The sequence below is a fragment of the Miscanthus floridulus genome, chromosome 8, assembly GCF_019320115.1.
Source record: "Miscanthus floridulus cultivar M001 chromosome 8, ASM1932011v1, whole genome shotgun sequence".
NCBI classification, from domain to species: Eukaryota; Viridiplantae; Streptophyta; class Magnoliopsida; order Poales; family Poaceae; genus Miscanthus; species Miscanthus floridulus.
In genome coordinates, this window is record NC_089587.1 from 36,898,337 (window position 1) to 36,970,425 (window position 72,089).

A 72,089-nucleotide genomic window follows, 5' to 3' on the forward strand; every position below is an offset into this window, starting at 1 on the left:
TCACAAGGTTGCTATGTCAATGCAAATGGCCAAGAGAGTGAGCTTGAGCCGGCCATGGGGCTTAAATAGAAACCCCCACGAAATAGAGTCGTTGGGCTCCTCACTGCACTAAACACGGGCCGACCGGACGCTCCGGTCATATTGACCGAACGCTGGACCTTAGCGTTCGGTCATGCGATGTGCGCCACGTGTCATCGGCTTCAAATGCTGATCGCTCAATTTCAACGGTCAAGTGATGACCGGACGTGTCAGTTAGAAAGTGACCGGATGCAGGATCTCAGCGTCCGGTCGTTTCCAGTAAGGTTCCAAACGCGACATTTCACGACCGGACGCGTCCGGTCATGCCTGACCGGACTCACCCAGCATCCGGTCACACAACGTCTCCTCTGTGCGCCTCACGTCAGTGTACGTCAGCACTGACTGGATGCACCCTGCCAGTGTCCGGTCGCAAAGTGACTCAGCGTCCGATCATTTGACCAACGCCAGCGACTTCGCTGTTACACCTAACTAGACACTCTGGTCCAAGCAAGGCCAGCGTCCGGTCACTTCCAGTGACCTCCGTCTTTTCTATCTACGGCATCGGTGGCACCGTCGGACTGTCCGCACTCTACGGGCGGACACTCCACCGGTGGAGTTTCTTACCCTTGCACCCAAACTTCACCACCCTTGATCAAATGTGCCAACCACCAAGTGTATCACCTTGTGCACATGTGTTAGCTTATTTTCACAATCATTTTCAAGGGTGTTAGCACTCCACTAGATCCTAAATGCATATGCAATGAATTAGAGCATCTAGTGGCACTTTGATAACCGCATTTTGATACGAGTTTCACTCCTCTTAATAGTACGGCTATCTATCCTAAATGTGATCACACTCACTAAGTGTCTTGATCACTAAAACAAAATGGCTCCTACAATTTTACCTTTGCCTTGAGCCTTTTGTTTTTCTCTTTCTTCTTTTCCAAGTTTAATCATTTGACCATCACCATGCCATCACCATTGTCATGATCTTCGCCATTGCTTCATCACTTGGAGTAGTGCTACCTATCTCATAATTACTTTGATAAACTAGGTTAGCACTTAGGGTTTCATCAATTAACCAAAACTGAACTAGAGCTTTCATCGGGGACTCCCTTCGCTTGCTGCCCGGGGACTCCTATCGCCTGCTATTGGGGGACTCCCTCCTTTCTCTTCAATTGTTCCTCCACGCGTGTGCTACGTGGAGGCGCCTTCGTGCTTTGTGGAGGAGCCACAAGAACTTCATCGTCATCTGACCATTCAGACATCGTGGTACTCCACGTCCGAGTGGTCTGGTCATCGCCAAGTGAGATGTTGCCTGGCTTGAGGGGAGCGGCACCCGCCGTCTTTCTCTTCTTCTAGGCTGGCTCGTCTGCCACTGCCCTCTTCCCCCGGACTTTCTTTGACACCAGGGATGGACTCTCTGATGAGATGCTGACGACTCCCTCCTCAGGCTATGTCGATGGCCGAGCATCTACTGCCTATGGCCAATCACCCCTCGGCACGCCCGAGAAGTACACCGCTCTTTCCTACGAATGGATCTTCGCATAAGTGAATCAGTCCACTGCTCGGCAACGACAAAAGATAAAAAGCATCTAGAACACACAATTGAGATATTTACCTGAGGAGGTAGATTCTAGCAATGAAAGAGTCTCATCTACCCTGGCAAGTTGAACGAGGCAAGTGGAGCAAATAGCTCTGCGGCCTGCTCCTGCACAACATCCCTTGACAGCATCTCCATCCTCTCCCGGGTACTGTCAGTCTCCCCCTTGAAATCAAAGGCTACGTGGGCCCTCTCCTTGTAGGGCTGGACGCGGCGCACTATGAAGCTCGTTGCCACCAGTCCACCGTTGGTCTTCACGCCCTTTATTAAGCCAAGGAGGTCCCTCACTTGCTCCATGTCAGCACTGCTTGGCTTCTCCGACCAGCTCTTTTGGCTCTCCGGGATTGCAATGTGGCTCTGTTTCATGTAGAACCACCTGGCGTTCCACTCCTTCAGCGAAGTATTCAGCGGTACAGTGATGTACTCACTCGCCATCCCGTCCTGGAGTTGCAAATATACACCGCCGACCACCTTGGAACCGCCGTTGCCTTTATTCTTCAACCAAAACAGGTGTCTGAAGAGGTTGAAGTGCGGAAGAATCCCCAGATATGTATCATAGAAGTGGATAAAGATCGAGATGTGCAAGATAGTATTTGGGTGGAGATTGCATAGACTAAGTGTCTAGAACTCGAACAGATCCCTCAAAAATGGATGAATAGGAAATCTCAACCCTTGCTAGAAATAATCCTCAAACACCACTACTTCATTAGTGTGAGGCATTAGGAAGGGCTCACCGCTGGCTGGCCACCATCCGGCGGTGATGCGGTCAGGAAAAGAACGCCCGCCTCCATTAATCTATTGAGCTCCGCCTCCCCCGTGCACGACGGCACCCACTCTTCGTCACGGCTGGCTCTGACGTTCGCCTTCTTTGGGCTTGCCTTCTTTGGGTTCGTAGCCCCCCTCTTAAGCGCCATCTCTCGGATTCGGATGGAGACTGGCGGTCTAAGCGTGCGTGGATGTGGATATAGAAATGCGAGGGCTGAGGAGGAAGATGAAATGGTAAAGCGACAAAGGTGGGAGCGCGAGGTGCGGCGGCACATCTATAAAGCACTCCCCCACCATTTCGCATTCGAGGGTTTTTGGGAAACCACTCCCATGATTTGCGCCTCTCCAAATTCTCCGCAACAGCAAGGTAGGCCATTACCTGGGCTTTCGCGCAACCGCGGCCCGTATCGTCGATTTATCTCCGCAATTAGTTACGGCTCGCTGAATATTCACTAACTTCACCAACCGTTATGGCTTAGTAATTACTACTGTACAACCATTACTCCGGTATTTTCTCTGTGATTTATTTTCTCCAAGATTTCCTCTTGTGGCTCAGGGACTGCATCAGCATTACGTCTCGGTTCCTCACCACATTGGGGATTTTTCTTCAGTTGACTACTGTTTTGGACCCTGGCACCACGTGACTACGTCACCTACTGTTAGGCTCGAGGACTAAGTGGGCACACTTCATGCTCGGGGACTGGCTGTCTGCTTGGCTGGTCTTTTACTATTCTTCTACTTTGGACCCTGGCACCACATGACTACGTCATCTACTATCAGGCTCGGGGACTAAGTGGGCACACTTCACCTTGCGGTGAGTGTGGTTGCTTTAATCTAGAAGACTCCACGCCTCTTGAAGCTGAAGAAGACTATCTCCCTTTCTTGTTGTCGGACTCTAAGTTGGCACACTTAGTCCACTGCGAAGAATTTTCGATTCTGAACTTGACCTCCTTACACCCTTATGGCAAGCCATACTTGGGTTACACCGCTCGACGACGGTTCACACTGCTCGACGACGGCTCACGCTGCTCAGCGACGGTTCACACTGCTCGGCGATGGTTCACGCTGCCTGGCGATGGTTTGCGCTGCTCGGCGACAGTTCACGCTGCTCGGCAACTGCTCACAACTGCTCGGCAACTCACCATGGTGGTTCGACCATGAGTTTGACTGCTCGACTTTGTTCGCACCTGCTCGGACAAGCTCAAGACGGCGTTGCACAACGGGTACAAGGCGCTCGGGGACTAGCTGTGGGGGGTACGACCTCAGATACTCACGGCAGACCACATGGGCTACGCCCCCAGGGGCGGCCCAACCCACAAGACGAAGCCTTGCGGGGCACGACTCTGCTCGGCGCCTCCCGCAAGACACCGGGAAGATATCTTGAAGATACTACGTGATCTGTTAGGATACGTATGATCACAGGATTCATGTAATCTATTATTACTTTCCGATTATCTCTCAGATCTAACCGACTTATAACCCTGCCCCCCGGACTATATAAAGCGGGCAGGGACCTCCTCCAAACTCACGCATCATTATACGATAGCCAATATAATCCAACAGACCACAGGAGTAGGGTATTACGTCATACTGACGGCCTGAACCTGTCTAACTCGTATGTCTCTGTTGTCTTCTTGTTCTATATTACACGTCTCTCTGCCGATCAATCTACCTTCGTGGGATACCCCTCGGAGAACTGCCGACGATATTCTGTCGACACCTTTAATGTAGTGTATTCTAAGAATTTTAACATAAACTAAAAGATAACATAAAAGACGCATGTACACTTATTTTATTTCTTAAATCAGACGCTATTATCAGCGTGATGGATAGTGATTGGTTGATAAATAGAAAATATTTAATGTAAAATTAGTTTTTGTCATCTCGAATGCATTATATTTGAGGATAGATTTGGAATACTAGAATATTCTATATTACAGGACGAAAGGAGTACACAGTACATATATGTACATATACACGCCTGCATGCGTTTAATATGCATACTCGATGGGTCGTCGTCGGATCTCCCGTCCCAGCTGATGATATACAAGTTGATCCACCTCTCAAGTATAGTAGGTTACGACGACTGTGAAATGGAAATGGAATCTTTTGTGTTGGTGCCAACTGGCCTATAATTGTGTCGTTGGTGCATGGATGGTAGCGAGTTCACGTGCAGCTAACTACCAGCGTCGGTTGGGTCGTACGTGTACGTTGGTCGACGGACGTGTCGTCAGGCCCCAAACGTTGTCATGTATATAACCTTGTGGTCGAGGATGCCTGTGATTGGTATCTTTCTTTGTATACATGTTCGTCTATTTCTGTACTTATTTCTGTACAGTTTTAGGAATTTCAGCCGCTTGAACAAATTTGGTCTTTAGATGCGACTGAGGTTTCATTTCAGACGTCTCTATAAATCAATTTACAGGGTGGTTGAATAGCCGTCTCTAAATCGGATGATTTAAAAAAGACAATCAAGCTAGTAGAGGCGAATGAGAAAGACACATCTACAAACGGTTTCTAGCTGCCTCTACTACACATCTTTCCTATAGTAGTGTAACAAGTCTAATTTGTTTTGAAGGTCAAAAACATTAGTTCATAATGACGATGACATTGCATAATCTTGGTCCCCACCATGTGCCCTAGAAACTAGAAAGCGACGGTAAATGGATCATTCATCGCCACATATATTGCAATTGCCGATGCACCAGCTAGCACACATGACAAACGAAACAAAACAGCGTCAGTTACAACAATATAATGCTCAAATATATACCTCCACCTCGTCGTCCTCCCAATCCCCACCCTCTTATTACGCCACACTTCGCCTGCACGGCTGTACCAACCCAACCCAAGCCACCCAATAATAACCAACATAACTTAGCCGCGGCCTGAGCTTAGCTGTTGAGCAGTTGAGCTAGGTACAGTCACGGAGTCTCAGCCATGGGCAACTGCGTCCAGAGCAGCGGCGGCGCCATAGAAGCAGGGCGCCAGCAGCAGCAGCTGCAGCGGAGGAGAAGCGCCGCCGGTGACGAGGAGGAGGTAATAATTGATGAAGGGGTGGCGCCGTCGGTTATGAAGGTGAAGATGGTGCTGACCAAGGGCGAGCTGGGGTGGCTGGTGGCGCAGCTCAAGGCCGGTGACCGCCGCCTCGAGGACGTGCTCCAGGAGATGGCGCGTAAGCGTGAGGGCCGGGCCGCCGACGACGGGTGGCGGCCCAGCCTTGAGAGCATCGTCGAGTGCCCGGCCGAGACGGCGGCCGCCACCTCCGATGATTAGCCACATAGCAGCTGTCTTGTCATATGCGTACGTACTTTTTTTTTTTTTTTTTTTGCGTTGTTGATAGTCTCCAAGACTCCAAGCATGTTCTGGTTTACACCCTGTGTGGGGTGGAAAACTTGTAGGATATAGCAAAGCCAATCGCTGAAGAGCGAGTGGTTACTACTGGTGGACGGCTAGCTCAGTTCAGTCGGGCTATATAGTAGTGTATTGTTGGGGATACTTAATTGGGTATAATCTAGTCATTAGCGTCCAGCTGCCTAGTTGATGACTTGTTTGTTAAGCAGCATTTCCAACTTTTTTCCTTATTGCTTTGTTATGTATAGAGATCGGATTAGCCAGGAAGACGCAGCCGCTTGCACATGACGATGAAGAAGCAGCTAAGAGAGAGTGTTTATTTCAAGTGCTGGTCATTTCATTCTTTTCTCTCTTGTTGCTTAAAATTGTTTCTACTTTTATATATCTTGCTTCGGTCCCAGCTGTTAAACGATGGTTTCTGACATCCTACTTTTAATCCGACCAAGAAGTTACATGCTCACTTTTGTTGAGGCTTTCACGCATGATTACTTCACAAACAGGTCGACTGCCTCGAGTAGTAGTGTCGGTGACAGTACAGCACTGTCAGCCATACGTATGCATGCCGCCATCTGTAAAAGATATACTTCACTGGAAAAATATAAATCCTGTGTTGACTACTGGTTGACCGACGGCAGGGCGTGTATTGATACCAATACATGTTAAATCAGTGCGATGGAATTTTTTATGCCCGTTTTTTTACGTGTAACCTTGAGCTAATTTAGACCATGCGCACGTGTACAACTCGCCACGGGAGATGTGGATAGCCGGCCGGTTTTTCTCGTCACTTTGCTAGCGTCAATGGAGAAGACGACGTGGTCTGATGGCTCAGGGTGACTAACAGGAAAAGGGACATATTCGTGTATATATTAGTCCTTGACGGTCCATGGACGGCTCTATGCAGCAGCAACTAAATCATAATCTGGCACTCCTGCATTTAGCGTTTTGGCCCACTCAAAATTAATTTATATAGATGGTTCTTAAATCTCAAAGATGTTTAGAAATTATTGGTTTTGAGAGGATGACATGACATCGGTTTCTAGACACGGTCGACAATGTGGCACGGTTCTAAAATTATTTTCCAAAAATTGTAAATCAGCAAAACAACATGAATGCTTTTAATCTTGAGAGAAGCCCACTAGAGAAGTACCAAGCTTGTGAGTCGGTTATTAGGGAATGAATTAAAAAACCCCTCTTACCTCAAAAGAAACCTCTCCTACCACAAGCATAATGCCATAGAATCACTTTGTGAAGCGTACGATGCTATCATTTTGTATTAAGTTCCACGAAAAAAGTGTGAACTACAAAGTTTTAGATCTCGTCGAGCACTATAATTTGGTTCAGGACGTATCTCCATTCGAGGTCGTTTAAAAAAAAATCAAAAAATAAATTTCAAAATCTATGAACTTAAAACATATCCAGAAAGTTAAATTTTCTCTTCTGCACCAATTTTTAGAGGCAGGTCCCATTACCAATTGCCTCTATAAATACCATTTCTAGTGGTGATCTGTAACCCCAACTGCCTCTGAAAATAATGAACATTTTAGACAACAACCGCGTCTAGAAATCGATTTTAAGAGAGTGTTTGATGGAGCTACCTCCGGAAAAAAGAGCACCATTGAAATCATTTTTTGTAGTAGTATAGTAATCCACCTAGCAAGTTCAAAAAATGAACCTCAGTTTTGTGGAAGTTAACTGTTCTTGTGGAGGCTTTTAGGTTATTATACATATTGGTTAATATAAAATAAAATGCAACTTTAGGAAGGCCTCTCGATAGAGCTCCTCCTTTCAATACACCACTCCAATGCATTGTGGTCAGATATCGGTCGCTAAAATAAATATAACTATATGAACAATCGTCGCTAAAGGTGTCTAACAAATCAACATTTAGTAATTCCATGTTTACTGATTGGCCATCGGTGGTTATATATATGATATTTTGTAGCCAGCTATATGATAGTAGTTCTCTCTCTCTCTCTCTCTCTCTATATATATATATATATATATATATATATATATATATATATATATATATATATATATATATATATATATATATATATATATATATATATATATATCATTGAATGGATCATTTGTAAAAATGGCCCCACCCCGGTCTTTCTCGCATGAAAAACTGGCCCACCTAGTTCCAAACCCTAGAGTTGTATTATCCCTTATATCCCAAATCTGCGCTGCCGTCCTGCTCTACTCTCATCCCCTTTCAAAGCATCTGCGCTTCACAAATTCTTGTGTACCCTAGCTAATACCCCCCTATTGCGTACACCCCTAGATGGAAAATCGGTCACCTCTTATCCACCTATCTCATTTTGAGCACCGCGTGCTCTCATCCCAATCTACCCGCTGTTAGGAATGGAAGCTTCCCATCATGCAAATCAGCATGACAAAGATATGAGATTGATTGATAGTCATAGATGGTAAATATCCTTTGTACGCATTAACATATTGTATAATAGGCTAATTATAACCATCAATCTCGGATTGAGTCTTGCCTTGTATTGCCACATCAAGGGCTATCCTTGACTATAAATAAACTCACACGGCCTCCACAAGGAGGTGAGAACGCTTACACGAAACTTTACATGGTATCAGAGCTTGCAAACTTGCACTTTACTGCCGGCACATGATTCCATGTTGAAGTCCTTCTACAAGACCAAACACCTAGGGGCAATACACTAGATGACCACACTGATGATAATCCTACTACTCCTGTTGCTAATCCTAAAGATTTTGCAGAAAAATTAGATGATGTTACTCTTTCTAGGCGTCATTTCATGCAGCAAACTGCCAGCGTGGTTCCCGAGCCTAATGACCTGTGACAAGTGCACGGAGTTCGCCTTTGGAATCGACGCCAGGTGGATCTGCCCCGACAACCACGCTTGATAAGGGGTCAATCGTCGCCTACCACACCACCTGCGCCAACACAACTGCTGCAGGACTGTTCCACTCTCCGTCTATCGCGTCTATGCCTCAAACCGCTGCGAGCGAACAACCATGCCCGCTTCTGATGCGCCACAGATACCCCGCCACAGGATGTTCTGTGCCTTCCGCTCGGATTCTCCTGTGTTGCCCTCAGGCACTCACTACTACAGAACAGGTATTCACCGCCGGCCCCAGAACCCCCATCACCGTCGGTTTTGGCCCTCGATGGTGTAAGTCGGCAGTGATGCCCATTATCATTATTGCCGGTTACGAAACCGGCGGTGATGAAAACTTATCACCACCGGTAGGATTTTCAGAAATTCCAAAATCGAGTAAAAAATAGCAAATTTTTAAATCCCGAGAAGGTCCCACCGGCCAACCGCACGGTCATGCGTCACAAGTCATGTGATTTTTCTCACAAAAATCCACGCGCTGCGCGGTGCTGGGATTCAAACCAGAGACCTATGCCCTCACGCGTAGCTGCTCTAACCACTCTGTCCCTAAGTCACTTGTCCGTATAGCATGTATATTCCTTTAGTACTAACTTCTCATGATTTTAAAATGAATATTTAGAACCCTAAACGACTTCAAATAAAAAAAGTCATCAACTACAAAGTTGTTCTGATCGAGATCTACAACTTTGATGTTGGAGGTTTTGCCATCCGAGGTCGTTTGACAAATTTGGATTTCAAATCTTTAAAACTTTAGCCATACTGTTGGGACATCAAATGATTTCAAATTAAAAAGTCATCAACTACAATGTTATAGTCCTCATTGAGATCTACAACTTTGGTTTTGCTTGATTTTTCATCCGAGGTCATTTACAAAATTTGAATTTCAAAATTTTTGAACTTCAGATACAAATTTAAGACCCCAAATGATTTCTAATGAAAAAGTTATCAACTACAAAGTTATAGATCATAGCGAGATCTGTAACTTTGCTTTTGATCATTTTTTCATATGACGTTGTTTGTATAATTCAAAAAAAATTGAATTTTAAAACATAAGAGCTTCAAACAGAATTACGGTAAACAATTTGAAATAAAAAAGTCATCAACTATAAAGTTGTAGTATAAAGTTTGTTTTCATCCGACTTTGTTTAAAAAAGTTATGAATTTTATTGTGCTGCAGCATAAATCATCACCGCCGGTTCGTATTACGAGCCGTTAGTAAAAAGATTTTCTCCATCGGTAGGTACCACAAACCTGTGGTGCAAATGGGTCGACCATCACTATCGGTTGGTAACACAAACCGCCTGTAATGATAGGTTTATCACTGTCGGTTCGTGTTACTAGCCAGCAGTGATAAACGTCCAAATTTTCACCAACGGTTTATAACACGACCCGGTGGTAAAAATCATTTCACCAACGGTTCGTAATACGAACCAACGGTGATGAGTATCACCGGTGAAAGTGGCGGCGGTGATTACCCGTTATGTAGTAGTGACTCCTGTTGCTGCACCAGATCCTCCTTCTGTTCCTCGGCCAAGGACACGTCTGCAACATGGGATTCGTCAACCCATGATGTTCACCGATGGCATCATTCGGTATGGTTCTCTCTACAACTGGTGAACCCTAGAATCTCCAAGACGCACTACTTGATAAAAATTGGAAAAAATGCAATGGATGTTGAATATTCTGCTCTCATCAAGAATAACACATGGCATCTAGTTCCTCCAGCACAAGGGTGCAATGTCATTGATTGCAAATGGGTCTACAAGATAAAGAGACATGCTTATGGGTTCATTGACCGATACAAGGCTTGCTTGGTTGCTAAAGGCTTCAAGCAATAGTATGTCACGTTGTTAAAGCAGCAACAATCAAACTTATACTCTCCATTGTGTGTCACGAGGATGGAGCCTTCGTCAATTGGGCATATAGAATGCGTTTCCTCATGGTGTTCTAGAGGAGGAAGTGTTCATGAAGCAAGCACCTGGATATGAGGATGAGTCTGCACCTCACTACATCTTAAGTTGGACAAGCACTATATGGTCTGAAGCAAGCCCCTCGGACATGGTACTCCAGACTTAGCACAAAGCTACATCATCTTGGTTCCGTCCCTCAAAAGCCGACACTTCTTTGTTTTTTCTATCACAAGGGCAAAGTCACAATTTTTCTACTCATCTATGTGTGATGATATTATTGTTGTCAGTTCCTCTCGGACAGCCACACAAGCATTGCTTGCTGATCTCGACAAGGAATTCGCTCTCAAGGATCTTGGCGAGCTTCATTATTTCCTTGGAATTGAAGTCAACAAATGCCAAGATGGTATTCTCCTTACGCAACACAAGTATGCCACTGATCTGTTGCAGCATGTAGGGATGTTGAACTGTATACCAGTCCCCACGCCCTTCTCCACAAGTGAAAAATTGTCGGTTCATGTAGGAGATCCTCTTGGACCCGAAGACACACCACCAGGTATAATTGTAGGTGCATTACAGCACTTAACTTTGACAAAACCAGATCTTGCATTTCTAGTTAACAAAGCATGTCCGTACCTACTTGCTCCTACTTCACAACATTGGACGTCTGTTGAAAGAATATACTACGGTATCTTTTTTTGCGAGGAAAGAATACTACTGTCAGCCATATGTATGCATTGCATGCCGCCATCTGTCAAAGACGATATTCACTGAAAATTATAAAAATCCTGTGTTGACTACCTACGCCAGGGCGAGTACTGAGAGGTTACCAAGACATGTCAAATCAGTGCGCGTGGAATGAAAAATTTTATGCCCAGCTTTTTTACGTGTAACCTTCAGGTAATTTAGACCATGCGCACGTACGAGTACGACTCGATTGCCACGGGAGATGTGGATAGCCGGCCGGTTTTTCTCGTCACTTTGCTAGCGTCAATGGAGAGGATGACGTGGTCTGATGGCTCAGGGTGGCTAACAGAAAAAGGGATATATATATATATATATATATATATAGATAGAGAGAGAGAGAGAGAGAGAGACGTGCGCACGACTAACCCGTGACTCCATCGCTAGCCCGCGGTCCATAGACGGCTAAATCATAATCTGCCACTCCTACACTGGGCACTTCCGCCGCCGTGAATTAATTTACAAAGGTGGTTCTTAATTCTTAAGGATGCTTAGAAATAATTGGTTTTGGAGGATGATATCGGTTTCTAGACACGGTCAGCAATGTGCTCGGTTCTAAAATTATTTTTCAAAAAAATTGTAAATCCCTACACCTAAAAAATACTTAAGGTTATCGTTGCGCGGCAAATCGCCCCGTTCGCCCCTCCATAAAACCGCGTGTTCTATGTGAGTACGTGACTCCCTTACAACTCGCCCTTGATCCGCAGGAGCACAGGGACTGAGACCCGCTGCTGCTGGTACCGACGTTAGTCAGTGAGTTCCATCCTCCCGTCTGTGTACTGGCCAGATTCAACCTCTATGCACGTGCTTGTTTGTAGCGCTCCGAGCAGAAAAAAATAAGATGTGGGGAGTAAATGAAAAGATATTATGTTTCCTGTTAATAAATAACTAAAGAGAACAAAAACAATTAGAGGTCTTAATGAAATTGAAAATAGTTTAAGGTTCCCGATGCAAAATTGTTAACGAAAAATTATTTATTAGTTTTCAATTTTTGTGAAATTGAAAAATTATTTAATGAAATTGAAAATGATTAAATACGTGTGCATAAAATTTCATGGCCCCGTGCAATACAGGGGCACATATCGAGTCAACTAAAAAACATAAATGTTCTTAATCTTGAGAGAAGGCCATTAGAGAACGAAGTACCATGCTTGTGAGTGGGTTCTTAGGGAACGAATTAAAAAAAACTCTTGCCTCAAACGAGCCTCTCCTACCACGGTGCCAAATCACTTTGTGAAGCGTATGACGCTATCATTTTTTTATTAAGTTTCAAAAAAAATGTGAACTACAAAGTTTTATATCTCGTCGAGCACTACAACTTTGGTTTAAGATGTATCTCCATTCGAGGTCATTTAAAAATTCAAAAAAATAAATTTCAAAATCTATGAACTTAAAATATATGCAAAACGTTACCATTTCTTTTGCTGCCAATATTTTTAGAAGAAGCAGGTCCCATTACCAACTGCCTCTGAAAACAATGGACATTTCTAGAGAGGATGGAAAACACCAACCACGTCTAGAAATCGATTTTAAGAGACAATGTTTGACGGAGCTACCTCCGAAAAAAAGAGCTCCTTTAAAATCATTTCTGTAGTAGTATAATAATTGACCTAGCAAGTTCAAAAAATGAACCTGAGTTTTTTGAAGTTAAGTGTTCTTGTGGTGGCCTTTAAGGTTATTATACATATTGGTTTATATAAAATAAAAGGAAACTTTAGGAGGGCCTCTCAACAGAGCTTCTGCTTTCAATACACCAATCCACCGCATTGTGGACAGATGTCAGTTGCTAAAATTTGATGCTAAAGGTGTCTCGCAAATCAACATTTAGTAATTCCATGTTTACTGGTTGGACATCGGTGGTTATATATATTCACATTTAATGTTACATCACCGGTCTTTAAAATACTTATATCATTGAATGGATCATTTGCAAAAATGACCCCACCTTGGTCTTTCTCGCACAAAAAATATTCGGGGTATTTCGGTTTCGGGGCCAAGCTAGCTGGTGCTTATCACACAAAAAATTATTTATTTTAATAAAATTATTTAATGATCGATCTATCCGCAGAAATTGCTAGGTACAGCCATAGGCGTATCCGATATTCAGATTGCTCCATCTCTATAGCCGTATATATGCAAGCAGTAACTAAATACATCAGGTTCGTCATGCAAATGAATAGAAATTTCTTCAAAAAAAAAGTGAAAAAGAAATGGTAGCGGTGACGCTGACAATATGTAGGTGTTTCATGAGTTGTTCCCATCGGACGGTGATGTGGGTGCGCCCAAGTGGCGCCGCCGCCGCTCGGGCATTGGTCTCCTAGTCGGCGCCGCGATTCGGGTTGATCGGTGTCCAATGTACACCCTGTTCGCTTGTTGGTTTCAACCAAGCTTATTCAACCAGCTAATAGTGTTTTTCTCTCACAACAAATCAGCACCAGCCAGCCCAAACCAACCTAGAAACCAACCAGCGAACACGCCGGTAACGTACACTAGGGTGTGTCTGAACGTCCATGTACAAAAAAAATGAGGTAAAAAAAAACAAAAAAAACAAAATTCTTCCCCGAGTGCTAGGGAAGGCACTCGGGGAAGAGGCCCTTTCCCGAATGTCAGGACAGGGCACTCGGGGTAGACTTAAAAAAAAAAGGGCCCAACAGGCCTTATCTAAACCTAACCGGCCACCCCACACCCGCCAGCCCGCCCGCCCGTGCGCTACCCCGCCGCCGCCAGCTCCCCCCGCCGCTGTCGCTCGCCGCGCGCCCCCACAGCGCTCGCCGAGCCCAGCGCCACCGCGCCCCCGCACAGCCCCCGTAGCGCCGCGCGCCCCGCAGCCCCCGCAGCGCGCGCTCCCCCGCAGCCCCCGCGCCTCGCGCCCTCGCAGGCCCCGCCGCCGCGCCCCCGCAGTCTGAGACGGTGGCGCGGCCCCGCCGGCGCGCCACCCGCAGCGCCGCGTGGCCCCGCAGCCCCGCGCGCCGCGCGCCCCCGCAGGCCCCGCCAGCGCGCCCCCGCAGCCCGAGACGGCGGCGCGACCCCGCCGGCGCGCCCCTGTCCCTGCGTGTCGGGGCCCGTCCGACCGGCGCGCCCCCTCCCTGGCCCCTGCGGCCGGCCCCCAGGCAAGCCGCTGGCCCCTGTCCGTCCGTGAGGTAGGGAGCCCGGCCCCTGGCGCTGGTTAGGGAGCAGAGAAGGAGGAGGTAGGTGGAGGAAGGAGGAGGAAGGAGGAAGAAGAAGGAGAAGAAGAAGGGGAAGGGGAGGAGAAGGAGGAAGAAGAAGGGGAGGAGGTGCCTCCGTCGCCACGTCCTGTCCCGTTGTCGGCGTCTTCTTCTCCGCGTGCACGTCCCGCCAACGCCCAAGGTATACGAACCATCCCGTTCTGGTTGTCGGCCATCGCGCCGTTTATGTGTTGACGGCCTTCGTGCCGGAATTGTGGATGTGTGGGCCATCGTGCCCCAAATGTGGACGTCGGCCATCGTGCCGACGGTTTTTCTTGCAGGTTATCGAAACCTCCCCATCCAGGGGAGGTTCTGCCGAAATTTTGTACTTATAGTGCTGTTTTTCTTCTTTTGCAGAGCAGGACCTGTCGCAGGGGAATCGGAGCACCTAGGCGACACCGATCGTCTTCGTCACTTTAGACCATGGTAAATCAGTGCGCGTGGTAATTTAGACCATGCGCACGTACGAGTACGACTCGATTGCCACGGGAGATGTGGATAGCCGGCCGGTTTTTCTCGTCACTTTGCTAGCGTCAATGGAGAGGATGACGTGGTCTGATGGCTCAAAAAAGGAGATTCAAAAAAAGGAAGGATTACATTTTATATAAATATTGAATTTTGATATATTCTAGATCTTCTTTCTTGACTATATATTTATTTTCTTTTTAAGAAAGTCAAAATCAAAAAAACCTAACTTTTTCACACACACACACACACACACACACACACACACATATATATATATATATATATATATATATATATATATATATATATATATATATATATATATATATATATATATATATATATATACCGCGGTCCATGGACGGCTCCATGCAGCGGCTAAATCATAATCTGCCACTTCTACACTGGGCACACTTCCGCCACTGTGAATTAATTTACAGAGATGGTTCTTAATTCTTAAGGATGCTTAGAAATCATTGGTTTTGGAGGATGATATCGGTTTCTAGACACGGTCAGCAATGTGCCTGGTTCTAAAATTATTTTTCAAAAAAATTGTAAATCCCTACAACTAAAAAATACTTAAGGTTACCGTTGCGCGGCAAATCGCCCTGTTCGCCCCTCCATAAAACCGCGTGTTCTATGTGAGTACGTGACTCCCTTACAACTCGCCCTTGATCCGCAGGAGCACAGGGACTGAGACCCGCTGCTGCTGGTACCGACGTTAGTCAGTGAGTTCCATCCTCCCGTCTGTGTACTGGCCAGATTCAACCTCTATGCACGTGCTTGTTTGTAGCGCTCCGAGCAGAAAAAAATAAGATGTGGGGAGTAAATGAAAAGATATTATGTTTCCTGTTAATAAATAACTAAAGAGAACAAAAACAATTAGAGGTCTTAATGAAATTGAAAATAGTTTAAGGTTCCCGATGCAAAATTGTTAACGAAAAATTATTTATTAGTTTTCAATTTTTGTGAAATTGAAAAATTATTTAATGAAATTGAAAATGATTAAATACGTGTGCATAAAATTTCATGGCCCCGTGCAATACAGGGGCACATATCGAGTCAACTAAAAAACATAAATGTTCTTAATCTTGAGAGAAGGCCATTAGAGAACGAAGTACCATGCTTGTGAGTGGGTTCTTAGGGAACGAATTAAAAAAAACTCTTGCCTCAAACGAGCCTCTCCTACCACGGTGCCAAATCACTTTGTGAAGCGTATGACGCTATCATTTTTTTATTAAGTTTCAAAAAAAATGTGAACTACAAAGTTTTATATCTCGTCGAGCACTACAACTTTGGTTTAAGATGTATCTCCATTCGAGGTCATTTAAAAATTCAAAAAAATAAATTTCAAAATCTATGAACTTAAAATATATGCAAAACGTTACCATTTCTTTTGCTGCCAATATTTTTAGAAGAAGCAGGTCCCATTACCAACTGCCTCTGAAAACAATGGACATTTCTAGAGAGGATGGAAAACACCAACCACGTCTAGAAATCGATTTTAAGAGACAATGTTTGACGGAGCTACCTCCGAAAAAAAGAGCTCCTTTAAAATCATTTCTGTAGTAGTATAATAATTGACCTAGCAAGTTCAAAAAATGAACCTGAGTTTTTTGAAGTTAAGTGTTCTTGTGGTGGCCTTTAAGGTTATTATACATATTGGTTTATATAAAATAAAAGGAAACTTTAGGAGGGCCTCTCAACAGAGCTTCTGCTTTCAATACACCAATCCACCGCATTGTGGACAGATGTCAGTTGCTAAAATTTGATGCTAAAGGTGTCTCGCAAATCAACATTTAGTAATTCCATGTTTACTGGTTGGACATCGGTGGTTATATATATTCACATTTAATGTTACATCACCGGTCTTTAAAATACTTATATCATTGAATGGATCATTTGCAAAAATGACCCCACCTTGGTCTTTCTCGCACAAAAAATATTCGGGGTATTTCGGTTTCGGGGCCAAGCTAGCTGGTGCTTATCACCCCTCCCTGATCGAATTAGGAACTAAAATATTCGATTTCAGTTAGTTCCATTTCGGTTTGGTTCTCAGTTATTTTGCCAAGGCAGAGGGGATGTCAACATCACTGTTGCTGCTGAGTCAGGCGCGCAAGACCTGGAGGATAAGACGTGAACTGGACCTCGATGCAGCCCAACTCGCTGGTGGACGGCCTAGAGTGGGTAAGGCCCAAGCAACCGGCAGGAGTTCGTAGCGTAAGTAGTTGAGGACAAAGAGAGGAGATGACATGAACAAAATGAATTGTAAAGCTACTCCTAAAACTAATCTGCCCTGGTTCCGTCGTCCGAATTCCACCCTTCTTCTTCGGATTCCAGTGCTGTAGCTTACAAATAAACACACACACAGAGCAAGGAAACTGTCGAGATCATATACATCCACTGTCCCGCTGACCCTCCACGCAGCATTGCCGACAGGTAATAGTTCCCTTGTACTCACTTTACCTTTGCTTTCCAAACAAAACGTGGATCGTCTTCTCCTTGATGCCCTTCAGCCCATCCTTGAGTGGCTGCGCCTTCCTGTGTTCATCCTTAGACGCTCCAGCTGGATAAGCAGCCGTTGGCCATGATGACTTTGGCTGCTGCTCCTGTACTTGCTGACCAAGCTTGGAGTTGGAGAAGACAGGGATGTGATATTGCGGTCCTGCCTCTTGTTTGCTCCTTTCTGGTGGCGGCAACGCCCTCTCGCAGGTGCCACTCACCGTCACCGGTGGATCAGCTGGGGTTTCCATGCTCCAGGCACCGCGGGCTAACTGTTCTCTAGTGTGGAGGTGATGAGCGTCTTGGAGGGTTGAGCCGATTTTACATCATTTTAATTCAGTTATTGTATGATCGATCTATCCGCAGAAATTGCTAGGTACAGCCATAGGCGTATCCGATATTCAGATTGCTCCATCTCTATAGCCGTATATATGCAAGCAGTAACTAAATACATCAGGTTCGTCATGCAAATGAATAGAAATTTCTTCAAAAAAAAGTGAAAAAGAAATGGTAGCGGTGACGCTGATAATATGCAGGCGTTTCATGAGTTGTTCTCATGGGATGGCGACGTGGGTGCGCACAAGTGGCGCCGCTGCCGCTCGGCTGCCCGGGCATAGGTCTCCTAGTCGGCGTCGTAATTCGGGTTGATTGGTGTCCAATGTAACATACACTAGGGTGTGTCTGAACGTCCATGTACAACTCTTCTGACCCTCTAGGGCGCTGCTAAGACGTGTTGTATTAAATTTTTCTCTATCTTAATATAAAGACACACAAACCTTTTACATAATCGAGAAAAAAATATAGAAATAGTAGATGGCGTTCTTGTCAAGTTACCTGCTTCTTCAACAGTAGGGGCGCCGGACGTCTGCTGCTTAGAATTAGAATAAAATGAACTGGCCATTTCGTATGTCCCTGTGCTCTCTAGAGTTTGTTCGGCTGAGCAAGTACGGTTTGTTTTTTTAGCCGGAACAGTATTTTTCTTTCACAAAATTTTAGCATAAACAGTATTTCCAGCATGAACAGTGCTTTATTTCATAACGTGTTTGGCTTGCGGCCACAACCACGACACGCCACGCCTATACTGCGGCTATCACACCAACCCAGGCTGCTGTTTGGTTCTCACCGAAGCGTCTCGGCCGCCACATATTTTTAACTTGTCGTTTGCTCCTGCTGCTCGTCGTCTAGCGTGTGATACTGTAGCGAGTGTGGCGCAGACCGCCACCGCCACACCTTGGCGTGGCCAACCGTGGCCAGGAACACTACTACATGAATCAATTTGTGCAGCGTGGCTAAAATGGGCTCCGTGGCGGGCACCTCTTTTGCCCGCCACGGTTAACCGGTGGCCGGCCAGCGAGGCCGGCCACCGAGGCGCCCGCTGCGGGAAAATGGTTTACCGTGGCGGGCCACCTTATTTGCCCGCCGCAGGAAATCGTTATTTACTGCGGCGGGCAGTATGAATCACCCGCCGCGGTTAATACGATGTACCGTAGCGGGCTCTTTAAACTGCCCGCCGCGGTAAAGAGTTCATTTCCTGCGGCGGGCGCTTTATATTGCCCGCCGCGGTAAAGCCTGTACAAATAATCACCGCCGCCCCTTCGTCTTCTCCACGGGTCTTCCTCTCTCTCAGACTCATGGGGGAGGTTTTGCCCTAAAATTTGAAGAAACTTTTGATTTGAGTTGAAGGGCTTGGATTTGAGGGAGGACATCATAAGAGGTTCATAAAGGCTTCCCCTCTCTCCTTCCATCCTCTCTCTCTATTTCCATCACCTAGAGTTCTCTCTAGATCTATATCTAGATCTAGATCAATTTTAATGGAAAAAATGATGTCATGTATTTCTTTAACCTTAGATTCATCATAGATGCATGCTTCATCTTTCACATCGTTATTTCCTCTCTTTTTTATGATTTTGGACGTAAAAATCATCAATTTCTCCTAATTCTTCTTTATTTGTTGATTGTGGCGGATAATGTTCGCAGGTATGATGGATAGATCGGAATGGATGTACCGGATCGATAGAGTGAATGATCCGCGGTACCTCTTTGAATTAAGGAAGTTTATTGCTGCTGGTAAAGCTCACCGTGAGAGACTGAAGCGGATGACAACCATATGTCCATGTTCTCGTTGCAAGAACCTGAAAGCCTACTGAGACAGCGAGGTGCAAACTCATTTGATCATGTATGGTTTCGTCGAGGGCTACACAGTCTGCACATTTCACGGCGAAAGAGTTGGTGCGAGTGGTGGTGCATCTGGAGTGAGCTCTTCGACGCCGACGACGACAGCACCATCGGTGAATAAAGATCCTTTAGGAGCACCCGGCTCCTCATCATCTTCAGCAGCAGCTGCGCCAGCCGACAGTGACAACAGTTGTCGTGATTACATCATGGTGGATGATCTAATGCAAGACGTGGCCGACGAAGCCGACGACGGTGGGGATGGTCAACCCGAGGATGTGCAGCTTGTTGAAGATCTAGTCAAATATTTCGATGAAGACGACGTTGTGTTGGGTTGCCCAAAGTGGTTGGAGAATTTCAGAGAGTTGAAGCAGGCGGTATTTGATCCTCTCTATAAGGACGGCGGCGATTGTCCGAAGGAGTGCACGGCGCTCCGTTTTAACCTCCATATGTTGATGTTGAAGGCTCATCATGGTTGGTCTGACACTAGCTTCAATGAGTTGTTAAGCTACCTTGCCACCACGTACCCAACGGCTAACAAGGTGCCCGCCAATACTTATCGGGCCAAGAAGCTGATCCGGCCAGTGGCGATGAAGCTTAGAAAGTTTGATGCATGCCCTAACCACTGCATCCTATATCGGAGCAATGTGTATGAGAATTTGACGAGTTGTCCGCACTATGGCTTTAGTCGGTACAAGAAAAATGCTGGTTGCCGCGTGGATGCAGAAGACGAGGGAGGCTTGTGGGGTGGTTGGAAGAATAAGAAGGGGGCAAAGAAGAGTAGTGTGGCCAAACAGATCTCGGCTCAGCAGGACGATGAAGAAGAGGGTTACACGCACAGGAAAAGTCCAGCACTGTCGGTGTGGTACCTGCCCGTGACCGATCACCTGCGTGCAATATTCGGGAACCCGGACGATGCCAAGCTCATGTCCTGGCATGCATCAGCTGACCGCCTGAACGACGATGGCAAGCTATGGCACCCATCCGATGGCAAGCAGTGGAAGGATTTTGACGAGGCCTACCCAGAGTTTGGCAAGGAGCCCAGGCATCTTAGGTTCGCGCTAAGTACCGACGGGATGAACCCATTTGGTGAGCTTAGCAGCTCGCACAGCACTTGGCCCGTCGTGCTCACCATGTACAACCTACCTCCCCATCTATGTCAGAAGCGTAGGTACCTTATGCTGACCATGCTTATCTCCGGACTGAAGCAGCCCGGCAACGATATAGATGTGTTCCTGGAGCCGTTCATGGAGGAAATGAAGATACTATTTGATGTTGGGGTCCAGATGGTGGATGCATCCCGCAAGGAGAAGTTCACACTAAAAGCAATCATCTTTGTCACCATCACCGATTACCCTAGTCTCTTCTCACTGTCAGGGCAGATCAAAGGGAAGACCGGCTGTGTAATTTGCATCGACGGGACCTGCTACACTTACCTTAAGGGATCCAATAAGATGGTGTACACGAGGCATAGACGGTTCCTCGCAAAAAATCACAGGTATAGAAGAAGTATTATGAACAAATACTTTGACAATCAGGACAAGCCACAGCGTGATCAACCGACACAGACTAGTTGGGGGACAAAGGTGTATGAGATGGTCAAGGACATGGATCAGGTGGAGTTTAGAAAGAAGAAGAAGCCGCCTGAAGAGGGGAGCAAGTAGATAAGGAAGCGAAAGCGGGACCAGACGGAGGAAGTCCCCACCGCCGTTCCTTTCAAGAAGAAGTCAATTTTCTTCAAGTACCTGTCGTATTGGAAAACACTGAATACACCCCATGCCATCGACTGCATGCACCTGGAGAAAAATGTCTTCAAAAGCACGATCGGTGTCCTGCTAGACATCAAGGGCAAGACAAAGGATGGTATCAAGTCACGGACGAATCTTGTCAATCTGGGCATCAGGCCGAACCTTCACCCGAGACTGCCTCAGAACGATAAAGTCGATATCCCGGGTGCGGCCTGCAACCTAACGCAAGACGAGAGGACGGCTTTTCTTAAGTTGCTTAGGGGTATCAAGGTGCCGACTGGTTTCTCTTCCAACATCAAGAGCCTGGTCTCCATGAAAGACCTCATAATGACCGGCTACAACTCACACGACTGCCATGTCATGCTGACGGTGTTCCTACCAATTGCGATTAGGGCTATCCGTCCAGAGTACGTGAAGATGGTCATCACACGGATGTCATACTTCTTTAATCGCATCACCCAGAAGGTCATTGATAAGGCTGAGCTGCCTGCCCTGAAGGAGTTCATCGCGGAGACCCTTTGCCAGCTCAAGATGTGCTTTCCACCATCTTACTTTGATATTATGCCACACCTAATGATGCATATGGTCGATCAGATCCATCAACTAGGCCCCGTGTACCTACACCAGATGTGGATGTACGAGCGGTTCATGTCCACCCTCAATAGATACGTCCATAACCGCGCTTACCCGGAGGGCTCTATGATCGAGGCATACACAACGGAGGAGGCCGTGAACTGGTGTATAAGGTACATAAGAGATGGGAGGGTGATTAGGCTGCCTGTCCATCACCACGAAGGCAAAACCTCAGGGATGGGGTGCACAGGCCGAAAAGTGCGCACCGATGTGGCAAACCGAATGGTGCAAGAAGCTCATTACAGCATCCTTCATCAGTTAGTGAGCATGGAGAAATATATTGAAAAGAACCTGGAAGAGATCCGCACCGCTAATGATGGACAACGCACGGAGGCATGGGTCCAGAACCATCACAAGAGCAATTTCATAGAGTGGCTCAAAGAGCAACACATACCCCTTGAAGGATGCCCTGATGAAGATACAGAGACCGTTAAGAGGCTTGTGTTAGGCCCATCCAGCCAAATCACCATGTGGCAAGGGTATGACGTCCAGGGCTACAGGTTCCACACGAAAGACAAGGACAAGAAGAGCTCGGCATAGAACTACGGTGTTCGATACGAGGGCGAAGAAGAGTACATGGGCCAGAGGAGGCAATACTATGGGCAAGTCGAAGAAATATGGGAACTTGACTACGGCCAGAACCTATGCATAACCGTCTTCCGTTGCCAGTGGGTCAAACCGAATGCGGTTGCAGTGGATAGTTATGGGCTAACCACCGTGGACCTCAAAAGTATCGGCTACAAAGATGACCCGTGGGTACTAGCAACCAATGTCGCGCAAGTGGCCTACTATATATATGCAGATGACCCAAAAAGGCATGTGGTTGTGTCCGGAAAGCAGCGGATTGTGGGAGCTGATGGGGTGCAGAGTCCCGAACAATACAACAACTATGCAGAGCTCGAGCTTTTTACCGATCATCCAAAGAAGATCAAGGCCGTCGAGGACCGATTCAACAAGTCCAGGATGATGCCGTGGGCCCGCCCCGACGGTGAGAAGAGGACGGTGAAAGCACCTGCACCAAAATGATATATGTATCCCAGAGACATATTGATGAGGACATCGCCACGCTAGACACACCGACGCCATGGTCTTCCCCAAGTTGCAATTCGTTCCCAACTCAACTGCCACGTCACCCTCGGATTCAGCAGACATGTCGTCACTGTTTCGGTCATAACTTTCTCATACGACATCGAAACGGGCCGTTCTTGGATGCGTTGGAAAGGGGACGATGACGCCGTCGTTTTGGATCTACTCCCAGCTCCAGCAGGTCCGTGGATCATTCTGTGTGACCACGGCAAGGTGCTGCGTCACCTATTTGGGCCAACTTGGCCATGTATCGTGTCGGGCCTTAAGCCCAAGTTGTGGGCACCCAACCCCTGGCCATCCCCAACCCTAGGTCGAGTCTTAGACTATAAACACAGCCACCGCCGCTGCTACACAATTGGGTTTTTGTTTAGAGTTTAGTTTTCCATCGAGAAACTGAATCGTTCATTGTAACTATGGTGACAAATCCTTTTACAGTGATCCAGGGCCCTCATTCTTGATCTCCTCCACTATGTCGATTAGTCCTTTGGAACTGAGTTCTTGAATCCTCTATTGATATTCGCGTCATTCATATTTGCAATTTCAGATTGCGTGTTTTACCTTCTTGCTTGTGCTCTTCGATTCGCTTGCAGGAAAAGCCTTCTTGGCGAGGTCAATCAAGTTGTGCTTGGTTGATAACCAACAGAGCAGTGGTGTAATGGTTGCAGGGTTCGAATCGCATCTGATTTGAAGCCGGATCGCCAACGTCGAGATCTCCACAAAATCGAACTTACCGACTACCTCTCGGAAGATCGGGCCTGTACTCATCAATTGGTATCAAAGCTTTCAGGTTTACCGCGAGGTATAATCTCGTTTGCCTTAGATTCATATTTGTTCATTACCTAGAGTCCACAAAAAGCCCAAAAATATTTCAATTTCCGCTGTCCTATCGCCCTTTGTGCCTTTGCAATTTTGTTTCAGATTCGTGTTGTTGAGTTTGTGTCCATGGTCGAGTCTTGTTGCTGGTTTAGGATTGTGTTCGTGGTCGTAGTTCAATCGCCCGTTGCTGTGATTTTTGTTTTCCACCGCTATCCCATCCACCGTTCCCAAACAACAAGTCGAAGCCACCACATTACTCGACTTGCCTCGCTAGCCGCCTTGTGTAACTTGTCGCCGCCGTGCAAACCCTAGATAGGTTGCCAGCCGCTCTTATTTTGCCTGCATCGCAACCCTCCTTACATCATCAGGCGAATACCTACTGCTGTTAGTCACAGTGATGATCTTGTGACCGGTGTTAGAGTTTGGGGACGCTTTGCCCTAACTGCCGCCGCCGTGTTGTGCCTTCCGGAAAACATACCTTGAGATACCTTCGGTAAAACAGGCATAACTTTTCGCTCGTTTATCAGAAAAATCTGAAATTTTTACAGTAGCTTCTTGACACCATTTGGAGCCGACCCAAACTTGGCTACGCCTTGTTTGGTTTCATCAGAATTGCCAAAAAAATTCAGGAAAATATAGAAAAAAAATTGTCAAAGTTTTTGCATGCTTTTCAGAGCACGTGCTGAATTTCTGTAGACCACATCCCACCTCAGTTGTAGGTGCCAATTTTGTGGTTGTATCTTTTGTGATCCTTGTTCAAAGAAAAGTATATAAAAAATAGTGAAAAAATAAAAAAAGTTTGTTTCCTACTAGTGCCTTTTGGAAAAATCCGGGAAAAAAATTCAGGAAAAAAGGAGAAGTCCGAGCTATTTGCTTGTTCTGTGAGTTCTTTCGATCATCCTTTGTCTTCACCTTGTTGCGCTACGTCTTGACACATCTTAGCCAGCACCTGTGATTTGTACTTTGGATCCGGATTGAACAATCGTTACTCTGCACTCGTTAATTGCTAATCCTTGTTGTCATATCGTGTGCCTACCCATAGCTCCACATATTCTTCTGTCAGCACAGGTTCATCTTGCAACTGTTACCCACGCTCAACAACAGATTGCTTCGCCACTTTGGTTTTGCTCCTGTTTGGCGTTGGTAAGAATACAGGCAAGACGGTGGTAAGCCGCTTGTGATTTTGCATTCCACTTTCACCACCACCATCACCACCACCACTTGTTTCCTTTTAGTTGATAGGGATACTACTTAGGTGTTGTCTTTTTCTATCTTCTAACCATGGCAGGAACTCCGACGGACTTCAATGAGTGCGTGTCCAAGGGCGAGCTTACAACGTTCATGACTGAACAACGTAGTCTTATGACCGAGCTGACACGCAACATGAACAATCTGGTCACCCGCATTGAACAGCTTGAGCAACTCCCTCCACCTTATCGTGCTGATGATTAAGATACGGATGCTTTTGGTGATGAAGATGCGTATGCTGACGGTGGTGCCCGTCGCCGCCTCAACTTCAATCGTCGTGGTATGGAAGGTAATAATCATGGTAATAATGATCCTTTTGCTAAAATTAAATTTAGTCTACCTCCTTTTGCTGGTAATGTTGATCCAGAGACATATTTAGATTGGGAGCTTGCTGTTCAACAAAAAATTGATTCTCATAATGTTCTTGCTGAGCATAGAGTTAGACTTGCTACTAGTGAGTTTACTAATTTTGCTTTGTTCTGGTGGAGTGATCTTTGCAATACCAATAATGCTGCTGCTGTGCCTCAAACTTGGAATGTTTTAAAGCAACGTATGAAATCTCGTTTTGTTCCTCCTTATTACCAACGTGATTTACGTTTGAAACTACAAACTTTAAAACAAGGTGATAAAAGAGTAGAAGCATACTATCAAGAATTGCTTATTGGTTTAGCACGTCGTGGTATAAATGAAGATGATCATGATGCTAGTGCTAGATTTTTTGGTGGTTTAAACCATGATATACAGAACATACTTGATTACAAAGAATGGCGCAATTTTTCCCAATTGTATCATCTTGCTATTAAGGCAGAACGAGAAGTACAGGGACGCAAACAACACCAGCCTTTCAGGTCTAACAATGGGAGGAATTTTCAGCAGCGTTTCAAGCTAGAGACGCCCAAGCTTCCTGTTGCACCACAGCCATTTACACCTCCATTTTCTTCCGGGGTAAGTAAATTGTCTAATGTGCAGTTTCCACAGCTGAAGAAAGGTGGCACTCCGGGTGCTTCTACTAGCTCCTCCTCATCCAGCTCTAAAATCATTTGCCACCGATGCAAAGGCATGGCACATGTCATGAAGGATTGCCCCAGTCGTCGCGCTTTCATTGCTACCGAGGATGGATATGTAAGTGCTAGTGATGTTGAAGATGATTTAGCCCTTGCTGCTAACATTGATGCAGATTCCACCGAGGGCGATCAAGACAAGGTGGCCATCACCATTGACTCCGTGGCTGCTGCCGCAGACTACCCTAGCCTTCTTGTGCAGCGTGTGTTGAGTACATGTGTGGGACATGAAGAAGAGATGAAGATCCAATGCCACAATTTGTTCCACATGTATCTCATTGTGCAGGGTTGTCGTGTTCTCACTATCATTGATAGCGGGAGTTGCAACAACTTGGTGAGTTCAGATTTGGTTGACAAGCTTGGCTTAACCACACGACAACATTCGTATCTATACAAACTTCAATGGTTCAATAATAGTGGTAAGACTAAGGTAACTAAATCAGCACGCATTACCTTTTTCACAGGCTCTTATCATGAAACTACTGATTTTGATGTTGTCCCTATGCAAGCTTGCTCCATTTTGTTAGGTCGCCCATGGGAATTTGATAATGATGCTTTACACCATGGTAGAACTAATACATACACTATCATACATAAGGACAAGAAAATTACATTGCTGCCTTTGTCTCCTACGGATATTATTAAACATGCTAATGAGATAAAAAATAAACCTCCAATAGACATTGCTAAAAATAATGGGATTAAGTTAAAAGTAGGTGCTTTTCTTGCTACAACTTCTGCTACTGCTGAGTTATGTGATAATCCTGATGCACCATGTTATACTATGTTTTGTCAACCTTTTATGTCTGGTGCATTGTCTGCTGTCACTAACCTTTTGCAGGAGTTCGCTGATGATGGGATGGAGTCGAGGACGACTCCAATTCTAGAAGGAGGGGATGATGAGGACATCGCCAAGATGGAGTCGAGGACGACTCCAATTCAAGAAGGGGAGAATGATGAGGACATCGCCACGCTGGACACACCGATGCCATGGTCTTCCCCAAGTTGCAATTCGTTCCCAACTCAGCTGCCATGTCGCCCTCGGATTCAGCAGACACGTCGTCACTGTTTCGGTCATAACTTTCTCATACGACATCGAAACGGGCCGTTCTTGGATGCGTTGGAAAGGGGACGACGACATCGTCGTTTTGGATCTGGTCCTAGCTCCAGAAGGTCCGTGGATCATTCTGTGTGACCACGGCAAGGTGCTACGTCACCTATTTGGACCAACTTGGCCATGTATCATGTCGGGCCTTAAGCCCAAGTTGTGGGCGCCCAACCCCTGGCCGTCCCCAACCCTAGGTCGAGTCTTAGACTATAAACACAGCCGCTACCACTGCTACACAATTGGGTTTTTGTTTAGAGTTTAGTTTTCCATCGAGAAACTGAATCGTTCATTGTAACTGTGGTCACAAATCCTTTTACAGTGATCCAGGGCCCCCGTTCTTGATCGCCTCCACTGTGTCGATTAGTCCTTTGGAACCAAGTTCTTGAATCCTCTATTGATATTTGCGTCATTCATATTTGCAATTTCAGATTGCGTGTTTTACCTTCTTGCTTGTGCTCTTCGATTCGCTTGCAGGAAAAGCCTTCTTGGCGAGGTCAATCAAGTTGTGCTTGGTTGATAACCAACGGAGCAGTGGTGTAACGGTTGCAGGGTTCGAATTGCGTCTGATTTGAAGCCGGATCGCCAACATCGAGATCTCCACAAAATCGAACTTACCAGCTACCTCTCGGAAGATCGGGCCTGTACTCATCACATATATGTAATAATATAGCTCGATCTATTGAAGACAAGTTTTGTAACTTATTATTAATATCATGGAACCATACTACTCTACTAGTACTACTGAATCTACTACTACTACTATACAATACTACTCTACTAGTACTACTCAACCTACTACTACTATAGAATACTACTACTATCTATTGTACTAATACTACTCTCTACTACTCACATGTACTCTACTACTACACAGCACTACTCTACTACTACTACACAGTACTACTCTACTACTACACAACACTACTCTCTACATACACACTACTACTCTCTACTAATAATAAATATCAGTGCCCATAAATTTTAGATTAATAAGTTTTAGATTGATAATAAATATCAGTGAGCAAATGCAAAAATATTAACCGTGGCGGGCACGTAACAGCGCCCACCGCGGTTAATCGATTAACCGTGGCGGGCAGTTTAAGGTGCCCGCTACAGTAAACATTTACCGCGGCGGGCGGATTATATTGCCCGCCACGGTTAATCCGTGGCTATATATGTGCTGCTGCTCGCACAAATTTTCTTATTCCTTCGCGCCCTCAAATTCGACCCGAAGGGCTACCGAAATATAGCGCCGCCGCCGCCATCCCCGCCGTCGAGCTCCTCCGTGGTGACCCCCGCCCCCATCCTCCTCCCCCGTGCCCGTGCCCCGCCCCCGTCCTCCTCTCCCTTGCCCGCGCCCGTCCCGGTGCTCCTCCGGCGCCCCGTCCCCAGAACCCTAGCTCCGGTGCGTCGCCGGCTCCGACCCGTCCGCCGCCGCCAAATTCCTCGATGGCCTTCTCCACCCTTCTCCAGTTCAGGCAGCACTACACAGCGCGCAAGGAAACAACGCCACCAGCGGTACGTAACCTAACCTCTGCATGTCCTGCGCCTGAAACCATGCCCTTCTCCTACTCTCCTAGTAGCAGCTTTCTACGGTCTTCATGCCGTGTTTGTTTATTAGTGTCGATTTTATCGTGCTATGTCCTGGGGGAAATTCGTGGGGCAAGCTATTGGTATTCTTGTGCTGGTTGGTTTCTGGGGCATATCGTCGAGCATCTGGTGTGCGGTTCTGGGGAGGAACCTATGAGTATTTGTCCCGGCCTTTTTGGGTAAACTAGGTTCAATACTCCACTTCGCCTTTGACTAAAGTAGCTAGCGCTGAACTTTGGGTTCCTGAACTCCTTGTGCTGCAAGTTTACAGGAAGCAAAGGTTTTTTTTCTCGCCATTTTGAATTGGAGAAGGTTGCTGCCTGGCGTGCATGATATACATTGATTTGTAACCCACGTCTGCTTATAGAATTACGAATTGGTGGATTACCATAAAGATGCCTTTCATCTGTATATCCGGTATCACCAACCAGGACCAAATTTAAATCTCGTATCTACAGTTTTTCAAATAGACATTCTGCGAATGCATATCCCTTTGCCCCGAGGCCCCAACATACTGCTCATAGTATATTTGTACTCATTGGGTAGCATGTTCATCGATATCTGGTGCAGTTAGGTGCTTACATGTTCCTTTTCCCTAGTCTAGAACAGAATGGGCGGTTCTTGTTCATATTTTCTTTATCAAACAGTCATTTGAGTGAACATATGTACACTAGCCCCATGAATGATAGAATACTATATTTTCCGGTATTTGTATGGCACATTTTGTCCTGGTCCTGGATCAGAAAGGTGATTGGATATCGGACTGTCAATTGGTTATATGTTGTGAGTTTTTTTTTCAATTTTAGTGTTCAGCAGATGGACGCTGAACAATAAATCAATGCATAAGTTCATGTATGTTAATCCTACTGGACTGCTCAGGCTATAAACTAATTCACACCTATCGATATTTTGTTAGGGTTAGATTAGCATATCCTTAATTTGCAAATGAAAGGAATGCTGTGGTCTTATTTAAACCATTCGATTGAGCTAGTCTTTTTTCCCAGTACTCAGGTGCCTGATTTCTTTCCCTTCTTTCTCTAATTTCCCTCTCAACTCCTAATCTTATCCCTGATCTAGGGTGTGGAGACATTGTGAAAAATCATTGAGGAGCAGGGCATGAGCTGTTAGGCTTTCATGCCATATATACTAATTTTTTCCTTGCTGGATTGTCTCAACCCCTGAAATGTACAGTTCTAAATTTTGAGCTGTATAGCTCTTACTCTACTAAACCTCAGTAGGCAGCGGCGATGATGATCGAGTGCCCCCGCTAAACTAGGATGGCTTGTATACCAGATACAAGCAACCAGTTTAAAAGTGATGTGATGACAATGGGGCAAATCTGAGCCAACTGCTACTACTTTATTACTCTAGTACTACTCTACTCTACTCTACTCTCACCTCCTCTAGTCTTCTACTCTATCTTGATGGCCGAAGGCCACCCTTTGGGGCCGAATTTTGAAACTATCTTGATGGCTTTTGTTTGGTATTTGCAATGATGATTCTTTTCACACTTCTAAGCTGAGGCAGTGGCATATGCAATGATGTGAACCCTTTTATGCTGAGGCAGCGGCGATGATGATCGAGTGCCCCCGCTAAACTAGGATGGCTTGTATACCAGATACAAGCAACCAATTTAAAAGCGATGTGATGACAATGGGGCAAATCTGAGCCAACTACTACTACTTTACTACTCTAGTACTACTCTACTTTACTACTCTAGTACTACTCTACTTTACTACTCTATAACTATGTCTATACAACTAAAATATGTATTCATTGTAGCTTTCCAATGGCGGAGGAACCGATAAGCGAATGGCGCGACCCTACCCCTAGTGCATCATCATCAACTAGCCTCGAGAGCCAAGTGTCCGTGACCCCGAGGCCAACAAAGAAACGTCGTACAGAGGATGAAGATGATCCGACCTACCAACCGAGGGACGACGAAGTTGAAAGTGCGCGGTCTCCAAACCCTGAACAGATGCCGGTGGTGCCTCAAGAATTGAATTTCGAGGAGGAACAAGTCAGTGACAAAGAACCCCCCCCCGCTCCATCTCCAACCACTTCAGGCAAGTCTAGTGGTTAGAGGACAAAGCTAAGAAGGGGGGAACACGGGAGGCACCAGAGGGAAATCCACGGTGAAGTCCATGTGATCCATGAGGTGGGACCAGAGGGAAACCCATTGTCGCCACCCACGGTCCTTGCCAAGTTCAGCAACCAGGTGGCATGTATAGTCAAGGACAAGGTGGAGATCACTTGGGAGGAGTGGAACAATGTCCCGGTCGACTACAAGACACATATCTGGGGTAAGGTGACGAGGAGCTTCCATTATCCTGAGGACGCCGATCTAAACAAGTGCAGGGAGTGGGTCATGCACGTGGCAGGAAGAGCCTTTAGAAACTTCAAGTCCATGCTGACCAGGTACTACCTGAAGCTAGGCAAGTCACCCTGTGTCAAATACACTATGGTGAAGGAACATCACTGGGAAGAGTTCTGCAAACAAAGAACAACAGAAGAAGCAAAGGCAAAGAGCGCCAAGTTCAGCGCACTCACGAAGAAGAACCTGCACCCCCACCACTTGGGCATGACTGGGTTTGCTGGTAAGAGGCCCTAGTGGCAGGAGGAAGAAAGGGCTAGAGCTACCGCCGGGCTTCCCGATCCGTACGACGGTGTAGACTTGAGGGCTAAGGACTTCATCTATGCCCGCAAGCCGAAGAAGCTCAAGGAGGGCGCGAGCAAGTTCAATGAGCCCAAGTTCGAGGAGGTGGAGAGGGGTCTCATCGAGGCCGCTAAATCCAAGGATAGCTTCGAGGTTCGTAGGGGCCAGGACTTGCTGACCCTGGCGCTGGGAACCCCCGAGCACCGTGGCCGCGTCCGTGGCATGTCGTTGAAGATGAGCTAGAACTCAGTGGAGTCATGGCAATCCGATGCTACCACATACCGGTCAAGGCAGAGGTACAAGGAGGGCATCTTTCAGAAGGGCTATGATCAAGGCATGGCCGAAATGATCAGTCGGTCCATAAAAGAAGCCTTCACGAGCAATGACCCAGATATGGTGTCGATGAGGTCACAGATGCTTCGCCAGGCTGGCGTGGCCGTGCCTCAAGTTCCATAAGGGCAGACACAAGGGCAGACACTGCTGATGATCGAGGATCGCCCAAGGCACCCCGTCGACGACATTCGGCAACCCATGCACGTCCACCTCAACATCCCATTCGGTAGGGCGAAAAAGTTGACCGTGGGTGAGGGTTACATGCACCCCAAAGAAGATATCAAAGATTTCAACCAAGACCAGATCCCTGCCAACTATGCTGCCGTGATACTTACATGGTATGCGACCCAATACGAAGAATTTGAAATGGAATATCTAACTGCACAAGGGGTAACGATCCTTGGAGCTACCATTAGTTCTGAAGTCCTGTGGAACAAGGACGACATAGAGATCATTCTCTCGATGCCGACTTCTATGCTGATGGCGACACCAGCATCACAACCATCCGTTGCCGGATCTTGTCCCCTCGATGATTTGGATCACAGCGACGACGATGACGAAGGCAATGGCGGGGATGACAAGGGAAGGAAGTCACCTCGAGGCACAAGCCCTCACCCTCGTTCTCCTCCTCCAACAACAAGTCCACCTCCACCTCCCGACAGTCTGTCTAAGGGCACAAGCAAAGGACCGGGAGGCACGGAGGAACCGGGGGCAAAGACACCGCCTGCTGCCATTGCGAGCACAAGCCACTGTCCTCCACCGCCGGCAAAGACTAAAGGCAACCAAGGGCATCTCACATACTCACTTGAGTTCGAAAGGTATGGTAGCGGCGAGCATAATTTGCTAATAACTTTTCTTTGCCATAATATGGTACTAACATTTCTATCCCAGGCCGAGATCACCTTTCCATCTATTTCCTGAATCGGATGACTGCCCCGGCCATTACGAGCATGGAAAGTTCATGATAACCAAGGCCCAGCTCATCGACGAGGAAAGGTGGGAGACAAGGAGGTTTCATCTCTGGTACATGGAAGCGGCAAAAGCTGGCCTACATGGTTTTCTAGTCAAGGTTGTGGCGGAGTACTTCCACTTGCCCGACAACGATGTAGAACTCCCCGTGGACTTCCACGTCATGTACAGACTACTACGGGAACAAGACCTTGACATCGCCCAAGTCACCTTGTTCTCTATGTAAGTGATGAATTGCGAGTTTCACATATCACCTGCCTTTGAATCGGTCAAGACTACTTATATATGCCACGATGGCTTGTCCTTGCATGTTGATGGCCTATATATCCAAGGAACTAAAACTTGATGTTATCTATCTATCTCCAATGCATATTGCTCAAAGAGTCATCATTGGTTACCACCTAGATGACAATCATCCAACCATGAAAGACTTGATCAAGCGACAGAGAGAGGCGCACAGGAAGAAACTGATGGACAATGAGAAGTTGAACATTTCAAGGTACATACTAGGAGCAATGAAGAAGATCAGGAGAAATGGGTGTATCGTAGCTGCCTACCACTTTGGGTAAGTCGAAGACATGCCTATAGAGATAAGTGGGTAGCTAGCTAGTATTATTATTTCTCGTCGTAACCTGTATTTTGTTTCAATGGCGCAGCCAAGGCCTCGAGGGTCACTGGGTTGCATTTATCATCTACCCTCAGGATGGCAGGGCCTGCGTATTTGATTCATTGAGAATGCCAAACTTAAAAGGGTACAAGGCCTTTGAAGATTGCCTCAGAGTGTAAGTGACTGAACTGTCTTCTCATATACGTTCTAATGCCCTGCCTAATACTAGTACATTTCGTATAGCGCTTATAAGGAGTACGTGAAGGATCCTGAATGCTATGATCGAAGAACAGAGAATTTTAAGGCTAAGCATAAGAACCGCATTAAAATCAGACGCAACTTTCCGGTAAGTATTTGAAAGGTTTAATTGTGCTTTCTGTTCATAAGCGTTCTAATGCCTGTATTCTAATGCTTGTGTATCGATCATGCAGTGTGCCAAACAACCGGTAGGATCACAAACCTGTGGCTTCTACATCTGTGAGTACCTGAGGGAGTGCAAGCAGTACAGCAGCAGTTGGAGGGTGCTCAAGAATGGATTGAACTGAAGGGGAGACGTGTAGAGCACCCAACACTCCTTCAAGCAGACAAAGGCGGACATATGTAAGTTTGTCTTAGACAAATGCGTGCTTAAAGGGAGCACGTTCTTCAATGAGAACAGCCAGTTAGCGATTTTACCAGAGTACGAGAGGCTGAGGAAATGGCCCACGATGATGCGTCCACAGGATTACTCCTTAGGGCATGTATAACGACTTTAATATGTAAATGTAATGAATTAACGATGACAAGAACGACTAAGTGAATGTATATATATGTATATTATCTTATGTGTAATGCCTGCATACTTTTTAAGTTTAATCTGTGAAATCTGGATGTGATTTGAATTTGAATTTAAATTTGAATTTGAATTTATATGCCTGCTGTATTTTTTTAATTCAAGAAATAATTTACCGAGGCGGGCAAATAATAATGCCCGCCACAGCTAACGAACATAACCGCGGCGGGCCACGAAAGGTGTCCGCCGCGGTAAAATAATTTACCGCGGCGGGCGGTGCAACGTGACCGCCGTGGTAAAAGTATATTTACCGCGGCGGGCATGTTACACCGCCCGCCGCGGTTAATCGATTAACCGCGGCGGGCAAAGTTTGTGTAGTAGTGGAACCAAGCAGGCTCTTAGACCTGCAGCTGCTGGGACGATGCCGCTTAGCTTAGGTATATCCGGCTGCTGGGACGTCTGCTAGCGGCTTAGAATAAAATGAGCTTCGCGTGAGGTGGCAGGAAACTTCCGTTTTATTTTCTCTCTCAGTCCATGTGTGGCGAAGTATGAAGTCAAGTCAATGCAAGGTTGGTGTGTAGACGTGTAGTGCGCCCAGGGAGGAAGACACCAGCCCACGGGCTGCTCTATTTTCTTCGTTGCAAACCCGTGCTTCTTCAACAACCTAAAACAATCTTCTTGAACAAGGATCTATTCTTCAAAACATAGTGTTAAATCAATGTCCTGATCTACTACATTAGAAGATGCGGATGCACTTCCTAGTTATTCTATTCTGACGCTAATGACTACGTACTTGAATGATTTGTTCTGGAGCCTTACGAAAGGCCACGTGCGCAGGCGGATAAAAATCCGCCCGCACGTCTTCTCTCCATCCAGCCTACTATTCTTCTTGTTCTCTAGACCTAGCCTTCTTCTGCCTTTCCGGCGCCTCCTCCCCCGCCGCCCCTCGCCGCGGCTATCTCGCCGCTGGCCGCACGAGTGCCCCCACCACCTCCCACCTCCCACCGCCCACCGCCCCGCGCCCCGCACGGCCGCGGCCGCGAAGCTCTGGCGAGACCCTACCGTCCGCGGTGACCTCCTTCTTCCCCTCCCCCCCTCCCGCATCGGCCATGGCGCCCCCGCCCCGACCTGGCCCGGTCCCCTCTACCGTCGCTAGGGCCCCTAAACCACCCGCCGGTATGGGCGGCGCCAGGGGTATGCACCTGTATGCCATGGAATACCCATGTTTTGGGAACAAAAACAAATACATATACAAATGTATAATGGTATAGCATGTTGGTATACTGGATGTTGCAAATATGGCCCACAAACCCAATAGAATAACTAGCAGTAGCAGCCCACAAAGTCATATGCCCTGTTTGTTTGAGCTTATTTGGCTTATAAGCCGTACTTTTTCAGCCAACGAATAATATTTTTCTCTCACACCAAATTAGCCAACACTACTTTCAGCTATGGCTTATCAGTCAAACAAGCCCAAACGAACAGGGCGATAGACTCCAGAAAAACCCATTGACATCTCTCGACGCTCTGTGCTCCCGTCGCTCGCATCGAGCCATCGACTGGAAGCATCCGCCGGCACAAACTGGTGGCATGGTAGCACCTCTCTGGCTCTCTCCCTTAGCCCCCCTCGCCTCTCCTAGCTCTGCTCAACTGCGCCTATCCGGCCCCAGTGGCCGGTGTCGAAGCCCGCCGGGAAAGGAGCCTGTGGCGGCTTGCAGCAGAGGAGCATCTCCCCTTCGGGCTCCGACTGATCAGCCCTCCCCTCTGTCCCCATCCTAGCTTCGGCTCGAAGAAATGTGAATAAAGATTTTGTTTTCTATTTTTTTTGCATTGTATTTGTAATTAGATGAAGAAGAAGGGTGCCAGCATATTTGCACTTTGCTTATTACTATTGCATATTGTACTTTGCTTATTACTCATATTTGTATTGGAAATTTTTTAACATGGAATACCCTGATGTGAAATCCTGGCTCCGCCACTGCCCGCCGGCCTCCCCACCGCCTGGCCGGCCTCTCTCCCCCGAATCCCTTCCTTCTAAGGCCGCCGGGTTAGGGTTGGTGGCGGCGGTGGTGCGGTCGCCGGAGTGGGGCAGCATCTTCTCTGTCTCCAGCAGTGTTGCGGCCTTTGGCGGCGTAGGCGCGAGCGTGGCCTCCAGCAGGCGTAGGCGTGGGCGTGGCCTAGGCGAATCGAACGGCTGGGGAGAGTAGCAGTGCGCATCGGACGGCGGATGCGGTGTGCATGCCGAGGGAGTGGATCCTGCGTGCTCGGGAATAAGCACTCCCGATACAACTGACTATACTTCTCACAATAATAGTGAATTTGTTCTGACTTAGCTTTCTTACTTCCCTCGATCGTACTTCTACTAACATAGTAGAGACTTAGAGTTAATGAATAAAGAAAGCCGACACGTCTTGATCACGGAGTCAGTTCTTGGCGGTGGTTGCTTTCCTTATCTTAGGAATAATAGAAACTGAACCCAAGACAGACCTTCCAATTTTAAACTGGTCGGATTCCTATCTCAAATGATAAAAAATGCTAGTAGTTAAATGAACACAGTCAACGGATAAAATGTGAGAGAGAGTGTTTCTGCCTTTCCGGAGGGAAATGTAGCTTTCATTAAGCGGAATGAAGAGAAGCACTCTTTTATGCGATCAAAATGAAGCACTTAAGATGCATTTGGCACATAGAATCGGCTCCGATTCTTCTGAGAATCAGCAAACGTTTCTACTCGAAATGGTTGAGTGAATCTCACTTTTCTGCCTACGAACAAGAATTGGTGAAAATGTGATTCCACGGCGATTCTGATTCTGTAGCCAAACAGTTAGGTGATTCGAGCTCGTCATCCAAAACGTTTCTAAAAAAACTAGATCTGAAATGTTTTCTATAAGAATCTAGATCGGCCTTATTGATCTAGATTTATTATTAAAAACTCCGTTCACCGGTGAGAAGTCCCGTTTTTCTATAAGCTCGGCATCAATGCTTTTCTTCGTACGATCGTGGTTTATAAGCTGAAACATTATTTTTCTCTCACACCAAACCAGTCAGCAGTAAATAATCCACGGTCGTTTATGCCAGCCGAACAGGCTGATAATATGTGACGTCCAGCACTAGCAGTGACAATAATAAGGATGAGCAAGGCTGAAGATGGTGGTTGACAACTTGAAGAGCGCGAAGCAAAACGCAGAAATGGCGACGACGAGCGCAAGCACCGCCCATGGGGTGCTGCAGTGGTCACGCAGGAACTTGGCCTTGTGCCTCCGCCAGCTCGAGTGGTAGAACTGCCTCAGGTCCTCGAACATGCCAGCGAACATGTGGCTCGTGTAGTTCAAGGTGCTGCAGTCGCCCAGGTGCTGGAAGAATTTGGTGGCCGCGTCGTCGTCGCCGTCGAGGAGGTTCTCGACGATGCCGCGCTTCTGCAGGTGCTCCACGTCCTTGCCTGTCCTCACCAGGGCTCCCACCAGCGCCGCGTAGCTCGACAGCCGCCTGCTGGTGTCGCCGTCGCCAGGCAGGCCCCTGGTCTGCTCGAACGCGACGAGGTTCACGAGCAGCGCCACGTTCGCGTAGTCCACCTCCATTCGCGGCATCTCCAGGACGCCGCTGTCCCTGTCGAACGCGATGTCGAACATGTGGCGAGGAGACTCCTTCTTCTCGAACCGGACGCCGGCCTCGCGGAGCTGGGTGACGGACGGTACCACCAGAGTCGGCGCCGACGCCGGCGGCGTGCGTCGGATCATAGCCAAGAGCTTGCTGAACCAGGCGCCCACCTTGCGGAGAAGGGTGGCCGGCAGGGTCGTCTTCATCCAGTGCGGCACTCGAGGCATGTCGCGGATGAAAACGAACCTTGTGGACACGACCTTCTTCAACCTGACGCCCATCTGACGCAACTGGACGAAGTACTGCAGCGACGGTGGAGCCGAATCCTGGACCGACGCCGTCTCATCGTCCCTGGGCATGATGGCCTCGTAGAAGAGATGCAGCAGGTGCTGGATGTCGGATTGGACCAGCTCCTCGGCCGTCGACAGCTCGTAGGAGGAGAACTTCAGACGGTGAAGGATCAGCTTGAGGAGATCCAACTTCGTTGCCGTAGGAGACACCACGTGGAAGAGCGCCTCGAGGATGAAGAAGGGGATCTGGTTCTCCAGCAGCAGCAGGTCGGAGTGCAGCAGAGGAAGTACCCAGGCGACGTCGCAGAGCTTGTCCGGCTCACCCTTATACCACTTGGCGAAGAACTCGAGGATGAAGCAGCCGTCAAGCATCAGCATCTCTGCAAAGCCGTCCGGGCCGGGTCCGCCGGGGTCGCCGTCGTGCCGGGACTGCTCTTCTTCGATCTCCCCGCCGCCCGGCGGTTCGCTCTGGGCAGCAGCGAAGATGCTGGTCCTCTCACTGTAGCAGCGCCGCGCCTCCTGCTCGACGTCGCGGACTGCTCTGACGTAATCGCCCAGCGAGGCTGCCGGCTGCGGCGGCCGCCCCATCAGCTCGCGCATGTACCTCCACTTGTGCTGCTCCATCGCGCGCAGCGCCTCCCAGCCGCGGTAGTAGGGGCCGATCGACACCAGCCGTGGCTCGTACAGCTCCTTGCTGGCGTCCCGGACATGGGCGGGGACACGAAAGATGGTCATCCTCCTGCTCTCACCCTCTCCATGCTGGCGGAGCCTTCGCTCAACCACGATTTCCAATCTATCCGCCGGCTGATGGGATGCTGGTTCCACGGTAGGCGCCATGGGAGCCGCCGCCGCCGCCGCCTCTGGCGTTGACGGGGCGGTAACGAAGGACTCGGTCTCGGTCGCCATGGCGCGTAAGGATGCCGTTATTTGCTGGAGCTCGCAATCGTGGGCACGGCCACGGCATGTATCTGTTCATCATTGACGACTTGAGTGCTTGACTTGGCTACTTGGGAGTCTACCTTAGCACGACTGTGCACAGGAGGTCGCCGTGAGAAGCCAAACAAGAGCTCTCGCAACATCGAATTGACAAGGTTGTACAATAGCGCGCGACCTAATGCTTGTTGGGCAGTGTTAGCGCCCGAACGTTTGGATGAACACCCACGTGCTGCACTCTGTTTCGTACTCTCCACACGCAGCCCGTGTCGTCTGAGCGACAAGAGGGGAAGGGGCTACGCTAGCCCTAGGCATTCGGTTAACCGAAATCGATCGGTTTGGTTCCTCGATTCTTTATAACATTCGGTTAGCATAAAACTAGGAACCGATCGGTTAGCTAGGAAACTTGAAACCGAGGAAATTCGGTCTCGGTTAGTTCGGTTCGGTTTCAGTTAGAACCGAACTAACCGAGCCATATATTACATCAGCGAACACAGAAGGGAAGAAAAGATGGAAAATGAAAAAAAAAAACGGCGGCAGTCGCCCCTTTGTCCAGATGTGGCCTCCCGAGTCCTTGCCGGCAGCAGAGGCAGAGGACTCTAGGTAGGCGTGACGGTGGAGGGCTTGCGCGCGCAGGGGGTGAGTGGCGGCAGCTCGGCTCCTCGGCCTCCAGTCCAGGCCGCACGGGCCACGGCCCCGCGCCTCAGCCTCAAGGCAGCGAGCGGCAACAGCTCTGCGCCTCGACCTCTAGGCAGCGAGCGACAGCGGCTCCGTGCCTCGGCCTCCAGGGCAGCGGGCATGCACCGGACTCGGCCTCGACGTCCAGAGCAGACACCAGCGACAGGGGAGGACCGGGGACAGGGGAGGAGGCGCCGTGGGACTGGGGACAAAGAAAGGTCGGGTGGGGGCCTAGGTGGTGGGGATGGGAACTGAGGGGTTGTGTTATATACCTAGGGTTGGAATTTGGGCTGGGTCTCTTTTGCTATTGGGCCAATATGTACAGATTCGGTTCTTCGGTTTTGTTTGGTTAACCGAGTGTTGGAACCAAATTAACCGTAATAATTTCGGTTCCTGGGAACCTGGAACCGAACCTGGGACCGAATATTTCGGTTTCGGTTCCCATTAGTTCGGTTAGGTTCTTGGTTTTTTGTGCCCAGGGTTAGGCTGCGCCTCCGATTCGGAAGGACCCAGCCGTGGCGTCGTATGAATGCCCTGTCAGCGCCGGTAGGAGGACACACCGAGACGATGCAGCAGAAGGTGAGGAGGAGAGATGCAATGCCAGATCTGCTTTTAAAACATCAAAATACAACAGTTGTAATATACGTCTGAAGGTAGATGAAACACTTGAAATAAACATACTTTTGAAACACTTGAAAGAACACCTTAAAACACTTGAAACCATTGTAAACATACGCAACATCCAGATAAAACACATGCAACGTATGTGTGAAACATATGCAACGTCCAAATAAACATACTTGTAACATGCGTTCAGAAAACACAGATAAAACATTGGTAACAGATCTTTGCAACATACGTGTACAACCATTGTAACATCCCGATATACTTTTGCAACATCCATCTGAAACACTTGCAGTATACCTCTGAAACACTCAAAATATATGCTTGCAACATCCACTTTCATCAAACACATGGCAGCCAGGCGGGTGGAGCACAGCACAGCAGGATCCCGGCTGTGCGACCCTCAGCGATAGGGCGCATGCGGTGCCCGCGGTGGAGGCGATAGCAGCACTAGGGTGGTGTGGCCTCGCACGGCGAGCATGCCGTGGCGGTGCGGGCACGGCGGCGGTGGAGAGGAAGGCCGGCGTGTGGCACAGTAGAGAGGGAGGCTTGCGGGAGCCGTGGCGGAGCCGGTCGTGGAGCGGAGTCGCGGCGATGCATGAATTTTATACTGGAGGGAAGTAGATGCAGCGGATAGAAACGGTAGCTTTTGAACATTGGGTCCACCAACGGGGACGTCGGGCGCGACGTTTGACTCCCACTCCCAGTATTACCGATACTTGGCGGGAGCAAAGCACCTTTCTACTTTCCTTCAACTTCTCTCCTAGTTTTCAAATTGTGTTTATTGTGTTTTTTGATTTTCTAGTTGTGTACAGAGTCAAGTTGACTGAGTTTGTACAGTGTCCGTCTGGACGTTCCTTCTTTTTAATATAGTGGGCAGCTCTCCTGCCGGTTCGTTTAAAAAAAAACCTGTTTGGCGTCGGTCTCAAGCACCAGGGTCTGGACACCTAGTCTCAAGCGCCGCGCCTAATCCCTGGATACATGCCGTCAGCTCCATATGCAGTGGGCTGCATGCTAAATCTTTTCGACCCCAGCCGGATTAGATGACTGCCACCATCTCATCCCTAATCACATATCCCCAACTCCCACTTGCCTCAAAATCTTTGAAAGAACCATCAACGTTCATTTTCAGCATACCCTGTACAGGACGCTCCCAACTACGACGCCCTTGTCTGGAAGTCGTAGCCGGCGTTAGTGAGCCCGATTTCATGATCTCCAGTGTTTGCCGGCCGCTTAGAATGGCTATGTGTTCCGCCGATCGTCTCAGATCACCTTCGCGAACTGCATTTCGCTCATGCCACCAATTATTCATAATGAAAATTACCTTCAACCGAATGTTTCCTTCCAGCCGCAGGATATGTCTCACTGTTTCTTTAGCGCTTTGACATTGGCTTAGCTTGCATCTTATTTCCTCCAAACCTGCTGATCTCCACACGTCCTTCACCTGCTTGCAATTAAAGAACAGATGGCTTCCATCTTCCCCCACACGACCGCACATAAAGCACCGGTCCATGACCGCAGCTCCTCGCCTGTTCAGATTGGTGCAGAGCGCAAGAGAGTTATGCGCTAACCTCCAAAGGAAATGTCTTAATCGGCCCAAACCATCAAGTTTCCAAATTGCAGCCCAGAAAGTTTCCTCGGCGCCTTCATCTGATAAGCTTCCAGCTGCCCCGCCATGTGGGCTGTTCCTCTCAATATCATCGCAGTTCGAAGAAGACTCTATAAGCCGATTTCACTGAGAACAGTCCTTTGGGATCGAAATGCCAGGCCAGGACATCATCCATGTCCGGGTGAACAGGGATGGCAAGTATCTGAGCTGCGTCTTCACTCCAGAACACACTATGGACCAGCTCCCTATCCCATCGGACGGTATTTGGGTTTATAAGATCAGCTACTCTTGATAACAAATTTCCAGATCTTGGAGTGATTGGCCGCCGTGTGACCCCCGGGGGATCCAAGGATCCGACCAGGTTCTAATCCTCTCGCCACCACCCACACCCCATATTAGCCCCTTCTTCAACAGCTCCACACCCTTCAAAATACTCCGCCATGTATAAGATATCCCCTCCCTGGGCTTTGCATTAAGTAAGTCACCATCTCGAAAATACTTAGCCTTTAGGACCCTTGCACATAGGGAGTCGGGGTTTTTGAATTAGTCTCCAACCTTGCTTTGCTAGCATGGCAATATTAAAAGCATGGACATCTCTGAAACCTAGGCCACCTTACTTTTTTGGTTTTTTCAAATTCTCCCAACTAAGCCAATGCATCTTGTTCTCTTTGTCATTTTGGCTCCACCAATACCTGCACACATGTCTGCTAATCTGATCACACAGCTCTTTAGTTATATCAAAACAGCCCATGGCATATGTAGGAATAGCCAGCGCCACTGCCTTAATCAACACCTCCTTCCCTGCATTTGAAAGGAATTTCTCCTTCCACCCCTGAATTCTTTGCCAGACTCGGTCCTTCAGAAAACCAAAGACTTGTGATTTGTTGCAGCCCACATGAATTGGCAAACCCAGATATTTGTCGTTGAAAGATTCTCTATTAATCCCCATGCATTGCATCACAGCTGTCTTTTTAGACTTACAAGTATTTTTACTGAACATAATGGCTGACTTGTCCTTGTTGATCCTCTGCCCCGAGCACTCCTCATACAAGTACAGGATACCCTGCAACTTTGCTGCATCCTCCCCGTTTGCCCGAATCAGGATCAAAGAATCATCGGCAAACAGCAGGTGAGAGATGCTTGGAGCGCCACGGCAAATTTTCACCCCTCCAATATGACCATCATCCTCAGCTTTCTGTAGCAAAGTAGAGAAACCCTCTGCGGAGAGCAAAAAAAGATAGGGTGATAAGGGGTCACCCTGTCTAAGGCCCAGCTCCGGAATAAATTCATCTGTGAGGTTGCCATTAAATTTAACCTTGTACTTGACAGATTGCACGCATTTCATTATCATCTCCACCCAAGAAAGAGAGAAGCCCAGCCGGGTCATCATGTCTCTCAAAAAATTCCACTCTACCCGATCATAAGCTTTGCTCATATCCAACTTGATAGCAGCATTACCCGACATTGCCCCTCCTTTTATTTCTCATGTAATGCAGCAACTCATAAGCAATAAGACTGTTATCTGAAATTAAACGGCCCGGGACAAAAGCACTTTGCGAAGGAGATATTATGCTTGGTAGAATAATTTTGAGCCTGTTAGCTAGGACTTTTGACACCACTTTATATAACACATTACAAAGGCTGATAGGGCGTAAATCTTTAACTTGCTCCGGATTCTGTACCTTGGGAATCAAAACAATTGTAGTATCATTCCATCCCGATGGAATGTCGCCCCCGTTCAAAACATCTAGGACCTCATCGGTGACCCGGTCCCCGACAATGTCCCAACACTGCTTGTAGAAAACTGAGGGCATTCCATCTGGTCCAGGGGCCTTCAAATCACCAATACTGTCAAGAGCCTTTTTTAGCTCCTCCCGGGTAAATGCCGCACCCAGGAGATCATTCATCTCTGGGGTAACCCGAGGTGCAAAGGTGTTCAAGAGCTGATCAGCAACTCCATTTACATTGGACGATCTGAAAAGATTCAAAAAATAGTTAGTGATCACATCCCCCTTTCCCGCCTCCGACTCCACCCAATCTCCTCTATCATTTTTCAGCCGTCCCACTCTATTTCTCTTCCACCTTTCTGAACACACAGCAAGGAAAAAGCTAGTGTTCCTATCTTCTCTCTCCAACCATTTCACATGTGCCCTTTGCTTCTAGTAAATATCTAATTGTTCCTGTTAGATTGATCTCTAACCTAACTGGACCCAACGGCCCAGTTGGGCCTTTGATTTGCGCCCTGATCGGGGGCGCCCAGCCCACCATGGCTGGAGGGCCCCTGTCACCCTGCGCTATATAAAGAGGTGGGGGCCGACGGCTCTAATCACGAGGTTGACCTGAGCCGACCTCCCCACCGACAAACCCTAAACCCGATCAAAGTGAGGGGCGCAGCCAGTGACGGGAAGTGCCTCCACCGCTGCACTGCGCCGCCGTCGATCTTCACCACCGGCACCGCATCTCCGACCGATCTTCACCGACCGTCGCTGCCCATGCGCAGACATCACCAACGAACCCGATGGCGGCCACCGAACCCTCCCCCTCCTCGGTGTTAGGTTCAGCACCATCTCCCTGTCTCTCTCTAGTTCGTTCTACATGTATTAGGATCTACTGCTTCACCTTTTATACCGAATAGGACAAGTCTATGGCTAGATCTATGATCCCTATGATCCAACAATTTAACAATGGTATCGGAGCCTCGTTTAGGTATAGGTCTAGCTTAAGATGTTTAGATCCAGTGCGGGTCTAAGAAAGTGGAAGAGGGTTTCGGCTGACAAAGGGTTCGGTTGAACCCTAACTTCGATCCCTTCGGATCTGAAAAAAGAATAGGGTTCGGATGAACCCTAACCCTAACCGGGTTAAGCAAATGAGAAAAGAAGAGGGTTCGGATGAACCCTAACCCTAACTGGGTTAAAGAAAGGAGGGCTCGGTTTCATGTCAAAACTGAACCCTAAAACTCGAAATAAATTTGGAAAAAGAAGAACAGCCCATCCCATAACGCTAACCCTAACCCTAATCCCCAAATCGGATGAAATCCGAGAACAAAAACGAAGAAAAACCGAAAGGGGAAGAAGGGGAAGGGGGTGGCCTACCTCGCCGCTGCGTAGCGCTGCTGTAACGCCGGCGCGCGGGGAAAAGAAGACCGGCTCGGGGGCGCTGCTTGCCGGGCTCCGGCCAAAGAGGCGTCGCGGTCAGGCCGCTCGACGGCGGCGCGCTCGCCCGCTAGGGAGCCTCACGCCGGCGACGGGGCCGGCGACGGTGCCATGCCTCCCGCTCCACCGTCGTTGCTCTCGGCCTCTCACTGGGTGACTGCTGCTGTACTGAGGAAAGGAGTGAGAGCGACGAGAGAGAAGAGAGAGCGGAGTGAGGCGAAGAGAGAGGGCCGGAAAGAATGAGCTAGGGTTTTCTACTCAGGCGGCCGCGGCGACGTTTTCATTCGCCCGATCTCGCCGCTCGGCCGTCGGATGCAGACGGACGGCCGAGATTGAACGGGCCAGCGTCGCGGCCCAGGCGGGCGGGGGCGCGAGGCCGAATTCCCGGCCCAGGCCCACGTTGCGGCCTGGGCGTGGGGGAGCGCGCAAGAAGGGCGCGTGCGGCCGTAGGCCGTGGGCCGTTTCTGCTGCTATGGGCCGAAATGGCCAAACATAGTGAAACTGAATTTGTTTTATTTTTTCCAGAAACTTTTTGATACATATTTGATGAATTTCAATATCCAACTCTACACAATTTTGATCCAACGACAATTTTGTTCAGAGAAAAGTAAAAGTTTCGGAGAAAAATAATAATAAGAATATTTACGCTTTCCGCTGCGTATTTAAAGACGTTATTTTCATTATTAAATTCGAACCAACGGGAGAATTTAATTTTGAAAAATAGATATGTTTTAATTGATTATAATATTGTTATTGTTCTGACCAATGTTGATTAATGGCAATATTATGATGTTTTGTCTTGCATCAATTCTATTTTCTACCCAACGGTGATATAGAATTAATGTAGAGAACAATTATATGTTTTAATTTTGACCAACGTTGAACTAAGGCATGCAATTGTTATTGTTATTATTTATGTTCTCACACTATTTGAATTGTGTTTTCAGGCAGATACAACTTGATGAGTTGTATCAAAGAGATCCCCACTCTAAAAGGTGATAACTACATTGAGTGGAAGAAAAAGATTGACCTGGCTTTCATCCTCGCTGAGGTGGACTGGGTAGTCACCATACCGTGTCCCACAGAGCCTATGGCACCGGTGCAGGAGACAAACGAGGCTGATGCCGCCTGGGCAACCAAAGGGAGAGATTTTGCATCCCAAAGAAAGTCCTATGACCTTGAGCATAGGAAATGGGTCACTGCCAGCAAGAAGTGTTTGGCTGTGATAAAGAACACGATTGAGCCTGCAATTGTGGGCTCAATCCTAGAGTGTGACACCATCACTGAGTATCTAGAAAGAATAAAGAGTCAGTTCACTGGCTCTTCAAAGACATATGCTACCCAGCTAATAAAGTAGCTGGTGACAGAGAGATACTCAGGCAATGGTGGCATTAGAGAGCACATACTAAGGATGAGTCATTTGGCATCCAAGCTAAAACCAATGGATCTAGCTCTCAAGGATGAGTTCCTTATCCATCTGGTTTTTGCTTCCTTGCCAAAAGAGTTTGACACTTTCGTTGTCAACTATAACATACAGCCCGAGAAATGGGACATGGAGAGGCTCACGGCTATGTGTGTGCAAGAGGAGGAGAGAATGAAAGCTACCAATGGTGGCACTATCAATTATCTGAAAGATAACAAGAAAAAGAATACTAATGCCAACTTCTCCTCAAAGTCAAAGGGAAAGGGTCTCATGCTGCATCAGCCTCAGCAAAATAAGTTCACAGTAGAGAAAGATCAATGTCTCCACTGCAAGAAGATGGGACATTATAAGAAAGATTATCCTGATTACCTAAAGATGATCATGGCAAAGAAAGGTGAGAACATTATTACGTTCATAAATGAATCCCTGTATGTACAGTATTCAAAATCTACTTGGTGGATTGATTCAGGTGCAACTGTTCATGTTACTAATTCTTTACAGGGATTCCGTTCGACGAGGACTACGCAAAGAAGCGAAAGACACGTTAAAGTCGCAAATGGAGTCCAAGCAGAAGTTGAAGCCGTTGGCGATCTTTCTCTAGAGCTAGCTGATGGTTTCAAACTCATACTTAGAGATGTTCTTTATGTTCCCTCGTTACAGAGAAACTTGATTAGTGTGTCATGTTTGGACAATGATGGTTATGATTGCCATTTTGGAAATGGCAAATATAAGATAACATTTAATGATGCATGTGTTGGTCTTGCTATCTTACAGAATGAGCTTTATTTGTTATCACTACATGATGATGTGAATGTTGTATGCGATGATGGGAACGTTGCATGCGACAATGTGAATGTATCCTCGTCTGCGGATGTAAACAGAAAACGAAAGAGAACTCACGATGCGTTGTCGAAATTATGGCACTATCGTTTAGGCCATATTTCGAGGGGGAGATGTGGCAGAACCTCCTAAATTATAGGACCCATATGCACCTGTCACTGTCCAACGACCTCTGACGACTATGCATATGTTCCTAGTAACTTAAGAAGACTGTTGGGTGTCCCCGTGGAACCCCGAATCATCCACGATTTCCGAGCAGGATCCCATTACAGAGTCATTGCAGTATTACAATAGTTTATTCAAATAGATACATTAGAGTAATATAGCGGAAGTCCTACAATAACTTAGTTTACAAAACAGTAGTTTCAAACCTTATAAACTAAGTTCGATTAATAATACAAACGGTAGCAGTGGAGTGGCATTATAACATAATACAAACACACAAATAAACTGCCCTGCCCAAGGGCCACACATTTACTTATCATCGTCAGAACGAACAATAGTCATGCAGCACGATCCAAAACAGATCTGCTCATGAGGCTCACCTGCAACAAGGGTCAATGAACCCTGAGTACAAAAGTACTCAACAAGACTTAACCGAAATAAAAATTGATAGAACTCAGGAATGCAGGCTCAGGGATTCAAGGTATGGCTTTAGCAATAATCAAAGTTCTTTTGCGTAAAAGCTCTTTAACGAAATTCTTTATTTTAACATGTAAAACTTTATAAGATCATATACAAAGCTGACACGATCCGTAATGAGATCATGAAACTTCATAACCAACACCTTCACAGACCATCCTCAAGTTCCAGTTATTTATTACTACGATGATGAACAGTGAGTTGAGTCTCCATAACCGAGGAGCAACGACGATTCGAACCGATTAAACCCAGCTGGGGATTCCAGACCACACGACATATGCAGGTCCCCGACTCACATATATCAACCTACCCTCGGATCCTCTAAAACAAGAACGGGTCCGCGCCACCCGAGAATACAGTACTCCACCAATCCAGCCCATTGCCACGTGGGTACACGCTATTCCCGCCATCTCTCCACTCCCAGTGCGTGAGTAGCCATTCTCATAATAGAATCGCCAAGTTAAGGCTTATCGGAGTATGTGGTTAGTACTACAAATTCTCACCTCATGCAATTCAACAACGGTATGGGCCTTAATCGACACAGGCGGAAAGAACCCGCTCACAAGACATTACCAGGTCTTGTGGCTCACACACACCGAGTCCGCCCGGTCTAGATTTATTACTCCACATTCCCATATCACATGATAACATAAGTAACCAAAGTTCCATTAAAAACTCGCAGGTGACAGGTAATCACCCGACCTTTATTTATCTAAGCATGACTAAGCATAACTAGCCATATACGAATTAAAACGGTTAACAAGGTAGATAAGGAAAACAAGGTTGGTCATGCATCAATTAGGTTTTCACTTAACTCCTAATCACTTAATGCAGTATATGAAAGCAAAAGCGAAATCAATTTGTAAAACACAAGGTTGGGTTTAAATGCATCCGGGGCTTGCCTTCGTTGACGGAAAAGTCCGGTTCCTGCGATGTCACACAAGTATTCGATCCGACCTCAACAGACAGATCAACCTCCTCCGCAACTTGATTAACTACCACGTGTTCACCTTCGTTTACTACACGTAGTAACATTGCCATGTTTAACATGATGCGGAATATGAAACATGATGCTCGATGATGGATGCAAAAATTAATAAATTGGATACAATTTTCCTTCGTAGTACAGTTACAAACCAAACTAACCAAACCATATTCGTAACTGATGTGACCACGCCAGCACCGATCACTTTGGTGAACTATCCGACCACTACGGTGAACTATCCGACCACTACGGTGAACTATCCGACCACTACGGTGAACTATCCGACCACTATGGTGAACTATCCGACCACTACAGTGAACTATCCGACCACTACGGTGAACTATCCGACCACTACGGTGAACTATCCGACCACTACGGTGAACTATCCGACCACTACGGTGAACTATCCGACCACTACGGTGAACTATCCGACCACTACGGTGAACTATCCGACCACTACGGTGAACTATCCGACCACTATGGTGAACTATCCGACCACTACGGTGAACTATCCGACCACTACGGTGAACTATCCGACCACTACGGTGAACTATCCGACCACTACGGTGAACTATCCGACCACTATGGTGAACTATCCGACCACTACGGTGAACTATCCGACCACTACGGTGAACTATCCGACCACTACGGTGAACTATCCGACCACTACGGTGAACTATCCGACCACTACGGTGAACTATCCGACCACTACGGTGAACTATCCGACCACTACGGTGAACTATCCGACCACTATGGTGAACTATCCGACCACTACGGTGAACTATCCGACCACTATGGTGAACTATCCGACCACTATGGTGAACTATCCGACCACTACGGTGAACTATCCGACCACTACGGTGAACTATCCGACCACTATGGTGAACTATCCGACCACTACGGTGAACTATCCGACCACTACGGTGAACTATCCGACCACTATGGTGAACTATCCGACCACTATGGTGAACTATCCGACCACTACGGTGAACTATCCGACCACTACGGTGAACTATCCGACCACTATGGTGAACTATCCGACCACTTCGGTGAACTATCCGACCACTATGGTGAACTATCCAACCACTACGATGAACTATCCGACCACTACGATGAACTATCCGACCACTACACTAGCTGATACACCACTCCAATGCCATACTGGACCGAGCACAGCAATGACCATGGCAGCACGATGGCACGACCGCACTACACTGGTGACACAAGCACGATAGAGGTTAAACACTAAGCACAGAAGAGTTCAGCACCTCACCCCGAACATGACTGAGCAACGAGTAGGGTCGGAGGAGCAACGGAGAGGCGTGACGACGACTACGGAGATCACGGCGGAGCAAAGATCGTCGGTGAGGGAGAACCGGCGACGGAGGGCTCTGGCCACGATGACACGCCCGCGACGGTGAAGTTGCCGACCGCGAGGAAGAAAGACGTGGATAGCGGATTCTTGGCAATTTCCGGCGACCAATGTTAGCTGGCTGGATTCGCAAGGAAAAGATGGAACTAGGATGGCCTTTTCCGAGATGGCAATGGCGGTGGTGAAAACAAAGGAAGAAGAAAAACGACGACGACGGCGTCTTGGTACTTATAGCGCGGCGCAGAAGCTCAAGGAAGCCACGACGGAGCCGTTTCCATGCCAGCGCGACATCAAGGACGGCCACGACGCGCCTGGAACGCCGAAGAAGGTCCGACGGCAATGTAGCTTAGGCGGTGAACACTGTTCACAGAAATTACAAAATTGCCATTCGCCAAAATTCACAAATTACTCTCAAATTTTCATAACAACTCAAAAATTTCCAAAAACAAAAGTTGTTCAAAATCAAAAGTTCTACAACTTTGCTTTTATAACCATCTCCTGATTCGGTCTAGATTTTGAAATGATCTTTTAAATTCAAATAGGGGATATTTAACGAATTACGCCTTTTTGAATTACTCCAAATTTTTCTAAACAACTTGAAAAACTCCAAAAATAAACTTTGTATAACTTGTTAAGCTCTACACTTTTGCTTTTAGGCTCAACCCCAAAATGTGCTTAGATTTTGAATTAGGTTTTCCAGGGTAAACTTTAAATGCTGGAAATTCGGGTTTTCGGAAATGCAATTAAACACAAATGTTTTGAAATTGATTCATCCATACAAGTCAACACATATCATAAAACAATATTCACACCAAGCATTGCAACAAAAATTATTAAACTTTTATTAAGGAAGAATTTGAATTGTTTAATAGATTCCCACATTAAAATTCACAAAGTTTCTTAATCACTATTATTTCATGTAACATATAACACACTTCATAACAACATTTACATGCTATAAATTAAACATGAAATGCATTCATGAGTTGATACATGATGATTATGCATAATGATGACATGATCACCTTTTAAGTACTTTATAACATCAGGGATGTTACAATCCTTCCCCCTTAAAGAAATCTCGTCCCGAGATTTAAAGTGTGAAAAAGCGTTGGGTTGAATAGTGGAAAAGGAAATGTGTCAAACACATTAACTTGCAAATTATTCACAAAACAACAAAGGTTGGTTGTGAGATTACAAATGAGATCAAAAGACAGTTGGAAGGGACAAAGGATTTAGTAACTTCAATGGAATGATGGAACATGAATTCCAAATGAAAGTGCCAAGATGAATGAATCACATTAATTGCGAAGCTATAGTGGATCATGGCCGTAGACCTTGATACCAGCGAGCGCCCAGCAGTATTTCCTTATGGCTGCAGTCCATAGGAGACCCTAGGTTTCGACGCGGCACCGTAAATCATGGATCATGGCACCACCATAGGGCACAACTAAAGTAACTCACAAGTAACACTTGTCAAGCTAGCAAGATCAAGGAACTAGCATGTGTTGCATGAGGAGAGACCAAGACATGACACATGCATAGGTTTGAGAAGTCAAGGATTAGTCCCAAGTTTCAACATTAAGTAGATGGAAAAATTAAAGTGCATCAAGAAATTCCCAAAGATGTGGAACTTATGAGCAAGTACAATCAAAGAGTGGTTTACTAACAAAGCTTGGTACATGACCAAATTCATTGGGACAAAAATAGCTATAACAAACAATAGCCATTCCCTGAATGGAAGGAGGAAGTTTTAAACATCATTATATTTCAACTTCATATGAATGATTATAACTGGAATATGTGCAGTGTTTCATTAATGACATGATGCATGAACGATTCTTACGTTACTAAACATCAAAGCTTCTAAGGTACATAAACAATAGTTCTTATTATATAGGGCATAATAAGATTACTACTCCACCACACAAAGCATTTTTAATCAAATAAGGAATGGCGAGAAAGAAATAAGATAAGTCAGAAGCAATTTGGACCAAAATAACCATTTAAATTTATTTGTCCAAAACATTTTGAAGTTTTTGTAAAACAATACCACAAAAACTTTGTAATGATCGCTCTGATACCATTCTGTGGCAGAACCTCCTAAATTATAGGACCCATATGCACCTGTCACTGTCCAACGACCTCTAACGACTATGCATATGTTCCTAGTAACTTAAGAAGACTGTCGGGTGTCCCCGTGGAACCCCGAATCATCCACGATTTCCGAGCAGGATCCCATTACAGAGTCATTGCAGTATTACAATAGTTTATTCAAATAGATACATCAGAGTAATATAGCGGAAGTCTTACAATAACTTAGTTTACAAAACAGTAGTTTCAAACCTTATAAACTAAGTTCGATTAATAATACAAACGGTAGCAGTGGAGTAGCATTATAACATAATACAAACATACAAATAAACTGCCCTGCCCAAGGGCCACACATTTACTTATCATCGTCAGAACGAACAATAGTCATGCAGCACGATCCAAAACAGATCTGCTCATGAGGCTCACCTGCAACAAGGGTCAATGAACCCTGAGTACAAAAGTACTCAACAAGACTTAACCGAAATAAAAATTGATAGAACTCAGGAATGCAGGCTCAGGGATTCAAGGTATGGCTTTAGCAATAATCAAAGTTCTTTTGCGTAAAAGCTCTTTAACGAAATTCTTTATTTTAACATGTAAAACTTTATAAGATCATATACAAAGTTGTCACGATCCGTAATGAGATCATGAAACTTCATAACCAACACCTTCACAGACCATCCTCAAGTTCCAGTTATTTATTACTACGATGATGAACAGTGAGTTGAGTCTCCATAACCGAGGAGCAACGACGATTCGAACCGATTAAACCCAGCTGGGGATTCCAGACCACACGACATATGCAGGTCCCCGACTCACATATATCAACCTACCCTCGGATCCTCTAAAACAAGAATGGGTCCGCGCCACCCGAGAATACAGTACTCCACCAATCCAGCCCATTGCCACGTGGGTACACGCTATTCCCGCCATCTCTCCACTCCCAGTGTGTGAGTAGCCATTCTCATAATAGAATCGCCAAGTTAAGGCTTATCGGAGTATGTGGTTAGTACTACAAATTCTCACCTCATGCAATTCAACAACGGTATGGGCCTTAATCGACACAGGCGGAAAGAACCCGCTCACAAGACATTACCAGGTCTTGTGGCTCACACACACCGAGTCCGCCCGGTCTAGATTTATTACTCCACATTCCCATATCACATGATAACATAAGTAACCAAAGTTCCATTAAAAACTCGCAGGTGACAGGTAATCACCCGACCTTTATTTATCTAAGCATGACTAAGCATAACTAGCCATATACGAATTAAAACGGTTAACAAGGTAGATAAGGAAAACAAGGTTGGTCATGCATCAATTAGGTTTTCACTTAACTCCTAATCACTTAATGCAGTATATGAAAGCAAAAGCGAAATCAATTTGTAAAACACAAGGTTGGGTTTAAATGCATCCGGGGCTTGCCTTCGTTGACGGAAAAGTCCGGTTCCTGCGATGTCACACAAGTATTCGATCCGACCTCAACAGACAGATCAACCTCCTCCGCAACTTGATTAACTACCACGTGTTCACCTTCGTTTACTACACGTAGTAACATTGCCATGTTTAACATGATGCGGAATATGAAACATGATGCTCGATGATGGATGCAAAAATTAATAAATTGGATACAATTTTCCTTCGTAGTACAGTTACAAACCAAACTAACCAAACCATATTCGTAACTGATGTGACCACGCCAGCACCGATCACTTTGGTGAACTATCCGACCACTACGGTGAACTATCCGACCACTACGGTGAACTATCCGACCACTACGGTGAACTATCCGACCACTATGGTGAACTATCCGACCACTACGGTGAACTATCCGACCACTACGGCGAACTATCCGACCACTATGGTGAACTATCCAACCACTACGGTGAACTATCCGACCACTACGGTGAACTATCCGACCACTACGGTGAACTATCCGACCACTACGGTGAACTATCCGACCACTATGGTGAACTATCCGACCACTATGGTGAACTATCCGACCACTACGGTGAACTATCCGACCACTACGGTGAACTATCCGACCACTATGGTGAACTATCCGACCACTACGGTGAACTATCCGACCACTACGATGAACTATCCGACCACTACGATGAACTATCCGACCACTACACTAGCTGATACACCACTCCAATGCCATACTGGACCGAGCACAGCGATGACCATGGCGGCACGATGGCACGACCGCACTACACTGGTGACACAAGCACGATAGAGGTTAAACACTAAGCACAGAAGAGTTCAGCACCTCACCCTGAACATGACTGAGCAACGAGCAGGGTCGGAGGAGCAATGGAGAGGCGTGACGACGACTACGGTGATCATGGCAGAGCAAAGATCGTCGGTGAGGGAGAACCGGCGACGGAGGGCTCTGGCCACGATGACACGCCCGCGACGGTGAAGTTGCCGACCGCGAGGAAGAAAGACGTGGACAGCGGATTCTTGGCAATTTCCGGCGACCAATGTTAGCTGGCTGGATTCGCAAGGAAAAGACGGAACTAGGATGGCCTTTACCGAGATGGCAACGGCGGTGGTGAAAACAAAGGAAGAAGAAAAACGACGACGACGGCGTCTTGGTACTTATAGCGCGGCGCAGAAGCTCAAGGAAGCCACGACGGAGCCGTTTCCACGCCAGCGCGACATCAAGGACGGCCACAACGCGCCTGGAACGCCGAAGAAGGTCCGACGGCAATGTAGCTTAGGTGGTAAACACTGTTCACAGAAATTACAAAATTGCCATTCGCCAAAATTCACAAATTACTCTCAAATTTTCATAACAACTCAAAATTTTCCAAAAACAAAAGTTGTTCAAAATCAAAAGTTCTACAACTTTGCTTTTATAACCATCTCCTGATTCGGTCTAGATTTTGAAATGATCTTTTAAATTCAAATAGGGGATATTTAACGAATTACGCCTTTTTGAATTACTCCAAATTTTTCTAAACAACTTGAAAAACTCCAAAAATAAACTTTGTATAACTTGTTAAGCTCTACACTTTTGCTTTTAGGCTCAACCCCAAAATGTGCTTAGATTTTGAATTAGGTTTTCCAGGGTAAACTTTAAATGCTGGAAATTCGGGTTTTCGGAAATCCAATTAAACACAAATGTTTTGAAATTGATTCATCCATACAAGTCAACACATATCATAAAACAATATTCACACCAAGCATTGCAACAAAAATTATTAAACTTTTATTAAGGAAGAATTTGAATTGTTTAATAGATTCCCACATTAAAATTCACAAAGTTTCTTAATCACTATTATTTCATGTAACATATAACACACTTCATAACAACATTTACATGCTATAAATTAAACATGAAATGCATTCATGAGTTGATACATGATCACCTTTTAAGTACTTTATAACATCAGGGATGTTACAAGAGAATAGAAAGACTAGTTAAGAATGATATTCTTCCTCCATTAGAGCTCTCAGATTTAGAACAATGCAGAGATTGTATAAAAGGAAAGTATGTAAAGAAAATTAATAAATATGCCAAACGAAGCACAAGAATTCTACAGATTATTCACATAGACATATGTGGTCCATTTCCTGTAAAGAGTGTGGATGGTTATGATTCATTCATAACATTCACAGATGATTACTCCCGTTATGACTATATTTATCCAATCAAAGAAAGAACAGAAGCATTGGATAAATTTAAGATATTTAAGGCAAAAGTTGAAAACCAACACAATTTAAAGATTAAGATAGTCAGGTCTGATCGTGGAGGGGAATATTATGGTCGACATACCCTATATGGCCAAGCTCCTAGACCTTTTGCAAGGTTTTTATAGGAGAATGGCATAGTTGCCTAGTATTCAACACCGGGCGAACCTCAATAGAATGGAGTAGCTGAAAGACGCAATCGTACCCTAATGGATATGGTGCGTAGTATGATAAGTTACTCCACCTTACCATTGAGCCTATGGATGGAGGCGTTAAAAACCTTCATTCATATTCTCAATAGAGTACCAAGTAAATCGGTGCCCAAAACACCGTATGAGTTGTGGACAGGAAGAGTACCCTCACTCAACCACTTGCGTGTGTGGGGGAGCCCTACTGCGGCTAAAGTATTTAACCCGAACATTGGAAAGCTAGATCCTAAAACAGTGAGTTGCCATTTCATTGGCTACCCAGAAAAGTCAAAAGGTTTTTGTTTCTACTGTCCAGATAGACATACAAAGTTTGTGGAAACGAGACACGCTGTCTTTCTAGAGGATGAAATGATGAGGGGGAGTATGGTAGCTCAAGGAATTGACCTTGAAGAGAAGCGGGTGTATGCGCCCACTCCGATGATTCATGAACCATTTTTTCTTACTACCTATTGTCGCTGCACCGACAGTGCAAGATACTGTGGTATCAGCACCTGTTGTTATCCCGCCTGTGGCAACAATGAATAATGATGAGGGACCTATTCTTCAGGATCCTATAGAACCTATTGTCACAAATGAGGGGGAGCAACAATGGCCTCAAACAGAAGATGTGCCAAATGTGGAGGACCCTAGAAGGTCTCAAAGAGTTAAAAAATCAGCTATTCCTGTTGATTATAAAGTGTACAACACTGAGGAATTTCAAATGGAGGATGATCCCACCTCATTTGAAGAAGCCATGAGAAGTGATCATTCATCGAAGTGGCTTGAGGCCATGGAAGATGAAATGAAATCAATGAATGCCAATAAAATTTGGGATTTAGAGATAATTCCTAAAGGAGCCAAAATAGTAGGCTATAAATGGGTCTACAAGACAAAGCTTGACTCTCAAGGGAATATAGAGAGATATAAAGCCCGACTTATGGCAAAAGGCTTTACGCAAAGAGAAGGGATTGATTACAATGAGACCTTTTTCTCTAGTCTCATGTAAGGATTCCTTCAGAATCATAATGGTATTAGTGGCACATTATGATCTAGAATTACATCATATGGATTTAAAGACGACATTTCTCAATGAAGACTTGGAGAAAAATGTTTACATGGCACAACCGAAAGGTTTTGTCATGGAAGGAAAAGAACGAATGGGATGCCGCCTAAAGAAATCCATTTATGGATTAAAACAAGCTTCAAGATAGTGGTACTTGAAGTTTCATCAGACAATAAGAAATTTTGGGTTTAAAGAGAATGTAGAGGACAATTGTGTCTATACAAAGTTTAAGAATGGGAAGTTCATCTTCCTTGTCCTGTATGTGGATGATATCTTACTTGCTAGTAGTGATGTTAGTCTACTACTGGAGACAAAGTTGTTTTTGTCCTCAAAATTTGATATGAAAGATCTTGGTGAAGCTTCATTCGTTCTAGGGATCGAGATTCACTGAGATATAAGTAAAGGGGTATTAGGACTGTCACAAAAGGCATACATAGAGAAAATCTTAAAGAAATTCAGTATGCACAAATGTAGTCGCTCACCTGCTCCTATAGTCAAGGGCGACAGATATGGAGAGTTTCAATGCCCTAGGAACCAATATGAGATCGATCAAATGAAAGCGGTTCCATATGCTTCAGCTATTGGAAGCTTGCAATATGCTCAAGTATGCACGCGCCCTGACTTGGCATTTGTTATCGGGTTACTTGGTAGATTCCAGAGCAATCCTGGAATAGAACACTAGAAATTAGTAAAGAAAGTCTTGCGTTATTTGCAAGGAATGAAAGGCCTCATGATGAGTATAGAAGATCTAATTCACTCCATATAGTGGGATATTCAGATTCTGATTATGCGGGAGATGATAGAAAATCCATGTCTGGATATGTATTCACTCTCATAGGGGGAGCTATTTCATGGAAAAGCTCAAAGAAAACTGTCACTACATCATCCACAATGTATGCCGAGTTTGTAGCGTGTTATGAGGCAACGGGGCAGGTGAACTGGCTAAAGAAGTTCATACCCGGTTTGAAGGTGGTTGACGACATCTATAGACCACTAAAGTTATACTACGATAATAATCCGGCAGTACAGTATGCTCACAATAATAAGTCAAGTGGTGCTGCCAAACACATTGACATAAAATATTATGTTGTGAAAGATAAAGTCTGAGATTAAGTTATAAGTCTTGAGCATATAAGTACAGTAATGATGCTCGCGGATCCGCTTACAAAAGGCTTACCACCCAACGTGTTCAGAGAACATGTAGCCGGCATGGGTTTAAGGGAAAACCTATAATTCCTAGACAAAAGAAGGCCCAAAGATAAGTATCTATTTCAGAACAGAGTAGTGTGTTGTAGCTGTTAAATCTATCGGCAATGGACCATGACGATGAGACATGCTCTATGCGTTAATCTGTAATGGAATGAACAAAAGTACAGAATATGAAAGTGAAAGATGGAAAGAGATCAAGGGAGAGATTGTTAGATTGATCTCTAACCTAACTGGACCCAACGGCCCAATTGGGCCTTTGATTTGCGCCCTGATCGGGGGCGCCCAGCCCACCATGGCTAGAGGGCCCCTGTCACCCTGCGTTATATAAAGAGGTGGGGGTCGGCGGCTCTAATCACAAGGCTGACCTGAGCCGACCTCCCTACCGACAAACCCTAAACCCGATCTAAGTGAGGGGCGCAGCCAGTGACAGGAAGTGCCTCCACCACTGCACTGCGCCACCGTCGATCTTCACCGCCAGCACCGCATCTCCAGCAAATCTTCACCGACCGTTGCTGCCCATGTGCAAACATCACCAACGAACCCGATGGCGGCCACCAAACCCTCCCCCTCCTCGGTGTCAGGTTTAGCACCATCTCCCTGTCTCTCTCTAGTTCGTTCTACATGTTTTAGGATCTACTACTTCACCTTTTATACCGAATAGGACAAGTCTATGGCTAGATCTATGATCCCTATGATCCAAAAGTTTAACAGTTCCTCCATGCAGTCAAGCTTAAAACAGAGTACTTCTTCTCTTGCTACCGACTCTTGACTGAGATTCCCACTCTGGCATCGCTCTAGCTCAACCTTCGCGCTCTTAATGCGCTTCTCCAAATCTCCAAGGACATTTTTGCTCCACGAGGATAGGGAGCCCACAACTTCTTTAATTCTATTAGCCACGCTCACTGATGCTGAAAGCCCAGCATTCTCCCAAGCTTCCTCAATAATCTTTTTATAATCTTTTTTCTTCCAGCCAATTTGCTACAAAGAAAAACCCTCCACCTCCTCTACTACACTGCTAGAAGCGCTCCCTTTTAGTGGTGATAATAACCGGCCGGTGGTCTGAGTGCCATGGATCACCGTTGAAGACCCGGACCATGGGGAACATCGCACGCCACTGTGTATTGCCCACCGCTCTATCCAGGAGCTCCCTAATATACCCCTCCACCCAATGGCTATGATTTCTCCAAGTAAAAACATCACCATAAAAACCTAGATCTTGTAAATCACAAGCCTCAAGAGCCTCCCTGAAATGGTCCATGCAAACCTAAGGACGTGGTCGGCCTCCCTCCTTCTTATGGCTATATAAAATCTCATTAAAATCGCCAGCACATAACCATGGACCGTCATCCAGATTCGTGAGTCCACGGAGCATCTCCCACATACGCTCCTTTTGGTCACTTTGAGACTCTCCATAGACACCCATAAATCTCCAAGCTCTCCCACTCCTCTCCCTAACATCCACATCAATGTGATATTTTGATTTGCCTCTCAATACCACATCAACCTCCTTCCATCACAACACTGCAATTCCCCCGCCTTTTCCTTCTGAATCCACCACCACCATGTTTCCCATCCCCAAAAGCCGTTTAAACCTTTGCATACCCTTTTCATTCAGTTTTGTTTCTGACAAAAAGAGTACATCGTCCTTCTCAACGTTATGAAAGTCGAGGAGGCCCCGAATTGCCGGGTGGTTGCCCAGACCCCAGCAGTTCCACGCCGCTAGCTTCATTTTTTCTCGCGGGATTGTCCTGGCAATCCCACGTTCATGATCTCCACTACCTGGACATCCACTAGACTCTCCCGCCGAGCCTTCTTCTCCTCCTCCTCTCCATCCACATCCATATTAGCCGCACCCCTCTTGTTTTCACCACTGATCAGGGACTGTTCATTCTACCCCCGACTCACACCCTTTGGAAGCTTATTATATTTTCCTTTCTTCCCCTTCTGTGATGCCGACCCACTGCCCTGTCCCATCACCACATGTTTCTTGCCCCTAGCTCTGGAGCAAAAAAGTCGGATGCCTCCCCACTCCCTGCTATCTCCACCGAGACTATGCCACCCTTGGTACCTCCATCTTGCCCCTCTGACACCTTACCAGACTCTAGTGCCAAAACATTTTTGGACTTCGGCGATAGAATCTGGTTAGCTGCAGCTTTCTTCAAGGGGTTCTGGTCATCTTTCTTATATGTGCCACCTCCTTCCTCCTTATGCCTTTGATCATTAGAGATCTGCTTCCTCCAGGACAGCCTGTCACTTCCATGTGATCCTGAGCTCCCATGGTCGACAGGAGGGAAACGCGCGCGACCCACTCGGCATTATTCTCCTCCCACCAAACTCGCCCCTACTCAGCTCCGGGCCCCCTTTGCGCCGCTCTAGAATGACACGCAGGGAGCGATCAAACTAAAGGAAGGTCTCCCCCTCCTTTCTCTTATCACACACCCTGCCCACATGGCCGATGACCCGGCATACATAGCAAAAATCTGGAAGGAATTCATAGCTTAGCGGGCACTGTTGGCGGTCCTTAACTCAAATATTTTGCCCGCCAAAGTGCATTAAAATGACAACATTTCTGGCTACATCATAACAAAATATTATTTTATCTATCAAGTTCCATGAGTTTTGGTGCCCTAATTTGTTTTGCAGGACATAAACATAAATGCATGGGAAATTTCAATGAAAGACGCTTTCTGATGCTGATTTGCACAAAGGGACAATAAAGACACCCATCAACTCAACTCATTCGGATGAAAAAACCCATCAAGGAGTGAACCATGTCTAGCCCATAGCCCACCATGCGAAGGCGGTGGTGATGGGGCTTGGTTAGGGGGTGGCCAACCCCTAGGGTCACCCGACCCCCCACCGACGCCTCTCAACCACCCCTTCGACAGGCGGTGGCATGAGGGCATGCAAGAGATGGTGGGGCATGTACTCACACCAAAAATAGTTCTCCACACCGCCTTCAAGCTTGTATAGATAGAGGGGGAGAGCCTCCTCTCAAACACACACCTACCTTGAGCTTCATCTTCACACAATTTGTAGTAGTGTCCCTCTAGATGCTTCACACCTAGTTGTAATAGAGAAAAAGAGAAAGAGAGGAATAGAGCGAAGGAGGAGCCGGGTTTGTCGGGTCCTCCTCAACTTTATACCTCTACGGAGCCGACTCGACTTGAGTAATATCCAAGTTTTCTTTTGGTATTTTCAAGCATACTACTTAACTAAGTTTAGTTCTTGCTTTGCTTACTTATGGGAACTCCGCTCGACCGAGTGCTCTAGTCTAAGAATTCAGGCTAGAGTAGTAATCATTAGCGTGGATGTGGTGTCTAGGCTAGTGTTTACCTGAGTTTGCATCCAATCCCATGGATAGTTGTGGTAGCCCCAGAGGTGATAGCTCTGACCAAGCCTTTGTAATCCACCATGTTCGGATTAGTGTTTTCGTAGAGCTTTTTGGCAGCCTGACCCCAATCACCCCTTCCCAGTCTTTTCGAGGATAGAAAAGGTATTGTTGCTCCAAAGTGAGTTTAGTAATTAAGCTTGAACCTTGGTTATCTAGTTATCTTGGGAAAACCTTAGAAAATCATTCTCTTCCCACAAAAACACTTTATCCTTGAATGACCTTGATCCTTTCTAGTACACTTCACGTTCCCCATGGAAATTGATACCTAGAAATACTCTGGGTGAAAGCTACAGCGGTATCCATGCGCTTGTGGATTTATCTGTTTGCGTTAACAAATACCAACAAGCTTTCTAGCGCCGTTGCCGGGGAACAGTAGCTGTTCTAGAATCGAACCAAGTTCATCCGTGTATCCTTTATCTTTTTTTTCACCATCATATGCACCTCACAACCACCACCACTACCATCCCTACCACATGGATTCCACTCCTATCTATAAATTCTCTGCTCCAAAGGGCGAGTTGTTGGAGCCACCACAATCATCATATCCTATTCTTACAAATGGCTATGAGCTTCGCCCTGCTTTTGTAGCCATGGTTCGGGAGCAATCCTTCTCTAGACGAGAAGACAAAAATCCTTACACCCACATTCGGGAATTTGAGCAATTCTGTACTTCCCTAATTTTTTCTGGCATGACACAAAAGACCATTAAATGGAAATTGTTTTCGTTCTCCCTTCTGGGAAGAGCCAAACAATGGTATGCTCATACCGTAGGAGGCGTACATGGAAATTGGGATGAACTTTGAGACAAATTTTGTCTTGCTTTGTTCCCTCTTTCTCAAATTGCCGCCCTTCGAATAGAACTACTTACCTTTCAGCAGAAGGAGAAGGAGACTCTAGGAGCAGCTTGGGCTAGGTTCTTGAGCCTTATCAATATCGGTCCAAACCTTTCCTTGCCCGACCATGTCCTTCTTTACCACTTCCATCTTGGTCTTAGTAAGGAAGCTGCTCTCCAACTTAACCTATCTTCAGGAGACTCATTCACACACAACTCCATTAGTGAGGGGAAAGCCATTCTTGAGAAAATCCTTGAAAACACCCCTTTCACTAGCATTTATGATGAGTTTCCTAAAGAAACAATTGAGTCAGGCCCCGACCAACAAGAGGAGGCATATGCAGCCGAATCCAAAATTCCTTCAAATCCTTCTTATGATCTGGTTGCCAAAGAACCTCCCATTTAGGGAACATGTCACACTTCTAGGGATGATGAACCCCATTCTTTTACATGTCCCTTTGAATTCGAGGATGACCTTTTCCTTTATGCTGATCTTGGGAACACCTTAGAGCCTCCCAATTCAACATCATCTCATGCCTCGAATTCCTATATGAGACATCAGGAACACTCCAAAGGTGGAATATCAAGTGAACTCATAGAGGGAGAATCAATTCATATAGAAACCATTTCTATCCTCTCCCCTCTATGCCCACAATCAATGTCTCATCAAAATCCATTCTTGATCCTAGGGGTGAGCTTATGTCAATCTACGTAACAACCATGACCTATCCAAATCTTGTGAAGGATCTGAATTGTCATGGGAAAGAAAGTGCTCCCCCTCTCCCTGAAATGGAAGCTTGTATCAATGAGCATGGAAGTTATTTCCTAACCATCCCATCAATTCCATGCTCATATGAAAAATTTTCCAAATCGATCTGTATCTATGCTATCACCCACAAAAGCTACAACTCTTTCTTGCTCCATGTCCATAAAATCTTGGAAAAGGTTGTTGTAGATGTGTTTGTCTATCATAAATTTTGTAAATTTCGTGGTGTCGTGGCATGAGTTTTATAGATAGGTCCGCTAAGGTTGGTGTTGGAGGGAAAACCACTTCACCAACATGAGATGAAATGCAAAAGGTTTCCCAAGGATGAGCTTTTGTCCTAAAACAAGCACTGCCGAAAGATAACCCATTCTTTCATCATTCCTTAAAAAAAGATTACTCTTTTAAAAAACAAATTCGTTTACTTCCATAATAATAATAATAATAATAAATAATAACATGACTTTTGAAAATGAGCTTAAGGACATATTGGTGAAATTACTCCTTCGGGTATTTTTGTCACTAACCTTTCAGGTTTTGAACAAAAAGAACGAAGGGTTGAAACACAAGGTAAATCCAACCAAACATCATTCAACAATGAAGCACATTTTACAGAGAGTGCTACCATCCAAACTTGATTTTGCATATTGTAAAATTCAAGTGTGGGGTGAATTTCTCTAAAACATCTCATGACATGCTTCACTCATTGATTTTATCTTGGTTGTCTCTACTTTGTTTCACCTTTATGCCTTGCTCACTATGCTAAAGTCACTAAAAATATAATATGTTATGATAACAAAATAAAAAATCAGTTTCAACTACTAGAATTCTCTAATAATAATAATAATATTTGTTTTGCATAATAAACTTTGCTTAGTCTTGTCTTTTAAGAATAAAGCTATGACCTCCCTTTCTCTCACAATAAAAAACTAGGTGCTAGACATGTTCCCTTTAGGTATTCTTTGTCACTAACAATTACAGAAACGAAGGATGAACGATTTCTAGGAACATGGGTGCTGCAATACACACTAAGGAGATGCTACAACATTCACCCTTGGCTTTTAGGGTTGAATGACATAAAAGTCCAAGTGTGGGGGGGCAAACCTACCATGCTTTTTCTCGAGCACACTGGTTTGCACTCCATCTTCTCACCCATGCCATGCACTTGTAAGTTTGATTGTGTTTGAAAATGCCATACATGATAATCAAAATTAAAATATGAAACAAAGCACCGAACCACATCATGAACTAGTGGAGAAGCCTATACACAACTCAGTTTGATTCCTTCCCACTTATTCATGTGCTTGCTCCTAATTCTACACTCGTTTAAAACATGCAATTTTTTTAAAAAAGAACCAAGTTTCACACTTGAGTAAAATTTGAAAGTAAACTTGAATATAGCTCTTTGAGATTGGCCTGCATAATCTTTATTCCTTACATACACTTAGTGCTTGTGGGAAAAATATCTTATAGGAAAAACATATTGACTAAGTTGTTGTGAAGTGAGATATGGCATCGACATGGAAATCCAACCTTTTCTATTCAATGTACTTGGAGAATTTCCTTTTTATAAAATGTCAAATTCCATAGTTCCTCACATACTCCTCAGTGGTAAAGAAATTCCTACCAAGGCCAAATATCATAATGAAAACCTTCTACATATGCTACTTGTTTTGTGTTGAGCTTTGTCAAACTTTGTTGACCTGTGTTGAGAAAGTTATCATGCTTTTAAAATCAAGATCACGTACACGCCACCAAATATAAGCACTACTCCTACACTGGGAGTAGGCGCAAAAACAAGCCTTCCACCCAGATCCATCCAAAAATGTTAGACTCCTACAGTGGGAGTGAACGAAAATATGTTTGTTAGGTTCCATCAAAATAAATGCTCTAAATCCTTGCTGATATCTCTCTCAAAAGTTTTGTTGCAAAAAGAGGCATGATGCTATCATCAAAAAGAAAAAAGATAAAAAAAGAGAAAGAAAAATAAAGAAAAAGAAAAAGAGATGAAAGGAAGAAAAACGATGAAATAAAGATAGCCCATGTTCTCACAAAAATTTTCCAAGTTCCAATAAAGAGAGAAATGTGTTTTAAAAAGCATAGTAGAATTAGGTTAGCCACACTATATATCCACCTAATGTTCGACACACATGCACATCTTGATTTGATTGTATGACATCTTTCTCCTCGGATCCATTGTTTGACTTGGCAAAATACACAATGCAAGTATGCCTTCATACTTTTTCCTACCCAAGCTCCATATAAGCTTTTTAGAAGTAGGAAGAAAAAAGGCATTGCTATGATATGCCTTGGTGAGGAACCAAACACCATTGAGCGATTTGAGAGTACCATTGGAGGAGTACATGTGAACTATGTTTTATTTTCAAAAGGTTACAAAAACTCCAAGTGACTAAGATGTGAAAATGGGAAGAGATAACTTTGTTTCAGAGTTGTTCCATTTCTCCACATATCCCACAAGTATGAGGTATATTTTTGGAATAATTGTTATGCTAGTCTTGTATCTTGAACTGCCATGTTTATGTTTACTTTATCCTAACCTTTGCTCGGGGCGAGCAAAGATCTAAGTGTGGAGGAGCTTGTTGGTGGTCCTTAACTCAAATATTTTGCCTACCAAAGTGCATTAAAATGACAACATTTCAGGCTACATCGTAACAAATATTATTTTATCTAACAAGTTCCACGAGTTTTGGTGCCCTCATTTGTTTTGTAGGACAAACATAAATGCATTGAAAATTTCACCGAAAGGCACTTTCCGACGCTGATTTGCGCAAAGGAACAATAAAGCCACCCATCAACTCAACTCATTCAGACGAAAAACCCACTGAGGAGCGAACCATGTCTTGCCCATAGCCCACCATGCGAAGGCAGAGACGAGGGGACTTGGTCAGGGGGTAGCCAACCCCTAGGGTAACCCGACCCCCCCACCAGCGCCTCTCGGCCACCCCTTCGACAGGCGGTGGCAAGAGGGCATGCAAGAGGCGGTGGAGCATGTACTCACGCCGAAAATAGTTCTCCACACCGACTTCAAGCTTGTATAAACAAAGAGGGAGAGCCTCCTCTCAAATACACACCTACCTTGAGATTCATCTTTGAACATTTTGTAGTAGTGTCCCTCTAGATGCTTAAGACCTAGTTGTAATAGAGAAAAAGAGTAAGAGAGGAGAGGAATAGAGTGAAGGAGGAGCCAGGTTTGTTGGGTCCTCCTCAACTTTATACCTCTATGGAGCCAATTCGACTTGAGTAATATCCAAGTTTTCTTTTGGTATTTTCAAGCATACTACTTAACTAAGTTTAGTTGTTGCTTTGCTTACTTACGAGAACTCCGCTCGACCGAGTGCTCTAGTCTAAGAATTCAAGCTAGAGTAGTAATCGTTAGCGCAGACGTGGTGTCTAGTCTAGTGTTTACCTGAGTTTGTGACCCAATCCCATGTATAGTTGTGGTAGCCCCAGAGGTGATAGCTCTGACCAGGCCTTTGTAATCCACCACGTTCGGATTGGTGTTTTCGTAGAGCCTTTTTGGTAGCTTGACCCCGATCACCCCTTCCTAGTCTTTTCAAAGATCAGAAAGGTACTGTTGCTCCAAAGTAAGTGAGTTTAGTAATTAAGCTTGAACCTTAGTTATCTAGTTATTTTGGGAAAACCTTAGAAAACCCTTCTCTTCCCACAAAAACACTTTATCCTTGGATGACCTTGATCCTTTCTAGTACACTTCATGTTCCCCGTGGAAATCGGTACCTAGGAGTACTCTAGGTGAAAGCTACAGCGGTATCTGTGCGCTTGCAAATTTATCTGTTTGCATTAACAAATACCAACAAGCACCACTGATCTATCCCCTTCAACTCATCAAAGATAGTAACCCCTCTCATCAATGGCTTTCTGATGTCTATGCAAACCTTCACCCTGATGAAGCATCCTGTAACTCCAGAGTTTTCTCCTAGATCAACATCTAGTGCTCGCCCTATCTCCTCCGCTGATTCTCCCAACTTCCTTGTCCATCATCCCCAAAGGTAGTTTTGACACCCTAACCCAAATGGGAATGGAGTTGAATTCAAATTCTTTCAGAGTTTTGGCAGGATCATATTCTGCCACCACCACCAGATCCCTCAAATCTCTCCCAACCATCCACGGACTATCATCCATGGCTCTCCTCTTCCCCAACGACTGGTGGAAAGGGATGAGAAAATGGATCTAGCCTAGGCCCTTGCACTCGATACCCCTGAGAAGGCACCAAACTCTCCCCAACTCCTGCTCTAGGGCAAACGCTGGAATGTGCTTCTTTGACAACACCTTCACCACCGCCTGATCTTCTGTTACCTCAACCTTCATCCTTTAAATGCCCCTATGCTGAACCGCATGCTCTTCCTCTCTGCGTCTGTAAACTGCATCTAGCCCAGAAGACCTTCCATATCCTCCATCCCCACCAATCCTCCAAACGTAGCACCCCACAACAAGCACGAGTCAACGACTATGGCTTTGAGGGTTAGCAAGATTTTTCTATGGGTGACAGATCCAAACAGGAAACACAAGACAGTGGACATGAGATGATCGACGAAGAATAACACTAGATCCCCTCCTAGGAGAAGGAAACAAATCAGGAATTGTGGAAGAAATGAAGGAGAAACCAGGAGCCCTAGACGCCAATGTAACTACCCTTGAGTTGCCTAAGCGCTGAGGATGAAACCACTCTCAACTATCTAAATTGCAGGGGGCAGACCAGAGCGAAGTAGCCATGGTGGGGTCATTGAAGTGCTTGGTGTAGAGTCACGTACCGATTGGGGTAGAATCAGGAGGTGGGCAGTGCATGGTTAGGTGGGCTCGGGAGGTGGTCGGGTGAAGTAGTTAGTGCCTAGGGTGGATGGACCTGTCGAGACAGAAGAGAGATGGAAGGTGCCCGATGGAGAAGATGAGCTCTTTTTGTAGAGGCCATGAGCCTTTAGCTAGGCCATTTGCCTTAATCTTGGCTAGGGGCCCAAGAGGCCAGTAGCCTTAGATCAGCCAATTATTTTACCAAATGTTTGTTGGTGAGTTGTGTTTTCAAAGTTTCAGGGACCTAAGTGGTATCCCTTGGCAAGTTTAGGGATTGTTCACACATTTAACGTTTTTGGGGGAGAGACTATATATACCCCGCCAAAAGCGGGCCATTTGAGAATTGTTGGATTTAAGAAAAGTTCTAGCAAGTTGAGGCTAATTTTAAATGCTCTAGCCGCCAGAAGTGCTTAAGGAAATATTAGGTAATTAGCATAGTTCTTTGCGAAGTGTTTAGGCTATAGTTAGACCATCCAATTGATGTTTTGCTATATGCTTAGGCTTAGTGAAAGCTATGTGTTGGATTGTTTTGCTCCGGCAATATCCAACAATGTGATCACGTAGACGGAATTAGATAGTAGCACACTGAGACATAGAGATTTATACTGGTTCAGGGCAGTGGTGCGCAATAATCCCAACTCTAGTGGTGTGGCTCCTCTTGTATTCATATGCTCAATTACAGGGGCTATTGCTCCTAGCTACGTGTAGATGGAATAGGTGGAAGATGGATCCCGAGCCCAAGATCCTACCCTCCTTTATATAAGTAGGAGAGGTAGGGTTATAGAGAGGACGATCAGGCTAATAGATTATTTCCTAGTTTGTTACATGATATGCGCAACAGAAAGATCTTTTCTATCGTCCAGATACGCCTGCCTTGGTTTGCCTTGATCTCCATGTTGGTCGATGGCACTAGCCCTTGCGGGCCTTCCCCTTGATGGCTGTTGGGCCGATAGCTTGGCGATGGTCACATATATGGGTGGTGCAGGTACCCCTAGCCAACATCTCTGATAGTAGCCCCGCAAGACTTAATGGTCAGCCAGCACATAGCTCTAGCCCTCGGGACGTCGCAATTTCCCCTGCAAGTTCTGTGTACTGTAAGTACCAGTGAGCATCTTCGGGTGTTGAAGTTCTGAGCAGTGCGTTTAGATATTCCCAAGTATTGGTGAGTCAATATGTTGCCGTTCGAGTACCAAGAGCATTTCTCGTGTAGCGAGAATCTTCTTTAAGTATCGAGTGGGGCGGTGGTACACCGTACATCAAGGAACATAGTTCCCTAGTAGTCGTAAGCGCCTGGCTCAGGTGGTACACCATATATCAGGAAACATAGTTTCCTGAGCGTAGCCCTCAGGACATTGTCAACGTCTCATTCAGGTGGTGGTACCCGATGACTAGAAGCGTGGCTTCCAGGACATCCATAGGCGCCTATGTTAGGGTGAAAACACCACTGTACTCGGGAAGTTGGTTCCCGACGTATTTCGGCGTGTAAATTAGTGGTTGCGCACCATTAAGTCCTAGTCGTAGAACAATAATGAGGATGGGGTAGGTGCACCTCCACTGCTTGCGCCTCACTAAGACAGTTGGTTTTTGGGCGACCCAATTCGGGTCGTTGGTTCACAGCACTAAGGGCGTCACATTTTTCTTTGAGACCCACTAAGCAACAGATCTTGAATTTTTGTGAGTCTCATTAGTGGGAAGAGTGAGGTCATTGTCTCAGAGCTCTGAGGCCAATATAATAGCATCTTGGGCTAAGAACTACTGTGGGCGAGTAACGAACGCATGAGTAGCTGTGGGCGGTTGCGCATATTACTCTTTGAGCTAGTAACGGGTAGAATGTGTGAACATCCCCTATCACTAAAAGGAAGCAGCAGGACAAAGCCTGACCAGCGGGGGCATGTCATAAAACTCTTTTTCTAGATTCCATGAGCTCGTACTTTGGTTACAACAATGGGCCAACCAGTTTTCTAGTTTCCCACAAGGGACACACATCCACTGAAATAAGGAACTTTGATCTCATCTGGGCATTGGGAGATTTACGTGACACAGATTGTTAGAGATTTTAGGGTCAGACTGGTGACCCTCCCAAATACCCCTTAACTCTAGTAGGGGTAGGGTCGATAGTGAATGAGTCACTACCGCTTACACCTACTGCAAGGGTGAGCCAGGCCGAGTATATGATCTAAGTATCAAATCAGTCACCTACACCGGCTTGGGTGATGGTACATCAGGTTCTGGAACATTAGGTCCCATGGCCTCTGTGGTTGCTTGGATGGGTTCCTTCTCAATGAAGCGAATGTGTTGGTTTTGATAGCTCGTTTCCCCACGCGTGTTTCTCGAAGGGCGAGCCTCTTAGAGATCATGGGGATGTGGCCTGTCCTTAACTCCTGCTCTTGCCCAAGGAGACTGTTGGGTTTCCATCAACCATGCATGTCCCCTACCTATGAAATAGACGGAGGGGGGAAAAGGGGAGTTAGTACTCTTGCATAGTAGCCGTTGCACAGTCACCTTCTTTTGTTCATAGCATCTCTTGCTGTCCTTAGATCTTGCTCACTACCCATGGTTGGAGAGAAGCATGCATGGGAGGACTCAGAGAAGGAGGGTTAGCTAAGAGGCGTGTGCCCCCTATCCTTGGGCCTTCTGTCTAGGTCTGCTAGGGTTCGAGTAAGGATCTATCGTTGCCTTTATCTTGGAGGGATCTAACGCATTTCTTGATGTAGTGGTTTCTCCTAGACACGCTTGGTGCCATGGCCGGCTGCCGTTTGGGATGCCTTGTCATCATCACATCCTCTAGTGGCATAGGCTGTGCCGTCATCAGATCCGTCTTCCTCCTCTGACGATGAAGGGCCTAAAGGTGTGGGCCAGGATATCCACGTTGTGATGAGGGAGTTGGCTATGGCTGGTAAAGCCCTTTGAGATGGATGTCGAGAGGTGGAGCGGCTAAAGGCATGTCTTTTGGTGGCAGAGACCGCACTCGACATCGCTGATGGGGAGGCGGTCAAGGCCAAGGCTATGGATGCGGCGGCCCATGCCGAGCTGATCTATGTCTTCATCACTTCCATTGTAGGATTACTCTTGCCCTAGGTGTCGAATCTTTGTGTTCTTTAGCAGTGCAGGAGTAGGTGGCTGCTATGCAGGCTAAAGCGTTGAATCTTCATTGGGCCAACGAAAAGTTGGCCGGCAAGTTGGCGGAGATGGGCCATCTACGAGATGAATTGGCTGCCTAGGTGTGTGGCAGTGCCACCATGGCGCGAGTTAATAGCAACTAATACGTGGCATTGGAGGAGGCGGTGAGCGCCACTATTGAACTAATTCGGACGGTGGGGTCAACCTTCCACCAGCAGGCTCTTGGGCTTCCACCGTGGATCAGGGAGGTGATGGCGCATGGCGTGCACCAAGGGGCTATAGCAACCCTCGCCACTTCCCACCTGCACCTTCAGCCAGAAGTGGACCTGCATATGGTGGCGCCTAGGTTCCTATCGAGAGCGGAGGTACCCGAGAATGTCGACATTAGCCAACTGATTGTTGACTTTGGTGCCACCGCCAGCGCCATCGCTACAGTTGTAAACGTGGAGTGAGTCATCAAGGACACCCCTCACTAGGGTTGAGCCCTTGTTGGTCTGC

General features: G+C 46.1%; 2 protein-coding genes across 2 annotated transcripts; one reads left to right on the forward strand and one right to left on the reverse strand.

Annotated features, from left to right (window-relative positions):
- Positions 1–5,121: 5,121 nt before the first annotated feature.
- On the forward strand, positions 5,122–6,200 carry LOC136471631 (uncharacterized). The gene is made up of 2 exons (XM_066469377.1): positions 5,122–5,689; positions 5,989–6,200. Exon 1 carries the CDS (start codon positions 5,327–5,329, stop codon positions 5,660–5,662), a length of 336 nt encoding a protein of 111 aa, XP_066325474.1. The 5' UTR covers positions 5,122–5,326; the 3' UTR covers positions 5,663–5,689; positions 5,989–6,200.
- Positions 6,201–37,260: 31,060 nt separating this feature from the next.
- LOC136471632 (UPF0481 protein At3g47200-like) lies at positions 37,261–39,220 on the reverse strand. Its single transcript, XM_066469379.1, has one exon. It carries the CDS (start codon positions 39,048–39,050, stop codon positions 37,368–37,370), a length of 1,683 nt encoding a protein of 560 aa, XP_066325476.1. The 5' UTR covers positions 39,051–39,220; the 3' UTR covers positions 37,261–37,367.
- Positions 39,221–72,089: the final 32,869 nt, after the last annotated feature.

Excerpts from the sequence above, each read along its gene's own strand:
- LOC136471631 (XM_066469377.1), top strand. The coding sequence starts at position 5,327 with ATGGGCAACTGCGTCCAGAGCAGCGGCGGCGCCATAGAAGCAGGGCGC.
- LOC136471632 (XM_066469379.1), bottom strand. The coding sequence starts at position 39,050 with ATGGCGACCGAGACCGAGTCCTTCGTTACCGCCCCGTCAACGCCAGAG.